This window comes from Procambarus clarkii, chromosome 26 (assembly GCF_040958095.1).
Source record: "Procambarus clarkii isolate CNS0578487 chromosome 26, FALCON_Pclarkii_2.0, whole genome shotgun sequence".
Taxonomy (NCBI): domain Eukaryota; kingdom Metazoa; phylum Arthropoda; class Malacostraca; order Decapoda; family Cambaridae; genus Procambarus; species Procambarus clarkii.
In genome coordinates, this window is record NC_091175.1 from 40,232,719 (window position 1) to 40,304,807 (window position 72,089).

General features: G+C 42.9%; 2 protein-coding genes across 2 annotated transcripts; both read left to right on the plus strand.

Annotated features, from left to right (window-relative positions):
- Positions 1–24,331: 24,331 nt before the first annotated feature.
- On the plus strand, positions 24,332–25,561 carry LOC138368931 (uncharacterized). The gene is made up of 2 exons (XM_069331655.1): positions 24,332–24,491; positions 24,660–25,561. Exons 1-2 carry the CDS (start codon positions 24,332–24,334, stop codon positions 25,559–25,561), a joined length of 1,062 nt encoding a protein of 353 aa, XP_069187756.1.
- Positions 25,562–30,276: 4,715 nt separating this feature from the next.
- Positions 30,277–31,395, plus strand: LOC123756962 (sperm acrosomal protein FSA-ACR.1-like). The gene is made up of 2 exons (XM_069331656.1): positions 30,277–31,030; positions 31,163–31,395. Exons 1-2 carry the CDS (start codon positions 30,277–30,279, stop codon positions 31,393–31,395), a joined length of 987 nt encoding a protein of 328 aa, XP_069187757.1.
- The last annotated feature ends 40,694 nt before the right edge of the window (positions 31,396–72,089 follow it).

Genomic DNA, 72,089 nt, shown 5'->3' on the forward strand with positions numbered 1-72,089 from the left:
ATGCCAGGAATCACCAGCCATCGTGGGAGTCAACATGTTAACTTTGATATAAATGTGATTTGTTAAGTGTGGCAGACCTTAGTGTGGCGGAGCTACATTAAATATGGAGGAATAAAACAAGTTTACATATGCATAGCTTCATGAGCCCATTCTGGAGACACTATACAAGATTATGTTTAATAATTTAAGCAGATTAGTAGATAGCAAATAACTTAGCCTATCGGGAATATTAAAGGTGAAGATAATCTTATTAAATATTTACCAGCCCACCCTCCTGTTTTGATAGTACTTATAGTACCGATGAGGACCATAGTATATACACCGACGTTCAACGAAATTAGAGAGTAGAAATCTGAACAATTGAGTTTTTTATCTTTATTTAATAAAATGCAATATAAATCATATATACATAAATTTTACCAGGCAATACAACATTACATATACAGTAGTATAATTCTCAGTAAACAAGTGTTTCATTATCACAGAGCATGAACTTTAAACCCCCTAAATATTATACTTATTTTTCTTTAAATGATTTACAATATTATCTAACTCAATAGTCTAACTATTGAGTTAGACAAACCGGAAAACTATGTTTTACTTGTATTGCTTTGACAAACTAAACTAACCTATCCTAACCTCCTTTGGCCAAATAAACGATATCTGAGGCCTACTACAGTACATATGTGTGCTATAATAGGCCCAGGAATATTTAAGTTAGATTTTTAGCTTCATTTATGTTAAAAGAACTCCTTACTAGTCAGTATACGACTATCTAAAAGCCAATAATGTACGAATTCGTGACTGTTGACGATCCTTACAATAGCTACTATCTAAACAGGAGGATGGATTGCATTTACAGTTTATGTGTTGATTTACTTATGACCAATTTTGCGGATTAGGATAAGGAGTGGGGAGCCCTGAATGACGCAGTGAAAGCATCTGTATATGGCTACCAGGCGGGGAGGCTACCAGGAGGCGAGGCTACCAGGAGGGAGGCTACCAGGCGGGGAGGCTACCAGGAGGGGAGGCTACCAGGCGGGGAGGCTACCAGGCGGGGAGGCTACCAGGAGGGGAGGCTACCAGGATGGGAGGCTACCAGGAGGGGAGGCTACCAGGAGACGAGGCTACCAGGAGACGAGGCTACCAGGAGGGGAGGCTACCAGGAGGGAGGCTACCAGGCGGGGAGGCTACCAGGATGGGAGGCTACCAGGAGACGAGGCTACCAGGCGGGGAGGCTACCAGGAGACGAGGCTACCACGAGGTGAGGCTACCAGGAGGTGAGGCTACCAGGAGGGGAGGCTACCAGGAGGGGAGGCTACCAGGAGACGAGGCTACCAGGCGGGGAGGCTACCACGAGGTGAGGCTACCAGGAGGTGAGGCTACCAGGAGGGGAGGCTACCAGGAGGGGAGGCTACCACGAGGTGAGGCTACCAGGAGGGGAGGCTACCAGGAGACGAGGCTACCAGGCGGGGAGACTACCAGGTAGGGAGACTACCAGGTAGGGAGGCTACCAGGAGGTGAGGCTACCAGGAGGTGAGGCTACCAGGAGGGGAGGCTACCAGGAGAGGAGACTACCAGGAGGTGAGGCTACCAGGAGGTGAGGCTACCAGGAGGGGAGGCTACCAGGAGGCGAGGCTACAACCACTTTGACTCTCGGGGACTGAACGCCGACGTGCATGAAGCGAGACAGTCGTTCTACCGTCCACCCCAAGTGGTTTGGAAAAGGCTCTCAAAAAGTGATATTAAAGTAGGCCTCATAGTGCAGTTATATATATATGGTAATATTTATTTTTGTGATTTTGATGACTATGGTGTATGATCTTTTCAATAAATCAATAAATCTTCTCAATAAATGTAACGAAGTTTGAATATATTGACAACCTCGGCGCCCTAGGGAAGAGGTTCCCATTCTCTTGCTTGCGGGACGTGAAGCCAATACTAATCGGATAGATAATTGCAGGAGCATGAAGATAGATTGGAGGGAGACACGGAGACCAATAAGAAGCAGTTGGTAAGAACATTGTTGGAGCCAACAATGACAGTCTGCCCAGCAGACACAGACCGCTGCCGCAGACACAGACCGCTGCCGCAGACACAGACCGCTGCCGCAGACACAGACCGCCCAGCAGACACAGACCATTCAGCAGACACAGACCGCTGCCGCAGACAACACTCCCACATCCTGACGGAAGCTGCTTCCTCAGTACACTGTCCGGCAGGTGGTCACTCGTCTCTACACAAGAGCTTCACACCCCCACTACCAGGTCGTTACCCTCACTCCCACGTCGTTACTCTCACTACCAGGTCGTTACCCTCACTCCCACGTCGTTACTCTCACTACCAGGTCGTTACCCTCACTGCCAGGTCGTTACCCCCACTACCAGGTCGTTACCCTCACTGCCAGGTCGTTACCCCCACTACCAGGTCGTTACCCTCACTCCCACGTCGTTACTCTCACTACCAGGTCGTTACCCTCACTCCCACGTCGTTACCCCCACTACCAGGTCGTTACCCTCACTGCCAGGTCGTTACCCCCACTACCAGGTCGTTACCCCCACTACCAGGTCGTTACTCTCACTACCAGGTCGTTACCCCCACTACCAGGTCGTTACCCCCACTACCAGGTCGTTACCCCCACTTCCAGGTCGTTACTCTCACTACCAGGTCGTTACCCCCACTACCAGGTCGTTACCCCCACTACCAGGTCGTTACCCTCACTACCAGGTCGTTACCCTCACTACCAAGTCGTTACCCCCACTACCAGGTCGTTACCCCCACTACCAGGTCGTTACCCTCACTACCAGGTCGTTACCCTCACTACCAGGTCGTTACCCTCACTACCAGGTCGTTACCCTCACTACCAGGTCGTTACTCCCACTACCAGGTCGTTACCCTCACTACCAGGTCGTTACCCTCACTACCAAGTCGTTACCCCCACTACCAGGTCGTTACCCCCACTACCAGGTCGTTACCCCCACTACCAGGTCGTTACCCTCACTACCAGGACGTTACCCTCACTACCAGGTCGTTACCCTCACTGCCAGGTCGTTACCCTCACTGCCAGGTCGTTACCCCCACTACCAGGTCGTTACCCCCACTATCAGGTCGTTACCCCCACTATCAGGTCGTTACTCTCACTACCAGGTCGTTACCCTCACTACCAGGTCGTTACCCCCACTACCAGGTCGTTACCCCCACTACCAGGTCGTTACCCCCACTACCAGGTGGTTACCCCCACTACCAGGTCGTTACCCTCACTACCAGGTCGTTACTCTCACTACCAGGTCGTTACCCCCACTACCAGGTCGTTACCCCCACTACCAGGTCGTTACCGTCACTACCAGGTCGTTACGCCCACTACCAGGTCGTTACTCTCACTACCAGGTCGTTACCCTCACTACCAGGTCGTTACTCTCACTACCAGGTCGTTACCCTCACTACCAGGTCGTTACTCTCACTACCAGGTCGTTACCCTCACTACCAGGTCGTTACTCTCACTACCAGGTCGTTACCCTCACTACCAGGTCGTTACCCCCACTACCAGGTCGTTACTGTCACTACCAGGTCGTTACCCTCACTACCAGGTCGTTACCCTCACTACCAGGTCGTTACCCCCACTACCAGGTCGTTACTCTCACTAGCAAGTCGTTACCCCCACTACCAGGTCGTTACCCTCACTACCAGGTCGTTACCCCCACTACCAGGTCGTTACTCTCACTACCAGGTCGTTACCCCCACTACCAGGTCGTTACCCCCACTACCAGGTCGTTACTCTCACTACCAGGTCGTTACCCCCACTACCAGGTCGTTACCCCCATTACCAGGTCGTTACTCTCACTACCAGGTCGTTACCCCCACTACCAGGTGGTTACCCCCACTACCAGGTCGTTACCCCCACTACCAGGTCGTTACCCCCACTACCAGGTCGTTACCCCCACTACCAGGTCGTTACCCCCACTACCAGGTCGTTACTCCCCCCTACCAGGTCGTTACCCCCACTACCAGGTCGTTACTCTCGCTAGCAAGTCGTTACAAGTGAGAGTCAGTGACTGGGAGAGGGGCGTGGTGGGATCTGTCCGGGAGTAGACAACTCCTACATAACAATAGATAGATGGATAGATGGTAGACAGGGCGACCCGTTTCGGAGATTAGCCATTTTGAACAAACCGACATTTACATTTATATATGTATATATATATATATATATATATATATATATATATATATATATATATATATATATATATATATATATATATATATATATATATATATATATATATATATATATATACACACTAGCTGTATCGGGCCGTGCGTTGCTGTGGCTCAGCAACGCATGCTCATTGCTGAACGACAGCAACTCTCCCCTGTCTTTCCATCCTCCATTCCGTTCCCCCCCCCCCCACCCTCCACCATCCCTTCGTCCTACCAACCATTCCCCACTCCCCTGTCCCCTCGTCCTCCCCACCATTCCCCCACTCTCCCGTCCCCTCGTCCTCCTCGCCATCCCCCACTCCCCCTTCCCCTCGTTCTCTCCACTCCCACGTCCCCTCGTCTTCCCCACCATCCCCCACTCCCCTGTCCACTCGTCTTCCTGACCATTCCCTCTTCCCCCATCCCCTTATCCTCCCCTCCATTCCCCCCTCCCCCGTCCTCTCGTTCTCCCCACCATCCCTCGTCCTCCCCTCCATTATCCCCTCCACCAACCCCTCATCCTCCCTAGTGGTCCCCACTCCCTCGTACGATGCGTTCCCAAATGATCTGATGTTCCCATCGGAAAAATTGGAACATCAAATGATCTGATGTTCTCATCACTGAAAAATAATAAGAACAACTAAAAAAACAAAATGAAAAACAATGAAAAAATAAAAAAATGAACTATGCTCACAAAAGGAATGGTATTGTAAACAACACAGCTCAATTCCAATGCAATGTCACACAAAATAATTAGAACTATATGAAAATATGTCGAAATCTAAGAAAATTCAATTTATCAATGCAATTGGAAACATTGATATGGAATCATAACTTATTTAGTATAGTGTGTGTTGCTCTTACATCCAACTGATAGCGCTGTTTTAAAAAAAAGCATGTTTTTACCTGTCACAGGTGTGGCATGTACATAGTAGGTATATAAAAACACGTGCGTATTCAAATGCAACTTGTGTCAAAATTTCAAGGCAATCGGTAAGGAAGTTTTGCAGATTTCCTTCACATGAAAACTCACATGAAAGCACAGTTTAATAAAAGCATGTTTTTATTTGTCACAGACGTGACATCTATATAGTAGTTACATAAAAACATGGTCGTATGCGAATGGAACGGTGTGTGAAAACTTAAAAGCAATCGGTGAGGAGCTTTCGGAGATTAGCATTTTGAACAAACGAACATTTTCATTTCTATTTATATACGTTTTGATCTCAGGCTGCAGGAGAAACGAGTCTCCCCTTGAGCGTTATTCTGTCAGGCCTGACCTAACTAAGAGGTTAAGGAGATATAGACCTAGATGTTTATATAGTAAACACTCGATTGAATTTGACAAATAATTTGCAAGTATGGGCAGTGAATAAGAATGCAAGTAAATGACTGGTCACGAGATGTGGCGAATTTGCTGGGGGTGTGAGGTTCGCTTCTAAGGACGTCGACCTCACTTGAGCACCAGAAATCGTGAGGGAAAAGTCGTGCTCCATTGAGCTTCTGTTAAGAACCCCCTAGTTTTTCAAAAGGAAGGAAGTGTGCAGACATTTCAGCTGTGGAATCAATCTGGAAAGGGTGGATTCAAGTCTTGGACGGCAAGAAGAGTTGTGAAGCTGTCCTGAAACATTTTCGTGGGCAGTCGTGTGAGCGCCCTGGTCAAGCGTCAGCGAGTGAGCACCCTAGCAGGAAACAGTTCAGGCAAATTTTACTAAGGCAGTGAGCTGAAATAAGGGAGTGAAGAGGAGACGACCAGCTAGAGTAGGCGGCGATGTCCACCCCCTTTGAACGCTTGTGGGTGACTAAAGGAGCCTAGGCAGCGGCAGGTGGAGGAACCGCCCAGCGGGTGAGGCAGAGCATGGATTCGTGGATTCGTCCGAACGGGGGAGTCCCCTCACAGCGTTCGGGAAGCAGGGAGATGTCGGGTGAAACATTTTTTGTGTGTAGTTCAGTTCAGTTATATGTTTGTAGCGGAACATTTTTATTGGCGTATCAATGGGTTGCAGGTTTGTCTGAGGAAGGAGTTGATGGGAGTACTTTGAGGCCAGAGAAGAAGTTAATGAGTGGAACTTCAAGGCTGTAGGAGTAGATGTGGTTCCCTGTGCAGAGCAAGCCCCATAGTGAGGAATTGGACCTCAAACTTTGTGAAGAGGAGCTGTGAAATGAAGTTTCACATGCTTCTGTGAAATCCGTGGTGGAGTACCACTGGAGTCCAAGGAAAACTTCATGGTGCAGCAGCCTGGAAGAGCTGTAGAGGATCCTGGTAGATAAACCTGGAAGAACCTGATGGTGTCAGGGTAGTGGACTTCCAGATGTGGGAAGAAAGTTCTTATTGGCAACTTGTAGAGAGTTGGTAGAGTGCTTGATTGTGTCATTAGCGTGTGAGATGCAGTAAAAGGTGGGGTTATTGGTTATCATTTTTGTACCAAGGAATATTTATACTGAAGTTTATACAATTACAACTATAGGCTGGATTACCTGCAGAGATATATATATATATCCTAGGGCTGATTGTGCTATATTTGTTTTACAAGGTTTAACCCACTTGGTGAGGTTGGTAGCATAAGTGGTGAGCCAGGAGTTGGGCTACCACTTGGTATAAGCAGTTGATAGAGTCCTGCTGGTATTGGTTTGCAACCAGGTTATAATATCATAAGGTGTTGAAGTTTATATACTTGTATATTGTATGTGAGTGATTTATATATGTTCTGTGTTGTTATTAAATGTTTGTAATGAACAGGTGTTTGCCCTAGTCCTAGTGAGGCTTCCCAGGAAGTAGAAGAAAGAGAGCGACAGCACCACAGCTGTGAACAGGGTGGTACAGAGTTATAATTCAAATGAAAGGGGGATTGAGGTGGTCATACCAAATAAGGAGAGAGTGGGGAGTCACAGCGGCTCTAGTTGGGTGTGTGTACTCGTGAAGAGGCCAGCGTTGGAGCCGCACCCCTAAAGGTGTAATGCTGAGCCCCTCTCCGAGAGTAGGAAGTGTACAGGATGATCTCCTGATCTAAGTATAAGCACTCTACGGATTTTGGGTTGGTTTGTTCATAAAGGACGGGCGACCGATAATGACAACAACGTAATAAAATATCGTAATATATACTAGCTGTACCCAGCCACGCGTTGCTGAGCCACAGAACCCTTCACCTGTCTCCCAGTCCTCCCCACCATTCCCCCCCCCCTCTCAAGTCTCCTCGTCCTCCCAACCATTCCCCACTTCCCTGTCCCTTCTTCTTCCCCACCATTCTCCCCGCCCCATCCAATTCCAATGCAATGTCACACAGAATAATTAAATCAAAATAAAAATTTCTGAAAATTCAATTTGTCAATGCAATCAGAAACATTGAAACGGAATGGAAACTTATTTAATATAGCGTGTGTGGCTCTTACATGCAACAGATGGCGCTGTTTTTTAAAAAATCATGTTTTCACTTGTCACAGGTATGGCTTCTATACTTATACTTACAAAATGAACGGTATGGTAAACAACACAGCTCAATTCAAACACAATGTCACACAAAATAATTTAATGAAAATTAAAAAAAAATCTATGAAAATTAAATTTATCAATGCAATCAGAAACATTGAAATGAAATTCGTAACATATTTAGTATAATGTGAGTATTGCTATTACGTGCAACAGATGGCGCTGTTATTGAAAAAAACATGTTTTTACCTGTCACAGGTTTGGCATCTATATAATAGGCATATAAAAAAACGTGCACATTCGAATGGAACGTTGTGTCACAATTTCAATGCAATCGGTGAAGAACTTTGGGAGATTACAACATATGTTGCTCTTACGTCCAACAGATGGCACTGTTTATCAAAAAAGCCATGTTTTTTCTGTCAGACGTAAGGCATGTATATAGTAGGTATATAAAAACATGCATCTTTTTTAATGCAACGTCGTGTCAAAATTTCAAAGCAATCGGTAAAGAGGTTTCAAAGATTTCTCTCACATAAAATACTCATGAAAAAACACAATTTAAAAAAAGCATTTTTTTTGTCACAGACGTGATATCAATATAGGAAGTATATAAAAACCCGCTCGGATTCGAATGGAAAATTGTGTGAAAATTTCAAAGTAATCGGAGAAGAACTTTCGGAGTTTGGCAATTTTGAACAAACAAACATTTCCATTTTTATTTACATAGACTAGCTGCACCCGGTCACGTATTGCTGTGGCTCAGCAACGCTCGTGCGTTGCTGAGCCACAGCAAACTTCTAATGTCTCCCATTCCTCCCCACCATTCCCCCCCCCCCATTCCCCTGTCACCTCAACCTCCCAACCATTCCCCCACTCCACCGTCCCCTCGTCCTCCTAACCATTCCCAACTCCACCGTCCCCTTGTCTTCCCCACCATTCTCCATTCCCCTGTCCCCCTCATCCCCAACTCCCGTCCCCTCATGCTCCTCCTCACCATTCCCCATTCCCTTGTGCGATGCATTCTCAAATGATCTTATGTTCCCATCAGAAAATTAAACCAACACTGATATATAAAAAAAACTGTTAAAAAACGAAATGAAAAACAATGAAAAAAATAAAAAATAAACTATACTCACAAAATGAAAGGTATGGTAAACAACACAGTTCAATTCCAACGGAATGTCTCAAAATAATTATCTCAACATGAAAATAAATCAAAATCTATGAAAAATCAATTTGCCAATGCAATCGGAAACATTGAAATGGAATCGTAATGTATTTAGTAAAGCGTTTGTTGCTATTACGTGCAACAGATGGCCCTGTTTAAAAAAAATCATGTTTTTACCTGTCACAGGTGTTGCATCTATATAGTAGGTATATAAAAACACATGCGTATTCAAATGGAACGTTGTGTCAAAATTTCAAAGCACTCGGTGAAGAACTTTCGGAGATTAGCGATTTTAAACAAATAAACGTTTACACTTTTATTTATATAGATATATAAAGGCCGAGAAGTGCGTTTCAGCTTCTTGGTACGACATATATATATATATATATATATATACATATTATATATATATATATATATATATATATATATATATATATATATATATATATATATATATATATATATATATATATATATATATATATATATATATTGTGACGATAATCTCTTTCAAGAGAGATTGAGCCTGCTCTTCCCTACATAATTACGTCAAAATACAAGATATTATATACAAGATACGTTCACCAAGTATCGCCAAACGTTTTGCCCAGAGAGGAAATCATACCCAGCACACCTGGCCACCGCCGTAACCAGCTAACTGCTCATCCTCTGCCTGCTTGTTGCTGATTGGCTGGTGTCTCGTCGCCCCAGCCCTCCGCCACCACCACAAGTCGACGTCTGGGCTGCAGTGCGCCAGTCTCGTCAGAATATCTCAGTGCTCCATGCAGTTGACATCTCTCGCTGGTAGACTAAGCCTTGGCTTTCATGTACTAAGGGAGGTGGCAGCTCGAAGCCAGTATTCCAGCACCCATTACATATTTTATTTTGCTAGCACTGTAACTTACTTGTCTTAGCGTAACTTTTCATTTGCCAGTGATTATTCATGTTATTTTGTTTGTTGACTTGTCCTGCATATTTTTATGAGATTACCTTTATTCATGTCTTGTTTTTCTAGAGTAATTAAAATTTCATTGTTTATATACTTGTGTTTTGTGTGTCTTCCCATTACCTTACCACAGACGAAAGGACCAACTTTTCTCTTTTTTTTTGATTATGTGATGAGGCCCTGCCCCTAGCTTTTGAAACAGCCGAACACCAACGCGTTACCGTCACATAACGTGGGGGCCTGTCCTAGGAGCTTCACTCAGGTACTGGTGCCAAGTAGTAAATTTATGGTAAGCGTATTTGGCTTTGGTAACGTAGCTTTTCATTATTTTTCATATTCAATTTTATTTTTATATGGTGCTGTGTGTATTGTGCATTCCGAGAGTAGCATATGGTGAAGGTGAGACAACTTTGGATTACGTGGTGACTGTAGGCCTCAGTCATTCTCTTAATTGGTCATCTCTCCCTCCGTGTTATTACTCGTGTTTACCATCTTTTGTCCCTAGGATATTTCTCATATTTTCGGCAGATCATCATATTGGTACCCTGGTACTGTGGTCTGTCCCCGGGTCAAGTGCACCTAATCTTCTGCAATCTGACAGTAGGAGGATAAAGAGGGCCATAGTTCCTCTCGCACGAACTTTAGTTGCTGAATTGGGACCTCAGCAGCAGTTCTCGTCACCAGTTGACACCTCGCTCCCCTACACGTCGGTCAGAGATGATGATATTTACATTGGTAGGGAATTAGCCTTCTTTTTCAGAGCACAAAAGTTCGCTAATTCTGTAAGTATCATATTAATTTCAGTGGGAAAAACTTGCTTATGTCCTATAGAGACTCGGCAAGGTATGCCTACATTCTTGGACTACCTATTTTACTTTTGAGGCAATTAACTGTTTCATTTGTTTTAGTAACTCAATTTCGCTTGTTTAGTAGGATTTTCTTGCCCTTATCCTCTTACATGAGTACCAGGTACAAGATTTCCTGCGACCTTGATTTAATAATCATTTATCATCTTGAAATTAACATTAATTGTTAACGATTCCACAGGATAGGTACCAGTTGCCACGTTGTCCTGTTTCTGACATTCACCATATCACAACAGTATATTCGTTGTGCATTTATTTGCTAATTTCACCATGTTTCGTCTCCAAGCTTTTCGTGCAGATCCAGCAGGTGCAATAGGGACCTTAAGTCATGCCAAGAGGACTGAATTACAATCTCTTGCACATGAGTATCAACTACAAGTTCCCTACCAAGCCAACAAAAATGAAATACATAACCTGTTACTGGATCATCTCTTAGAGGAAGGTAAGATAGACTCTGAAACTCACGAAACTTACTTTATTGCAGATAAACCTGATTTGACAACGATGAAACTCAAACTAGAGCTGGCCAAGATCGAACGCGAGCAGCACAGAGAAGCCCTCGAGCTACAAAGGGAAGCAGCTGCCATACGAAAGGAAGAAAAAGAACGTGAAATCGCCCTCAAGGAACGTGAAGCTGCCTTGAGGAAAGAAGAACAAGAACGTGAGGTTGCAATACTCCGTGAGCGGGAACGAGTACAGCTTGAAACAAAACAACACCAATTGGAGATGCAACACGAACATGACAAACAACAAGCAACCCTGACTATGGAATGTCGTCAACGAGAATTCGCGTTGGAAACTTCACACCTCGCTCAACGCCAGCAAGCTACCGCCAATCTTCCCGTCAGTTTCAATATATCACATGCAAGTAAGTTAATGCCACCATTCGTAGAAACAGAAGTTGATGTGTTTTTCACCACCTTTGAAACCCTTGCTAATCAACTTAGTTGGCCTGCCGACCAATGGGCCACCCTTCTCAGAGTACATCTTACAGGTAGAGCTGCAGTTACACTCAGTACTTTGGCGTCTGAGAATGACTACCAAACTCTGAAACAAGCCGTGTTGGACGCCTACCTTCTCTCCACCGAAAGTTATCGAAGGAAATTCCGTGACCACCTGAAGGCAAGTACCACTACCTTTCTCGAGTTTGCTAATACCAAAAGGAGATATTTTATGAAATGGCTGGAAGCAGCACATGTCTCTACCTTTGCAGAACTCGTCAACCTCATGCTAGTTGAAGAATTCTTGAGGCGTGTGCCGCCTCCTGTCCGTCTATATTTAGCAGATAAAGAAGAAACCGACTACCTAAAGTGTGCTAAGTCGGCTGACACTTACAGCCTCATCCACCGGCTGACACCAGAACCATCCTCCAGTAAGAAGTCGTGGTACAGTTACGAGAAAGTGAGTACTGATCAAGCTGGCTCGCAATTATACTGTAAGTATTGTAGACTCTATGGACATACCATAGATAAATGTGGTAAGTCTCAATACAAAGGAAACACCGAAACGCCAAAACCCAAACAGACTCCTCCTAAGTCCGGTAAGCCTGTGATGAATGTTGGTGTTCATGTTAATGATCTTTCTCTTTTCAGTAAGCACCTGTATACTGGAACTGTCTCTGCCAACGGTTCAAATCCGGAGGGACGTTTCAAATTGAAGATCTTGAGGGACACAGTGGCTCTTCAATCGATTATTTTGAAGTCGGCTGTGCCCAACATCACCTACACCAGAGAAACTGTCTTCATCACTGACCTCACTGCTACCACTCCTTATCCTCTCGCCAGAGTCCACCTGGATTGTCCCTTCGTGACAGGAGAAGTCCAAGTCGCCATCAGGGAAAAGCCTTTTCCCATGCCTGGAGTGCAACTTCTCCTGGGCAACGACTTGGCAGAAGACCTGCAACCGACCATCCTGATCGTCATGGACAAACCCCAGGTGTGTACCTCTGTGATGGATAATCCCATTTTTGAGTATGTTCCAGCAAAGGTTCAAGAGAGTGATGAAGTTTCTCCTCCGGTTTTAGTGACCACCCGTGCACAAGCTGCACGACCACAGCCAGCTGACTCTACTGCTACCGCTGTCCCTCAAGACCCTCAGAAACTACCCCCGAATCTGACCAAGTTGGAGTTCCGTAAGTTACAGAGGGAAGATCTTACCTTGACACCATTGTTTTTCCAGGCTGAGACTCAACCTGACAGTATTCCTGGGTTCTTCCTAGAGAATGAGTTGCTCTACCGCAGATATAGACCCAGTAAACTGAAGGAGGAGGACGATTGGGCCAACGTCGAACAACTAGTGATTCCTGCCAGCTTGCGGCCTCTATTCTACACCTGGCCCACGGAGCACTCTCCCACTACGGATTTAACAAGACTTACCATGGAATCCGTCAAGACTACTACTGGCCAGGTATGGTAAATAGCGTCAAAGAGAACGTCAAACAGTGTCATACATGTCAGATGGCAGGTAAACCGAACATCTCTATTCCCAGAGCACCACTGACTCCCATACAGGTGCCTGCAGAACCTTTCCACAGACTTATTATAGACTGTGTTGGTCCTTTACCTCGGACCAGTTCAGGTAACGCCTATATCTTAACCATCCTGTGTCCTACCACCAGATTCCCCATAGCAGTTCCAGTAAAGAACATTACGGCTGCTACGGTTGTGAAACACTTATTGAAGATCTTCACCCAGTATGGATTTCCAAGGGAGGTTCAGAGCGACTGTGGCACCAACTTCACCAATGATCTCTTCAAGAGGACACTGGAAGAGTTCAACATCAAACAGGTATTGTCCAGCCCCTATCATCCTGCTTCACAGGGTTCTCTTGAGCGTAGTCATCAGACTATTAAAGCACTCCTGAAGAAGTTTTGTAATGAAACCTCTAAGGATTGGGATAAGCAGATAGACCTGATAATGTGTATCTATAGAAGTCTTCCCAATGAGTCCCTAGGAGTATCTCCTTATGAGATGCTCTATGGACGTAAGTGCCATACTCCTCTCAAGGCTTTCAAAGACTCTCTACGTGATGCCACCTTCAGTGAGCATCAGAATGTGCCCCAGTTTCTTCAAAACCTACAACACATTCTAGAGAGGGTCCGCAGTTTTGCCCAAGATAATCTATTGAAAGCACAGGAGAGGATGAAGACTCATTACGACCAGACCAGCAAAGTAAGGAAATTTAAGCCGGGAGACTTCGTACTTGCTTATTTCCCTATCCCAGGTTCTCCTTTACAAAACAGGTTTCCAGGACCCTACCGCATCAAGGAGTGCAGAAACAACCACAACTACGTTCTAGAGACTCCAGATAGGCGGCGGAAGACCCAGTTGTGCCACGTCAACCTCCTGAAGCTATATAACGGTACTCCTCCCACTGTCATGATTAATTACTCGTCATTTAAAGAGTCATACATCCACAGTGAGACCTTCCCTGCTTCTCCTCCCGAAAGCACTGACAAGGAGTCAGCACTTTCTAATTCGGAAATCCTAACTAATCTTCCCAACTATTTTCAGGACAATCATAGTGCACCTCTCGTCAAGATCTTCAAAGAACATCAAGAGTTGTTCCGAGATGATCCCCAAGAGTGTAATGTTACCCAGCACGACATCCAACTGCTCCCTGACACCCGGCCGATTCGTCAACCCTTCTACCGAATCAGCCCTAGCAAGAAGGAAGTCATGCGTGCTGAGGTGCAGTACCTCTTGGATCATGGACTGACTACACCTTGTGAGTCCCCCTGGGCCTCACCCTGTATCTTGGTGCCAAAACCCCAAGGTAAGGTGAGACTGTGCACGGATTTCCGTAAGTTAAATAATGTGACTGTTAAGGATGCATACCCCTTGCCAAGGATAGATGACATTCTTGACGCCATTGATAATGCCCAGTACTTGTCCTAAGTGGACTTGCTTAAGGGGTATTACCAAGTGTGTCTAACAGAGCGAGCCAAAGAAATATCTGCCTTTATCACTCCCTTTTTACTTTTCAGATATGAACGCCTTCCTTTCGGACTATGTAATGCCCCGGCCACCTTTCAGAGAGCAGTCATCCGCGACATCCAGGGCTTGGATAACACCTACGCCTATTTGGATGATATCATCATAGCCTCCAACACCTGGAGCGAACATCTGCTTCAGCTGCAACGACTGTTCGCCAAGCTCCTGACAGCCGGCCTCACCATCAATCTGGACAAGTCCACCTTCGCCAAAGGTAAAGTGCGTTATCTGGGTCATGTAATTGGGAGTGGCAGCCTAGCTCCGTTAGACACACACACTCAAGCCATCCAGCATTATCCACAGCCTACCACCAGGAAGCAGCTCCTGCGCTTCCTTGGTCTTGCCTCCTACTACCGTAGGTTTGTGAGAAATTTTAGTACAGTAGCCACGCCATTAATAATTTTAACCAGTCCCAAGCAACGGTATAATTGGACCATGCAGCAAACCGTTGCTTTCGAACAACTCAAATTCCTCCTCTGTTCTAATCCCATTCTCGCCTCGCCAGATATCACCAAGCCTTTCGTCCTTCATGTCGACGCCAGTGGTACCGGCATCGGTGGTGTCCTGATGCAGCAACGAGGCGAGGAGGTTCTACCTGTCAGCTACTACAGCTACAAGTTGAAACCCCACCAGAGGAACTACAGCACTATTGAAAAGGAGCTACTCTCCATCGTCCTGAATCTCCAGCACTTTACTCCATACCTACAAGGTGCCAGGTCTACCACCATCTTCTCAGACCACAATCCTCTCCGCTTCTTACATCAAGCCCAATTCACTAACCAGCGTCTTCTACGATGGGCTTTATATCTGCAAGATTTCAACCTGGAGATCCGCTATATTGTAACAACTAGGCTGTTGTAAGAATTATTCCAGAAGGTTCCAGAAGTTTCGTGTAGGGACCTGACCTCAACAACGCACATTCCTCTGGGGATTAGCAGGTCTGAGTCACAAATGGCAGGCGTCTCAGTTCATAGTTGCGTATAATGAACCAGTCTATGGTATTCACTTATTTAGAGAAATTTGCCTTTATTCATTTTGTATTAAAATTGTATTGTATAATATTACTGGGTACAATATCAAGAGTATTCTAATTATTGAGTTAAGTCACCATCAGTGACGTCACGAATCAGATCTAAGTTGTAAGGCGGAGTGACCTGGCGGTCATAGGTCATCAGAGTTGACATGTCCACTAGTTCCCGATCACCATTTTGGTGATCGGGAACAGCTCTGCTGTTAGATGCTTGTGTAATTTAACTTCAGTAAAATAATTCAACCAGTCTGGATCAATTAAGTACAACAGAGGTTAATTGTTATAACTTAAACCTTGCTAAGTAACTTGGTAAGCGATGTGGAACAATACAATGCTCTAGTCTGGGGAAGACCAGAGAGAGGGAGATCAGTGTGGACTCGAGATCAACTGGGAGAGGTCAACCATCTTACCTCTCTCCCAAGACCACCCCCAACATCTGAGCTGGTCGCCCAAGGTAGAGTTGCTTTATGAGTTTTTATAGGGATAGTGAACTCATTGCCGTTCAGGTCAAGTAGGGAGTGAACATCTTTAGATTTTGTTTTAGTTTTTCTTTTAATAAATTAATTAGTTAATAAATTGCATTTTTATTATTTCCATGTGTATGTTCTATTTATATGAATTTGTCCTGGTCACGTGGTCCCTACGAGGCAGAGTTGAATTGGGCGCCGATTCTAACACCAAATCGGAAGTCATCTTTACCGTGTAATTAATTCCACACTCAAGGTCATCGGTTATAGTGGAGATCAAGCCCCAAGGTTGATTAATTAGCATGATCGATCCAGACCTCGATCATTGCTCAGTGTTACTGGTCTGGTGGTGGCGGCGGAGGCGACTCTAGGGTTTTGCTCAAAGTCTATGTCACGTCATACGGGTTGTAGAATCCTAAGTCGGTCAATCGTCTTAGGACCACGTGGCGTGGAGTCGGCTTTAGTAAAGATTTTGGAGTCCCTTGTAGAGAATAAAAAAGTAAGAATACGGGTAGAGGGGGAGAAGAAGGAAAGATAAGTCAAGAAACCCTCCTCGTGTTACAATATCAAGGGTTCTGACAACATCATAGCCGACGCCCTCTCCAGAGTCTATGAAGTAGAAGCAACTCCAACTATTACTCCACCACATGAAGACGTAACTACTTCCAGAACCGCAGGCTTCGGGGGAGAGTTGTGACGATAATCTCTTTCAAGAAAGATTGAGCCTGCTCTTCCCTACATAATTACGTCAAAATACAAGATACGTTCACCAAGTATCGCCAAACGTTTTGCCCAGAGAGGAAATTATACCCAGCACACCTGGCCACCGCCGTAACCAGCTAACTGCTCATCCTGATTCAACCTAGGAATCAGCATGCGTCTCACACCGCAGGCCCTCCGAACTGCTATGACTCTCCGCCTCGCTATCCCAATCCACACTAAATACTCGTGTATTTGCGGCGAGATAGTGGCCGACTGGTACGGACGGCATGGCCTTCTCTGCCTAAAGACAAAAGGATGACATGCCAGTCAGAGCGAGGTAAATGACATTATTAAGAGGAACTTAATAATGATGCCCCGCAACTCTGATGAGCCTGTCGGTCCCCTAGACAGGATCACGGTGAACCATTGGAAGAATGGTAGACAGTTGGTGAGGGACAACACTTACGTTTCACTTTTAGCCAACACCTATTTTGACCTCAGTGTTGCACAGCCTGGCGGCGATGTCAATCACTCTGAAGCAGCCAGGTCTAGTAAATACTAAAATTTTGATCACCACTACAATTTTGTCTCCATTGCCTCAGAGATATTTGGTGCCCGGGGTAAAATTGCTGCTAGTTTTTTGAAGGAGCTGGTTTCGAAGCCAATTGAAACAACTAGAGACCCTAGAGTCGCTAGTTTCTTCTTTCAGCGCCCTAGTGTAGCGATCCAGAGAGGAAATGCTCACAGCATCCATGGCTCCTACCTGCCATCTGAGGAGCTAGATGAACTGTACAACCTGTGACAAGTAGCCTTGTACATTACATGTAACCAATGTTGTTATCTTTTTTGTGTACTGAAAATTTTAATAAAATAAAATGACGAAAAGCAATATATATATATATATATCATATATATCATATATATAAATATATATATATATATATATATATATATATATATATATATATATATATATATATATATATATATATATATATATATATATATATATATATATATATATATATATATATATATATATATATATATATATATATGCGAACAAGCCTGAATGGTCCCCAGGACTATATGCGACTGAAAACACACACCCCAGAAGTGACTCGAACCCATACTCCCAGGAGCAACGCAACTGGTATCTACAGGGATGCCTTAATCTGCTTGACCATCACGACCAGACAAAAGGAAGTGATAGCCGAAGCTATTTGAACCACTTCCCCGCCGGCACTCGGATGGTAATCTTGGGCATAGTATTTTATCAAATCACCTCATTCTTTGGGGCACACTTGAGGAACACAAATGCGAACAAGCCTGAATGGTCCCCAGGTCTATATGCGACTGAAAACTCACACCCCAGAAGTGACTCGAACCCATACTCCCAGGAGCAACGCAACTGGTATCTACAGGGATGCCTTAATCCGCTTGACCATCATGACCGGACAAAAGGAAGTGATAGCCGAAGCTATTTGAACCACTTCCCCGCCGGCACTCGGATGGTAATCTTGGGCATAGCATTTTATCAAATCACCTCATTCTTTGGGGCACACGTGAGGAACACAAATGCGAACAAGCCTGAATGGTCCCCAGGACTATATGCGACTGAAAACTCACACCCCAGAAGTGACTCGAACCCATACTCCCAGGAGCAACGCAACTGGTATCTACAGGGATGCCTTAATCCGCTTGACCATCACGACCGGACAAAAGGAAGTGATAGCCGAAGCTATTTGAACCACTTCCCCGCCGGCACTCGGATGGTAATCTTGGGCATAGCATTTTATCAAATCACCTCATTCTTTGGGGCACACGTGAGGAACACAAATGCGAACAAGCCTGAATGGTCCCCAGGAGTATATGCGACTGAAAACTCACACCCCAGAAGTGACTCGAACCCATACTCCCAGGAGCAACGCAACTGGTATATAGTCCTGGGGACCATTCAGGCTTGTTCGCATTTGTGTTCCTCACGTGTGCCCCAAAGAATGAGGTGATTTGATAAAATGCTATGCCCAAGATTACCATCCGAGTGCCAGCGGGGAAGTGGTTCAAATAGCTTCGGCTATCACTTCCTTTTGTCCGGTCGTGATGGTCAAGTGGATTAAGGCATCCCTGTAGATACCAGTTGCGTTACTCCTGGGAGTATGGGTTCGAGTCACTTCTGGGGTGTGAGTTTTCAGTCATATATATATATATATATATATATATATATATATATATATATATATATATATATATATATATATATATATATATATATATATATATATATATACATATATATATATATATATATATACATATATATATATATATATATATATATATATATATATATATATATATATATATATATATATATATATATATATATATATATATATATATATATATATATATATATAATGTCGTAAATAGTAGCCAGAACGCACATCTCAGCCTACTATGCAAGGCCCAATTTGCCTAATAAGCCAAGTTTTCATGAATTAATTGTTTTTCGACTACCTAACCAACCTAACCTAACCTAACTTTTTCGGCTACCTAACCTAACCTATAAAGATAGGTTAAGTCAGGTTAGGTAGGGTTGGTTAGGTTCGGTCATATATCTACGTTAATTTTAACTCCAATAAAAAAAATTTGACCTCATACATAATGAAATGGGTAGATTTATCATTTCATAAGAAAAAAATTAGAGAAAATATATTAATTCAGGAAAACTTGGCATATTAGGCAAATCGGGCCTTGCATAGTAGGCCGAGAAGTGCATTATATATATATATATATATATATATATATATGTCGTACCTAGTAGCCAGAACGCACTTCTCAGCCTACTATGCAAGGCCCGATTTGCTTTTTAAGCCAAGTTTTCGTGAATTAATGATTTTTCGACTACCTAACCTACCTAACCTAACCTAACCTAACTTTTTCGGCTACCTAACCTAACCTAACCTATAAAGATAGGTTAGGTTAGGTTAGGTAGGGTTGGTTAGGTTCGGTCATATATCTACGTTAATTTTAACTCCAATAAAAAAAAAATGACCTCATACATAATGAAATGGGTAGCTTTATCATTTCACAAGAAAAGAATTAGAGAAAATATATTAATTCATGAAAACTTGGCTTATTAGGCAAATCGGGCCTTGTATAGTAGGCTGAGAAGTGCGTTCTGGCTACTAGGTACGACATATATATATATATATATATATATATATATATATATGTCGTACCTAATAGCCAGAACGCACTTCTCAGCCTACTATGCAAGGCCCGATTTGCCTAATAAGCCAAGTTTTCATGAATTAATGTTTTTTCGACTACCTAACCTACCTAACCTAACCTAATCTAACTTTTTCGGCTACCTAACCGAACCTAACCTATAAGGATAGGTTAGGTTAGGTTAGGTAGGGTTGGTTAAGTTCGGTCATATATCTACATTAATTTTAACTCCAATAAAAAAAAATTGACCTCATACATAATGAAATGGGTAGCTTTATCATTTCATAAGAAAAAAATTAGAGAAAATATATTATTTCAGGAAAACTTGGCTTATTAGGCAAATCGGGCCTTGCATATTATGCTGAGAAGTGCGTTCTGGCTACTAGGTACGACATATATATATATATATATATATATATATATATATATATATATATATATATATATATATATATATATATATATATAGCATTTCTATGAATAAGCAACAATACAAACTTAAAACAAATAAAACTTGAATTCAGAGGAGAATCAAATTTAAACTTTTGATATGAACAAAAGTAAAAGGAAAAGTACTGGTAATAGCTGCCTGTTATCCACCAAACTCAATTATCCCACCAATTTTGGTCCAGAAAACTATATTAGCAAAAATGAAATGTGAAAAATTGAAATGTACAATGGTTGTTGGTGGTTGTTGGCTTCAGGGAAAAAGGCGCTTCAGTAGACAATTCATACGTAGTAGAGCTAATGGCGGTGAGGTTCCTGAGTAAAGCCAACGACTGCGAGCTTCGTGGGCGGGGGGGGGGGGGGGGGGGGGATGAATTCATAAATGTGCAGAATTTTAAATAAAGATAATTTTTGTTGAAGAATGACCGCGCGTGGAGAGGCTGTGGAGGCGGTTAGTAATGTTCACGATGGAAGCGCTGAAATGAGAGAGAACGACACTGATGTAGAATGTTCTTCTGTTCTGTGAGACGTGTAGATTACCTCCGTGTTGGCCACATGTTCTACTGTTCTGTGGGACCTGTAGATTACCTCCATGTTGGCCACATGTTCTACTGTTCTGTGGGACCTGTAGATTACCTCCGTGTTGGCCACATGTTCTACTGTTCTGTGGGACCTGTAGATTACCTCCATGTTGGCCACATGTTCTACTGTTCTGTGGGACCTGTAGATTACCTCCATGTTGGCCACATGTTCTACTGTTCTGTGGGACGTGTAGATTACCTCCGTGTTGGCCACATGTTCTACTGTTCTGTGGGACCTGTAGATTACCTCCATGTTGGCCACATGTTCTACTGTTCTGTGGGACGTGTAGATTGCCTCCATGTTGGCCACATGTTCTACTGTTCTGTGGGACCTGTAGATTACCTCCATGTTGGCCACATGTTCTACTGTTCTGTGGGACCTGTAGATTGCCTCCATGTTGGCCACATGTTCTACTGTTCTGTGGGACCTGTAGATTACCTCCATGTTGGCCACATGTTCTACTGTTCTGTGGGACCTGTAGATTACCTCCATGTTGGCCACATGTTCTACTGTTCTGTGGGACGTGTAGATTACCTCCATGTTGGCCACATGTTCTACTGTTCTGTGGGACCTGTAGATTACCTCCATGTTGGCCACATGTTCTTCTGTTCTGTGGGACCTGTAGATTGCCTCCATGTTGGCCACATGTTCTACTGTTTTGTGGGACGTGTAGATTACCTCCGTGTTGGCCACATGTTCTTCTGTTCTGTGGGACCTGTAGATTGCCTCCATGTTGGCCACATGTTCTACTGTTCTGTGGGACCTGTAGATTACCTCCATGTTGGCCACATGTTCTACTGTTCTGTGGGACGTGTAGATTACCTCCATGTTGGCCACATGTTCTACTGTTCTGTGGGACCTGTAGATTACCTCCATGTTGGCCACATGTTCTACTGTTCTGTGGGACCTGTAGATTACCTCCATGTTGGCCACATGTTCTTCTGTTCTGTGGGACCTGTAGATTACCTCCATGTTGGCCACATGTTCTACTGTTCTGTGGGACCTGCAGATTACCTCCATGTTGGCCACATGTTCTTCTGTTCTGTGAGACCTGCAGATTACCTCCATGTTGGCCACATGTTCTTCTGTTCTGTGGGACCTGTAGATTGCCTCCATGTTGGCCACATGTTCTACTGTTCTGTGGGACCTGTAGATTGCTTCCATGTTGGCTACATGTTCTACTGTTCTGTGGGACCTGCAGATTACCTCCATGTTGGCCACATGTTCTACTGTTCTGTGGGACCTGTAGATTACCTCCATGTTGGCCACATGTTCTACTGTTCTGTGAGACCTGCAGATTACCTCCATGTTGGCCACATGTTCTACTGTTCTGTGGGATCTGTAGATTACCTCCATGTTGGCCACATGTTCTACTGTTCTGTGGGATCTGTAGATTGCCTCCATGTTGGCCACATGTTCTACTGTTCTGTGGGACCTGTAGATTGCCTCCATGTTGGCCACATGTTCTACTGTTCTGTGGGACCTGTAGATTACCTCAATGTTGGCCACATGTTCTACTGTTCTGTGGGACCTGTAGATTACCTCCATGTTGGCCACATGTTCTACTGTTCTGTGGGATCTGTAGATTACCTCCATGTTGGCCACATGTTCTACTGTTCTGTGAGACCTGCAGATTACCTCCATGTTGGCCACATGTTCTACTGTTCTGTGGGATCTGTAGATTACCTCCATGTTGGCCACATGTTCTACTGTTCTGTGGGATCTGTAGATTGCCTCCATGTTGGCCACATGTTCTACTGTTCTGTGGGACCTGTAGATTGCCTCCATGTTGGCCACATGTTCAACTGTTCTGTGGGACCTGTAGATTACCTCCATGTTGGCCACATGTTCTACTGTTCTGTGGGACCTGTAGATTACCTCCATGTTGGCCACATGTTCTACTGTTCTGTGGGATCTGTAGATTACCTCCATGTTGGCCACATGTTCTACTGTTCTGTGAGACCTGCAGATTACCTCCATGTTAGCCACATGTTCTACTGTTCTGTGGGATCTGTAGATTACCTCCATGTTGGCCACATGTTCTACTGTTCTGTGGGATCTGTAGATTGCCTCCATGTTGGCCACATGTTCTACTGTTCTGTGGGACCTGTAGATTGCCTCCATGTTGGCCACATGTTCTACTGTTCTGTGGGACGTGTAGATTACCTCCATGTTGGCCACATGTTCTACTGTTCTGTGGGACGTGTAGATTACCTCCATGTTGGCCACATGTTCTACTGTTCTGTGGGACCTGTAGATTACCTCCATGTTGGCCACATGTTCTTCTGTTCTGTGGGACGTGTAGATTACCTCCATGTTGGCCACATGTTCTACTGTTCTGTGGGACCTGTAGATTGCCTCCATGTTGGCCACATGTTCTACTGTTCTTCTATGTCACTATTCTCGCTTGGTGTTTCTCCTCACTCTTTCTCTTGCTACAATATTTTATTCATCTATCTCTTCATTTCCTCTTCTCCTCCACCTAAGTCTTTTCTTTCATTTTCTTAAAGTTGCCCTAATACTGCTAAGACTTACTGCGTGACGCAAGCCTGGGAACAGCATACACAGAGTCAAGACTTTCTGCGTGACGCAAGCCTGGGAACAGCATACACAGAGTCAAGACTTTCTGCGTGACGCAAGCCTGGGAACAGCATACACAGAGTCAAGACTTACTGCGTGACGCAAGCCTGTGAACAGCATAGAGCCAAGACTTACTGCGTGACGCAAGCCTGGGAACAGCATACACAGAGTCAAGACTTTCTGCGTGACGCAAGCCTGGGAAAAGCTTACACAGAGCCAAGACTTACTGCGTGACGCAAGCCTGGGAACAGAGCCAAGACTTACTGCGTGACGCAAGCCTGGGAACAGAGCCAAGACTTACTGCGTGACGCAAGCCTGTGAACAGCATAGAGCCAAGACTTACTGCGTGACGCAAGCCTGGGAACAGCATACACAGAGTCAAAACTTTCTGCGTGATGCAAGCCTGGGAAAATCTTACACAGAGCCAAGACTTACTGCGTGACGCAAGCCTGGGAACAGAGCCAAGACTTAATGCGTGACGGAAACCTGGGAACAACATACACAGAGCCAAGACTTACTGCGTGACGCAAGCCTGGGAACAACATAGAGCCAAGACTTACTGCGTGACGCAAGCCTGGGAACAGAGCCAAGACTTAATGCGTGACGCAAACCTGGGAACAACATACACAGACCAGATAACAATTAGAGGGACAGAAACACCACAAGGACCCTGAACACCTGAGCATGAAGCCACACTTAAGCTTGTTGCACGGCACAATACCTGGACGGCACAGTTCTGTGCAACACTGTGCTCAGTGTTATGTTGAAACTGTGCCCAGTTCTGGGCAAATACTGTGCCCTGTTCAGTGCATCGTTAAGAAGCTCTCCCCTGTTCTAGTTGAAGGTATTATAATACCCCCCCCCCCCCCAGTCACTAAACTATCCCTCGCCCTGAAGATAGAACACTATACTAAGGACAAGTCCGGAGGGAAGTGATGCACTCTCTTCTCTACAACAGCCTTTCATCTCTCGTCAAGTCCAGCTTGCAGCTCTCATCAAGTCCAACTTGCAGCTTTCGTCAAGTCCAGCTTGGTGCTCTCGTCAAGTCCAACTTACAGCTCTCGTCAAGTCCAACTTGCAGTTCTCGTCAAGTCCAACTTGCAGCTCTCGTCAAGTCCAGCTTGCAGCTCTCGTCAAGTCCAACTTGCAGCTCTCGTCAAGTCCAACTTACAGCTCTCGTCAAGTCCAACTCACAGCTTTCGTCAAGTCCAGCTTGCAGCTCTCGTCAAGTCCAACTTACAGCTCTCGTCAAGTCCAACTCACAGCTTTCGTCAAGTCCAGCTTGCAGCTCTCGTCAAGTCCAACTTACAGCTCTCGTCAAGTCCAACTTGCAGCTCTCGTCAAGTCCAACTTACAGCTCTCGTCAAGTCCAACTCACAGCTTTCGTCAAGTCCAGCTTGCAGCTCTCGTCAAGTCCAACTTACAGCTCTCGTCAAGTCCAACTCACAGCTTTCGTCAAGTCCAGCTTGCAGCTCTCGTCAAGTCCAACTTACAGCTCTCGTCAAGTCCAACTTGCAGCTCACGTCAAGTCCAACTTGCAGCTCTCGTGAAGTCCAACTTGCAGCTCTCGTCAAGTCCAACTTGCAGCTCTCGTCAAGTCCAACTTGCAGCTCTCGTCAAGTCCAACTCACAGCTTTCGTCAAGTCCAGCTTGCAGCTCTCGTCAAGTCCAACTTGCAGCTCTCGTGAAGTCCAACTTGCAGCTCTCGTGAAGTCCAACTTACAGCTCTCGTCAAGTCCAACTCACAGCTTTCGTCAAGTCCAGCTTGCAGCTCTCGTCAAGTCCAACTTACAGCTCTCGTCAAGTCCAACTTGCAACTCTCGTCAAGTCCAACTTACAGCTCTCGTTAAGTCCAACTTGCAGCTCTCGTCAAGTCCAACTTGCAGCTCTCGTCAAGTCCAACTTGCAGCTTGAGGCTGTGTGTGGAAGTGACCAACTAACCCGACATCTTCCCCCGTCACGTCCTCACGTCCGGCTTAAGACGTGGGAAAATCCGAGCGGCTTTAATTGTTTTATTCTATGAATGTTCAAAAGTTTACTTTATTTTAATTTTTGTTACTTGAATATTAAACTATTTGATTAGTTTTTAGTTAAACAATATTGAATTATTGTTCTTAGTTAGAGGACTGAATATTATAATTCAGCCTTCTTGAGGTTATCTTGAGATGATTTCGGGGCTTTAGTGTCCCCGCGGCCCGGTCCTCGACCAGGCCTCCACCCCCAGGAAGCAGCCCGTGAGAGCTGACTAACTCCCAGGTACCTATTTACTGCTAGGTAACAGGGGCATTCAGGGTGAAAGAAACTTTGCCCATTTGCTTCTGCCTCTTGCGGGAATCGAACCCGCGCCACAGAATTACGAATCCTGCGCGGTATCCACCAGGCTACGAGGCCTGCCGGAACTTACCACACACAATGGGATGGACAACTTGCACCACTTTGTAGCGAAAATGGTACAAACAGTATTTGTTTACCTTATTGTTGCAAATTCTAAATTATAAACCCATACAACATATGGTGGTCTAATCTACTATTATACTTATAGCTAATCTATCTACAGTTTTGTAAACATGTGTAGGCTTTAGCCGAGTGGTGGTAGTAGCCGAATTAGGCTGGATAATATTCTTCCAACTTCAGATTAGGGTGTGGCCCAGTGCCTCAGAGTGCCACGTAGTTACGGCGACCTGGACGCACTTTGAACAACGAGGTAGCAATAAGTCACAGTTATATTGGGCTGCTCAGCTTCTTGTAACTCCAACTCACAATTACCTGCCGAGTGTTTAACATTAGTATAAGCACATTAACATATAAAGTACACGTGTAACATGTATATTTGTGTATGTAGTAAAGAGCTGAGTAAAATGCTACTCACTGTGTTTGTGTTTTTCTCAGGGTAATAACCGGCTACTTATTCTATATTATACAATGCACAAATAATAGTAACAGAATATAAAGCAGTCGGATACTTAACTTAAGCACTCCTGAGTTGTAGAATTGCTGTGGCTTTTCACTAGGACAGAATAAGGTGTCTGTCGTCCGTGACTCTTATCGTAATTCTTCAGTAGAACTCATTTCGTGTGATTGTTATGATTCTGTGGCGTATGTGCCCGGTGGCACATACATGTTTTGTGGTTCTATTTGTATCTATCTTTATATAGAGAGTTAGGCTATACCCCTGGTGTTGTTAATTATATTCAGTCCTAGTGAATACTTTTTTATTAAGTTTAAACACTAGACTGTTGTTTAAGAGAAATGAGATAATATATATATATATATATATATATATATATATATATATATATATATATATATATATATATATATATATATATATCTATATGTGTGTGTGTGTGTGTGTGTGTGTCGGATTTCCGACACGAGAGGAAGTGCCTATCATCTCGCCAAGTGCAGATCCACTCTGGACTTGAGGTGATGATTGGACACTATCTATTCTCAGCCACTATAAACAGCTCCTCCTGTCTGTCACTGTCAGAAAGATGAAGCCCATTAGGCTTAACTAGGTCCCTCTAAGCCTATTACTAGCATTTTACATATTGCCACCCACAACAGCTGACTAACTCCCGGGTGCTACTGGGTGAATTGGTGCATCAGATGTAAGGAAACGTGTAAAAACGTCTCACTCTGATACTGAAAATGAACCCAGAAACTTTCGACTGTGACAAGATAGCTCCTGATATGTAGTGAACCACCTGTCAGCGTTCACAACGCTCCTGCAACACTTACATTACCAGCGTTCACAACGCTCCAGCAACACTTACATTACCAGCGTTCACAATGCTCCAGCAACACTTACATTACCAGCGTTCACAACGCTCCAGCAACACTTACATTACCAGCGTTCACAATGCTCCTGCAACACATACATTACCAGCGTTCACAATGCTCCAGCAACACTTACATTACCAGCGTTCACAACGCTCCAGCAACACTTACATTACCAGCGTTCACAATGCTCCAGCAACACTTACATTACCAGCGTTCACAACGCTCCTGCAACACTTACATTACCAGCGTTCACAACGCTCCTGCAACACTTACATTACCAGCGTTCACAACGCTCCAGCAACACTTACATTACCAGCGTTCACAATGCTCCTGCAACACTTACATTACCAGCGTTCACAATGCTCCAGCAACACTTACATTACCAGCGTTCACAATGCTCCAGCAACACTTACATTACCAGCGTTCACAACGCTCCAGCAACACTTACATTACCAGCGTTCACAACGCTCCTGCAACACTTACATTACCAGCGTTCACAATGCTCCTGCAACACTTACATTACCAGCGTTCACAATGCTCCAGCAACACTTACATTACCAGCGTTCACAATGCTCCAGCAACACTTACATTACCAGCGTTCACAACGCTCCTGCAACACTTACATTACCAGCGTTCACAACGCTCCTGCAACACTTACATTACCAGCGTTCACAACGCTCCAGCAACACTTACATTACCAGCGTTCACAACGCTCCTGCAACACATTACCAGCGTTCACAACACTCCTGCAACACTTACATTACCAGCGTTCACAATGCTCCAGCAACACTTACATTACCAGCGTTCACAACGCTCCTGCAACACTTACATTACCAGCGTTCACAACGCTCCAGCAACACTTACATTACCAGCGTTCACAACGCTCCTGCAACACATTACCAGCGTTCACAACGCTCCTGCAACACTTACATTACCAGCGTTCACAACGCTCCTGCAACACATTACCAGCGTTCACAACACTCCTGCAACACTTACATTACCAGCGTTCACAACGCTCCTGCAACACTAACATTACCAGCGTTCACAACGCTCCTGCAACACTAACATTACCAGCGTTCACAACGCTCCAGCAACACTTACATTACCAGCGTTCACAACGCTCCTGCAACACTTACATTACCAGCGTTCACAACGCTCCTGCAACACTTACATTACCAGCGTTCACAATGCTCCAGCAACACTAACATTACCAGCGTTCACAATGCTCCAGCAACACTTACATTACCAGCGTTCACAATGCTCCTGCAACACTTACATTACCAGCGTTCACAATGCTCCTGCAACACTTACATTACCAGCGTTCACAACACTCCTGCAACACTTACATTACCAGCGTTCACAACGCTCCAGCAACACTTACATTACCAGCGTTCACAACACTCCTGCAACACAGTCTTCACATCTGGCCTTCATTAGTCATTCAAAGTTTAAATAAAGAATATCTTGTTGTGTCTAGAGTCCGCCTCCAGTCTGATGAGGTTCCCTTCGTTAAGTGTAACATTATTGTAGCTATGGTGTTGTTAACTGTTGATACCACTCCTTCTCCACCTCCTTCTCCACCTCCTCCTCCTTGACCTACTCCTCCAGCTCCTCCTACTACTCTAGCTGTTCCTCCTCTTCCTCCTCCTTCTCTTACTCCATCAGGCACCACTGACATGCGACTTTTCCCCTTCCAGACAACGAAATGTTGCTACATGTACTAATGCCACTCATGGGAGGGTGAGGGGTAATGGGGGGGGGGGCACAATCCAAGTCCATTTGTGATGAGGAACATGAATGTAATGTTCATAAATGAAGAAGGAACTACTAATAAAGTCGTTGAGTTACAGGAAAGAATGGCAGACGAACACGCATGATTATGAAGGCGAAAGCGAGTCTGACGCATGTTATAGGAAATGATATCTTCCTACGAGGATATCAAGTAATGTCGAGAGGTTGGGTGAAGGGAGGTGGTGCAGGCATGTTGCTTCACCTTCACTGCAACTTTCAACAAGTAATACTATGAGAGTAATCAGAGCAGCAAGATTATGTACTAGTGATAGTAGTAGTGAAGAAAGTAGTAGCGGTGATTTACATTTCCCATCATATAATAGAAGGCCTAAGGAACACTACTGCAAATTATGAAACGATAATTGCCTGAGGGTTGAATCAAAGGCAGCTACAGTAGCAAGTGGAGCAAGGAAAAAATATAATACTAGGGGATTTTAATAATAAAAGAAATAGACTCGAAAAATAGGGACAAAGTTCTCTGTGGTTAGACAATGAGAACTGTTGAAGAATACAAGAAATTACAGATGTTGCAGCTACAGTAAGATGAGGGACTTTCCTTGCGGAATCTAATGGGAAACAGAACTGGACGGTGAAACAGCAGACGATATGATGGAATTTATTTGCTTGGAAGTGTGTCTATGTAACGGAGCAGTTCACACCACTCTAGTAGAAGGAGGACAAGGAAAGACAACCTCTGGTTCAACAGGACACGCAGGGAAGCCGAAGGACAACAATTCTGATAAAACAATAGAGCACTAGGGATAGAGGACATTAGAGTCTCTAAAAACCCCAGATATGAATACATCAGAGATAGGAGAGGCTGATATGCAATATGAAAATTATATTGCTACAAGAACTAAAAATCATCCAAAGCTGGCACCTGTAATATAAATTATATAATAAAATCCTGGAAACATGAACTCTTCCAGAATTCTGGAAATGGGGAAAGAAGCTCCAATATTTATAAAAGGGGCATAGACAGTAGGCACTAAATTACAGGCTAGTATCATTGACGAGTTTTCCATGTACAGTGTTTTAGTGTACAGTAATCTGGCATGTACAGTGCTGAAGAGTCCAGCACTGCACTCTCAAGCAGTGTAGAGTACAGCGCTGGAGAGTACAGTGCTGTAGAGTACAGTGCTGGAGAATACAGTGTTGGAGAACACAGTGCTGAAGGGTACAGTGCTGGAGAATACAGTGCTGGAGAGTACAGTGCTGGAGAGTACAGTGCTGGAGAGCACACTGCTGAAGAGTACAGTGCTGGAGAGCACAGTGCTGGAGAGCACAGTGCTGGAGAGTACAGTGCTGGAGAGCACAGTGCTGAAGAGTACAGTGCTGGAGAGCACAGTGCTGGAGAGGACAGTGCTGGAGAACACAGTGCTGAAGAGTACAGTGCTGGAGAATACAGTGCTGGAGAGCACAGTGCTGGAGAGCACAGTGCTGGAGAATACAGTGCTGGAGAACACAGTGCTGGAGAACACAGTGCTGAAGAGTACAGTGCTGGAGAGCACAGTGCTGAAGAGTACAGTGCTGGAGAACACAGTGCTGAAGAGTACAGTGCTGGAGAATACAGTGCTGGAGAACACAGTGCTGGAGAACACAGTGCTGAAGAGTACAGTGCTGGAGAACACAGTGCTGAAGAGTACAATGCTGGAGAACACAGTGCTGAAGAGTACAGTGCTGGAGAACACAGTGCTGAAGAGTACAGTGCTGGAGAATACAGTGCTGGAGAATACAGTGCTGGAGAAGGGATGGGAAATATCAGGGGGAAAGCACCAAGTCATTACGACTACATAGCACTGGGAAGGGGTCAGGATAAGGATTTGGGATGGGACGAGGGGAAGGAATGGTGCCCTACCACTTGGACGGTCGGGGATTGAACGCCGACCTGCATGACGCGAGACCGTCGCTCTACCGTCCAGCCCAAGTGATTGGACACAGTGCTGGAGAGTACAGTGCTGGAGAGCACAGTGCTGGAGAGCACAGTGCTGGAGAGCACAGTGCTGGAGAGCACAGTGCTGGAGAGCACAGTGCTGGAGAGCACAGTGCTGGAGAGCACAGTGCTGGAGAGCACAGTAATCTGCCTAAAGGAGATCGATGGAGCACCTGGAGAGGACCAACAAAAGGTCTGTATGGAATTAAAGGGGAAAATTATGACTAACAAACATGAATGATGTAATGAAAGGTTACTAAAAACAAATCAGGAAAATGGAAGCCGCGTAGACTGTAGTTTCCTAGATTGTCAAAAACCATTTAACAGTCTTAATCTGTAAGAGTAAGGGTGTACACAAGATGGGGGCCTAGGCTGGGAGAACTGGGAGAACACTGAACTAGGTAAGGGAGTATCTGAAGGACAGGAAGCAGAGAGTCACAGTGCGAGAGTGTTTCAAGGTGGAGGTAAGTAACAAGTGGGGTCGTACAAGGCTTCTTCCTGGGATCACTGCTGTTCCTAGTTCACGTGAACGACCCAGCCAAGTGAGTGAACTGTGACATGTCAGAGTTTGCAGATCATACAAAGTTGATGAACAATGTAAAGACAGAGGAGAACTGCAGGAAGTTACATGATGACCTTGAAAACGTTCAGGACTTGGTAAACAAATGGTTGCTGGATTTCAATCCTAACAGGTTTAAAGTAATAATTAACACAGCAAATATTACAGGAACTAGTTTCAAATCTGCACACGAAAATATCATCACATTAGACCAGGAGGCATGCCAGGATGCCACATTGACATCATTTGATGCAATCAAATTAGCCTCATTGAAAAGCAGAGACGCAATAGTTACGTTGAGAGAGAACTCTATCAACATCAAATTAAGGCCTAATAATACTTTTCAACACTCTTCCACTACACATAAGTGGTATACATGACTGACTTCTCACTGTTAAAAAAAATAACTCAATAAACACCTCCTAGGGATACCTGATCAACCGAGCTTTGGTTTGTACGTCAGGCTGCGAGCAGCCGCGTCCAACAGTCTGGTTAACCAGACCACCAACCACGAAGCCTAGTCAGAGACTGGGCCAAAGGAACATTGGTCTTGTGAACCACTGCAGGGTAAACTTAGAGGATAGAAGAAACGAAGGGGGACATGATTGCAATATACAAGATACTGAGGTGAATAGAAAAGGTGGAAAAAGATAGCCTTTTCATATTGAGAAAAAACAGGATAAGATGACATAGGTGTAAGCTGGAAACACAAACGAGTCGAAGGAATGAAAAAAAACTTCTCGTACCCTGTACGAGCAGTCAACAAGTGAGAGGTACTGAAGGAAGCTGTGGAAGCCACCTCCTTCCACAACTTTAAGACCAAATTCCAAAAGAAATTCGAATGGCAGGAAAGTAAATATTACGACAGGTACAACAAGGATAGTAGGCAGGGTGTAAAGGGCTAGACCTCACATCCCCTTAGGCATTGATAGGTAAGCACTGCTAGGTAAGTATTTCATCCTCCTCCATCACCTCCTCCTCCAACATGACCTCTACACAAACCACCCGCCGCCTCTCCATCCTCTCCACCAACATCGGCGTCCAAGAGAAGCATGTACCAGGAAGTATCCACCGATGTCAGTGCCGGATGGAGGAGGAAGTCATTATGCAATTAACACAAGCCATGCACGCTAGTCTACTTGTTATGTGTTGCAAGAGTTTCAATGGGACACTGAAGAGGGAAGGATAAGATAAATATGGAGAGTCCTAAAAAGATGTAAACTCAACCATATGGAAAGGTTTATGTCATCAGAGGCGTCAGGGGGAAGACCATCAGCATAGTAGAACTACCGGGAAAAGATGAACTAGTGGGAGGTGAGGAACTAGAAAAAATGCAGGAAGGAGTGTCGAAGACGTACAGGCCCTTAAAGCCGATGCAGCTTCCCTGGAAAGGCAGCTTTAAGAATTACAAGAGATGGTAGACAAAGGAATTAAAGACCTAAAGGTAAAACTTGACAATAGTGACGAACTCGGCACTGAAACCTTAAATCAATTAGAAGAACTGATTGACATAAAGTTGCAAACGGGAGGTAAGAGTGAATTAGAGAGAGAGAACAGAACAGAAATGGTGAAAGAGGAAGGGAGAGCAACAAAGAAAGTAAGATAACAGAATTAAATGCAGAATGTAGGTGAGATTTGGGGAGAAAGGCCAAACTAAACCTATAGTGAGTCAGCCAAGGGCTCAGGGGGAAAGAAGATAACTCAAGAAACAGTGTTAGAGGCTGTAAACACGAACTAAAGACATGAAAAGTACACGACAGGAGTTGAAGAGGAAGAGATCAGTAGTAATAGTCAACCTACCAGAGGCTAGATGGGACACACAATGAACGGAATGAAGAAAAAAAAAAATCTTCACAAAATTCAAGCCAGGGATGTTACAAGGAAAATGGATCATTTCTGCAGGCTAGGTAAGTTTCCAAGAGAAAGAAATCAACCAGTGAAAGTTATTTATATGAACAGCAAACCAGTTAAATATATAGTGATAGAGGAGAAATATTTAGGATCGACGAAAAGTATCATGCAGTACTTATTACATACAACATGTCTAAGAAGAAAAGAGAAGCAGCAAAAGGAGACAGAAGAAAAACAAATGACAAATGTGAGGAATGTAGAAGAGGGCACAGAATGAAGCAAATGAGGCACCAGAGAGAAGAACACGGGGAAATAGTGATGCGGACCAGCTTAACAATGTAAGGGAGAATACTTCAGAAGGAGATAGTAGGGCTGCCCAGTCTAATGAAGCTACAGTGCAAATGATTAGGAAAGAATGACCAGTTTACCATACCCATCTTTCCCTATCAGACAAGGAAATACAGCCTAGTGAATGAGTTTCCCTCGGTGAAAATGAAAGCAACCCAGTTGCCATGAGTTGCATAAAAGAAATGTACACAAATGCAGATAGACACACAGAGACACAACATATAGACATAGACATACATATAGATACATATAACACAGATAACACATAGACATACAAAAACACAGAGGCGGAGGTAGTGTAGGCTTGCTGAAACACCTTCACTGGAGTTTTCACAAAGCAAAATTAGCAGAGGAAGGTGACCAACAATAACAACAGTGGAAGGTGTGAAGATTGTGCTAGCAGTGATTCATAACTCCCACCAAACAACATAAGACCTAGCGAAGAATATGACAGACAATATATGTCAAAAGGTAATGGAAAAAATCAATCAGTGTAGCAAGGCAGAACAAGAGCTAAAACCCTAATGAACACATCCACAAGGGCCGTGACGAGGATTCGAACCTACGTCCGAGAGCATCCCAGACGCTGCCTTAATCGACTGAGCTACGACATGGTCAAAAAGAATTGAAACCAGAAGTTCAACTGAACTTACTTGGATCCTGCAGCCTCTCCATGACACAAACCAGGGTTTTACACAATTCTCCATGCACTCGAGCTATGTCAATAGGCCGTTCAACCTCTTCGCCCTTACTTCATTACACACAGAAATCACAATAGTGTGACGCATCAAATGAACAAATGAACGGTTTGTGTCTCGGAGAGACTGCTGAATCCAAGTAAGTTCAGTAGAACTTCTGATTTCAATTCTCTTGACCATGTCGTAGCTCAGTCGATTAAGGTAGCGTCTGGGATGCTCTCGGACGTAGGTTCGAATCCTCGTCACGGCCCTTGTGGATTTGTTCATTTGATGCATCACGCTATTGTGATTTCTGTGTGTAAAACCCTAATATTGGGGAAACTTCAACCATAGGAAAATAGACTGGATAAATAAGGATCCCCTCGGAGGTGATGAGCCATACAGAGTTAAACTGGCAGACATGACAGACAAACACTTCTTAAAGCCACCTGGAACAAATATCTGGAGAGCCACCTGGAGAGCCAGTGGAACAAATATCTGGAGAGCCAGTGGAACAAATATCTGGAGAGCCAGTGGAACAAATATCAATCTGTTCTATTGATATGACAATATTAGAACAACATTTGTCTCCATTAAGAAGACAAATGACAGTGCAAGACCACGTTCTCAGATTCAGAAATAAAAAGGGCAGCTCTTACATAAAATTATATGGACGTGTGTGTGGAATTCAACAAAAAATTTCAGGAGGTCTTTACATTAGAACCAGCGTGGAGACCAAGGCTGCAAGATGAAAGGCTGGAGGAAATACGGGATGGCATTTTGGTCAGTATAGAAGAGGTGAGAAAAATCCTGGAGGAACTAGATGTGACAAAATCAATGGAGCCAGACCTAATATCACAATGGCTGCTGAAGGAGGCTGCTGAAGTACTCGGCCACCTATTGTTTAATATTTTTTACTAAACACATGAGACAGGAAGTCACCCAGATGTCTGAAAAAGGCAAATATAGTCCCAGGATTCAAAAAGTGGGATAGAAAGAAGGCACTAAAGACCAGTGTCTTTAACAAGTGTGCCTTGTAAAGTGCTGGAGAAAGTAATCAGGTTAAGAATGAAGAATCTGGACAGGCCCAACTATGTGACAAAGCACCAGCATGTACTTAGAAATGAAAAGTCGTGCCTGACTAACTTGACTGAACTTGATGACAAGCTTATTAAAATAAGTCAGTAAAATGGTGGTTGGTTAGATGTTATTTTTCATGACTTTCAAAAAACATTTGACAGTGTTCCCTATGAAAGACTGTTGTACAAGATGGAGAACCAGTCTGGGATAACTGGGAGAACACTGAACTCAGGGTAAGGGTGTAACTGAAGGAAAGAAACCGAAGAGTCACAGCCAGAGAGGAGGCGTCAAACTGGAGGAATGTGACAAGTGGGGTCCCACGAGGCTCTGTCCTGGGACCACTGCTGTTCCTAGCTCATGTGAACAACCTGCCTGAGGTTGCGGGTAATACTTGTGGGAGGAATTTATTTAATTTAAGTTTAATTGTGGACTGTAAATCAGCTGGTAAAGTAGTGGAGTGTATTGTGGTAATTCTCCTCACAAATGTATTTCACAAACTTAGGGGTTTAAATGATTAGTAAATTTGGCTAGAGACAATAATTCATTTAATCAAAATTATTTCACTGTTAACGTATATTTATTAATTTCAATTGATTTAATTATCTTCCTCTAACCTAGGGTTAGTAAAATTAGGCCAGCCTAGCTGTTCTGGTGATATATTAAATACTAGCTGTACCCGGCCACACGTTGCTGTGGCTCAACAACGCATGTGCGTTGTTGAGCCACAGCAACCTTCCCCTTGTCTCCCAGTCCTCCCCACCATTCCCCCTTCCCCGTCCCCTCGTCCTCCCCACCACTCCTCACTCTCCTGTCCCTTCGTCCTCCTAACCATTCCTCATTCCCTCGTCCCCTCGTCCTCCCCACCATTTCCTCCCACCCCCATCCCTGCGTCCTCCTAACCATTCCTCATTCCCTCGTCCCCTCGTCCTCCCCACCATTTCCTCCCACCCCCATCCCTGCGTCCTCCCCAACATTCCCCCTTCCCCGTCCCCTCGTCCTTCTAACCATTCCCTACTCCACTATCCCCTCATACTCTCCTCCATCTCCCACTCCCCCATCCCTCCGGCTTCCCTTTCATTCCCCTCTTCCCTGTTCCCTCGTCCTCAGCACCATCCCCCACTCTCCTATCTCCTTGTCCTTCCCATCATTCTCCATTCCCTTGTCCCCTCGTCCTCACCATCCCCAACTCCCCCGTCCCCTCGTCCTCCCCACCATTACCCCCTTCCTTGTCCCGTCGTTCTCAGTACCATCCCCCATTCCCGTCCCTCGTCCTCCCCATCATTCCCCACTCCCTCGTCCGATGAATTCCCAAATGATCTGATGTTCCCATCAGAAAATTGGGAACATCAAATGTTCCCAATGTGATGTTCCATCACTAAAATATAAGAAAATCAAATAAAAAACCAAATGAGAAAAAATGAAGAAATAAAAAAATAAACTATACTCAAGAAATGAACGGTATGGTAAACAACAAAGCTCAATTCCAACGCAGCGTGACAAAATAATTAATTCAAAATTAAAATAATTCGAAATCTATGAAAATTCAAATTAGCAATGAAATTGGAAACATTGAAATGGAATCGTAACATATATAGTATAGCATGAGTTGTTCTTACGTGCAACAGATGGCGCTGTTTTTCACAAATACATGTTTTTACTCTCACAGGTGTAATTACCTAAGTGTAATTACCTAAGTGTAGTTACAGGATGAGAGCTACGCTCGTGGTGTCCCGTCTTCCCAGCACTCTTTGTCATATAACGCTTTGAAACTACTGACGGTCTTGGCCTCCACCACCTTCTCACCTAACTTGTTCCAACCGTCTACCACTTTGTTTGCGAAAGTGAAATTTCTTATATTTCTTGGGCATCTGTGTTTAGCTAGTTTAAATCTATGATCTCTTGTTCTTAAAGTTCAAGGTCTCAGGAAATCTTCCCTATCGATTTTATCAATTCCTGTTACTATTTTGTATGTAGTGATCATATCACCTCTTTTTCTTCTGTCTTCTAGTTTTGGTATATTTAATGCCTCTAACCTCTCCTCATAGCTCTTGCCCTTCAGTTCTGGGAGTCACTTAGTAGCATGTCTTTGCACTTTTTCCAGTTTGTTGATGTGCTTCTTAAGATATGGGCACCACACAACCGCTGCATATTCTAGCTTTGGCCTAACAAAAGTCGTGAACAGTTTCTTTAGTATATCGCCATCCATGTATTTAAAAGCAGTTCTGAAGTTAGAAAGCGAGGCATAGGCTCCTCGCACAATATTCTTTATGTGGTCCTCAGGTGATAGATTTCTATCTAGAACCATCCCTAGATCTCTTTCTTTATCAGAATTCTTTAAAGATTTCTTACATAATATTGTTACGGACCCGGATCCAGCGTCCGAGCACGGAGCAGTGACGACCGCGCCATCTGTGGGTCAGCTCCCGAACCCCCTCCAAATGGACGACGACACCTGGTGAGGACGAAGTGTACCGGCCACAAGGGCCAGTTTCCAGTCCTGTGCAGTTCACAACACCGCCGCTGCTGACCTCTGGTGAGGTGGTGCTCAGACAACAACGCCATCTATGGAGTAGATATGTCGGGCGTTTGTGTCTGAGCCTGTAAGTGAGGTGCTTTAGTGTGTCCCTGTTATTGATGACGTGTCTGCTTACAGAGTCGACCTGGGACTGCTGTGAGGGAAGTTGAGTCAGTCTACCCAAGGCAGCCGTCCCCATACCAAGTGCTTTGCTGCAGCAGCTGTGAGTCGCCTCCCGGATGAACACTGTGGTGTTACCCTGCCAGTGAAGTGGCAGTTGAAGGATTGTCGTACCCGGGACCGACTGGTGGAGACGATTGACCACTGGGGTATTGTGGACAGGAGAGTGATCTGTGGTATCACACGAGGCTCCTGACCAGGGCGCTACCCTAGTATCGCTTGTGGAGTGGCCTGACCAGCGTTGCTGATCCGGAACCTGCCAGCTGTTCTGCTGGACTTGTGGTTGACGGCCTCCACGGCGGTGCCCCCAGTGGAACTGTGTTTTGGCTGGCCTGTGGCCGGGGTAGACTCAGCTTTTCAAAGGATTCGTCGTGAGGCCACGAGAGCACCGAGAACTTGGCATCGAAAGGATCCAGAGTCTTCAGAAGAAGACGACAGTGTAAATAAGTGTTAATACCCCTCCCCCTGTGTAACCTTTTTATATATTATTTATTGGTGGCGGTAATTATATTATATTAAGTTTTGACTTTATTTCCCTTCCCCTTTTAATTTACTTGCGTTACTCATCACATCCCTTGAAAGCCACTACTGGCTTGGGGCCGGATACCCTTCCTCTAACAACATCAGAGTACGAACCCAGTTGCGACCCGAGAGGGCCGTAACAAATATATAGGTTGTGTGGGGTCTATGTTCTCCTATTCCACATTCCATAATATGGTTGTTATTAACATTAAATTACATTTGCCAAGTGGTGCTCCATATACTTATTTTGTCCAGGTCATCTTGAAGGGCATGACAATCATCTAAGTTTCTTATCCTTCCTATTATCTTAGCATCATCAGCAAACATGTTCATATAATTCTGTATTTATACTGTAGATAATTTATGTAGACAATAAACATCACTGGTGCAAGAACTGAACCCTGTGGTACTCCACTTGTGACATTTCTCCAGTCCGGTACATTGCCTCTGATCACTGCTCTCATTTTTCTATCAGTCAGAAAATTTTTCATCCATGTTAAGAGCTTACCTGTCACCCTTCCAATATTTTCCAATTTCCAGAACAACCTCTTATGTGGAACTCTGTCGAAAGCCTTTTTTAGGTCCAGATAGATGCAGTCAACCCAACCATCTCTTTCCTGTAATATCTCTGTTGCTCGATCATAGAAACTGAGTAAATTCGATACACAGGATCTTCCAGATTGAAAACCATACTGTCTGTCTGATATTATATCATTTCTCTCCAGGTGTTCTACCCATTTAGTTTTAATTATTTTTTCCAATATTTTGTCTATTGCACTTTTCAATGATACAGGTCTATAATTAAGGGGGTGTTCCCTGCTTCCACTTTTATAGATTGGAACAATGTTAGCCATTTTCAACACATCAGCTACAATTCCTGTAAACAGGGATGCCTGAAAAATCAGTTGAAGTGGAATGCTGAGCTCAGGTGCACATTCTCTCAGAACCCATGGTGAAACTCCATCTGGACCAACTGCTTTGTTCTTATTTAGCTCCTTGATTATTTTTTCCACTTCGCCTCTAGACACCTCTATGTGCTCTATGTTGTTCTCTGGAATTCTTATTGTGTCTGGTTCCCTGAAGATTTCATTTTGTACAAACACACTTTGGAACTTTTCGTTTAATGTTTCACACATTTCCTTTTCATTTTTCGTTAATCTATTTCCCATTTTCAACTTCTGAATATTATCCATTACCTGCTATTTGTTGTTTATGAATTTATAGAATATACCTGGTTCTGTTTTACATTTGTCTGCAAACCCTTTTTCCAAATTTCTTTCTGCCTATCTCCTCACTGCCGTGTAGTTGTTTCTCGCATCTTTGTATCGCTGGTATGTTTGGGGCATGTGTGCTTGGCATCTCTACTTATACTCTCGAAATTAACGGTATGGTAAACAACACAGCTAAATTCCAATGCAATATCACACAAAATAATTAAATCAAAATGAAAATAATTTTAAATATAAGAAAATTTAATTTGTCAGTGCAGACAAAAAGATTGAAATGTACTCGTAATATATTTATTATAGTGTGTATGGCTCTTACGTGCAACAGATGTTTCTTAAAAAAAAAAAAGTTTTTACCTTTTACAAGTGTGGCATCTCTACTTATAGTTACGAAATGAAGGGTGTGGTAAACAACACAGCTCAATTCCAACACAATGTCACACAAAATAATTAAATCAAAATTAAAATAAATCAAAATCTATGAAAATTAAATTTATTAATGCAATCGGAAACATTGAAGTGGAAATCATAACATATATAGTATAACGTGTGTGTGTTGCTATTATGTTCAACAGAGGGCGCTGTTTTTTCTTTAAATTATGTTTTTACCTGTCACAGGTGTGGAATCAATATAATAAGCATATAAAAACACGCGCATATTCGAATGCAACGTTGTGTCAGAATTTCAAAGCAATCAGTGAAGAACTTTGGGAGATAACAGTGAGTGTTGCTCTTACGTCCATCAGATGGCGCTGTTTATAAAAAAAAAATGTTTTCTCGTCACAGGTGAGGCATGTATATAGCAAGTATATAAAAAAATGCGCCTATTCAAATGCAACGTTGTGTCAAAATTTCAAAGCAATCGGTAAAGAGGTTTCAAAGATTTCCATCACGTGAAGAACACAGTTTTCCAAAAAGGGCATGTTGTTTTTCCGTCACAGACATGACATCAATATAATATGTATATAAAAACCCGCTCGGATGCGAATGAAACATTGTGTAAAAATTTCAAAGTAATCGGTGAAGAACTTTCGGAGATTAGCGATTTTGAACAAACGAACATTCCTATATACATATATATATTCATATATATGTATATATATATATATATATATATATATATATATATATATATATATATATATATATATATATATATATATATATATATATATATATATATGTCGTACCTAGTAGCCAGAACTCACTTCTCAGCCTACTATTCAAGGCCCGATTTGCCTAATAAGCCAAGTTTTCCTGAATTAATATATTTACTATAATTTTTTTCTTATGAAATGATAAAGCTACCCATTTCTCTATGTATGAGGTCAATTTTTTTTTATTGGAGTTAAAATTAACGTAGATATATGACCGAACCTAACCAACCCTACCTAACCTAACCTAACCTATATTTATAGGTAAGGTTAGGTTAGGTAGCCAAAAAAAGCTAGGTTAGGTTAGGTAGGTTAGGTAGACGAAAAAACATTAATTCATGAAAACTTGGCTTATTAGGCAAATCGGGCCTTGCATAGTAGGCAGAGAAGTGCGTTCTGGCTACTAGGTACGACATATATATATATATATATATATATATATATATATATATATATATATATATATATATATATATATATATATATATATATATATATATATATATATATATATATATATATATATATGTGTGTGTGTGTGTGTGTGTGTGTGTGTGTGTGTGTCTTCTATGCTGCATTTTGTCTTTACATTAAATATACACATCCACAACAACATTTATTTGATATTATTGTCACGAAAAACTCCTTTATAAAGCTTAAAAATTAATAAAACCATCAACAACAAAACTATTTGATATTAATATTATTATTATTATCACACACACAAGACCTTTATAGTTCAACCCAGTCTAGCTGGATGGTTGGCCGGGTTACTGACAGTCTGTCTGTCTGACTGACTGACTGACTGACTGACTGACTGACTGACTGACTGACTGACTGACTGACTGACTGACTGACTGACTGACTGACTGACTGTCTGACTGACTGACTGACTGACTGACTGACTGACTGACTGTCTGACTGACTGACTGACTGACTGACTGACTGACTGACTGACTGTCTGACTGACTGACTGACTGACTGACTGACTGACTGACTGACTGACTGACTGACTGACTGACTGACTGACTGACTGTCTGACTGACTGACTGACTGACTGTCTGACTGACTGACTGACTGACTGACTGACTGACTGACTGACTGACTGACTGACTGACTGACTGACTGTCTGACTGACTGACTGACTGACTGTCTGACTGACTGACTGACTGACTGACTGACTGACTGACTGACTGACTGTCTGACTGACTGACTGACTGACTGTCTGACTCCTGACTGACTGACTGACTGACTGTCTGACTGACTGACTGACTGACTGACTGACTGACTGACTGACTGACTGACTGTCTGACTGACTGACTGACTGACTGACTGACTGACTGACTGACTGTCTGACTGACTGACTGACTGTCTGACTGACTGACTGACTGACTGTCTGACTGACTGACTGACTGACTGTCTGACTGACTGACTGACTGACTGACTGACTGACTGACTGACTGACTGACTGACTGACTGTCTTACTGTCTGACTGACTGACTGACTGACTGACTGACTGACTGACTGACTGACTGACTGTCTGTCTGACTGACTGACTGACTGACTGTCTGTCTGACTGACTGTCTGACTGACTGACTGACTGTCTGACTGACTGACTGACTGTCTGTCTGACTGACTGACTGACTGACTGACTGACTGACTGACTGACTGACTGACTGACTGACTGACTGACTGACTGACTGACTGACTGTCTGACTGACTGACTGACTGTCTGACTGACTGACTGACTGTCTTACTGTCTGACTGACTGACTGACTGACTGACTGACTGACTGACTGACTGACTGTCTGTCTGACTGACTGACTGACTGACTGTCTGTCTGTCTGACTGACTGTCTGACTGACTGACTGACTGTCTGACTGACTGACTGACTGTCTGTCTGACTGACTGACTGACTGACTGACTGACTGACTGACTGACTGACTGACTGACTGACTGACTGACTGACTGACTGACTGACTGACTGTCTGACTGACTGACTGACTGACTGACTGACTGACTGACTGACTGACTGACTGACTGACTGACTGACTGACTGACTGACTGACTGACTGACTGACTGTCTGACTGACTGACTGACTGACTGAGAAGTGTATGTGGAGAACATATCCAGTTTCCTCGCAGTGATATTTATTTTTTCATTGAAGAAATACTTCTGGCTTAATAATTCCTTATAGTCACCCGCTGATATTATTATTCTGTTGGTATAAAAGGAGAATGATATATGATCAGTTTTGTCTTACATTGAATAAATATAACATTATTATTAACAACATTATTATTTATGTATTGATATTATTATCCTCATTCCTTTTATATACACTAATTATTGAAGACAAGTTTTACTAATTGATACTTCAGCAAAAGTTTTACTTAAAAAAAATTATTGTACATAGAAGAGATGTTTCTTTTTTATTATTTGCGAGGAATAAAGACACTTGTGTGTGTGTGGACATCTCTCCGAGCTCATATAGTCTCCCTCACAACATTATTGAGATGTCGTCATTATTGAAGGCTAGCTTACTTAAAATGATAAAAGTGTATAATGTTAAAACTATACATTGATACTGAAGGAAAAAAAACTTGAACATCTATCTCTAACAAGACAAGAAATACGGATCTCTTTTTGTATGGGAGCGATATGCTATTAACCGGAATAAGCATCCAAACGCTGAGGGAGGTCTCTCTAACAAGTGTTTGCTCAACACCCTCATGCTGTTTGATTGACTTACTGACTGTCTGAGTCTCCATATTATTATTTTATTTATTTATTTGAAGACGTAAGAACTTTAAACCCGTCCTCTTAAAAATAACGTCACTTTTGGCCCGTATGCGCACTATGGCCAAATTTGGACGTAATTTGAAATGAAATCGACTCACAAAAGTGACGTACTGTTCCGTTTTCCGTTTGAGTCGTCCCGCCCTCCTCGGACAGCTTAGAAGAGGAACTTTCAATTAACGTTTTTCATAACGTTTTGAAACTTTATGAGAATTTCCTGCCACCTAACCTATCAGAGGACCCTTACCTTAACTTACTGTTGTTGAAAAAAAATCCCAAATTTATTTTCAATTTATTTTCATTTTCAAATTACGTCCATATTCGGCCATACGGGCAAACGACTAAAAGCGACGTTCTTTTTAAGAGGACAGGTTGCGCCGTGTGTAGCCCACTAGACACCAAATAATTGTTATGAGGATCTACACCATTACCTTAACCTTTTAGGAAAATCAGACTCCATATCCTCTCCTGGGTGGGACTAGTTAATTGACCAGAAAGAAGATATTAAGAAAATGGTGCCCGGTGTCCTGTGACGTAATGATGAAGTACTATGACCGGTGACAGCCGAGGATGTGTTAATGAGAGAAGGGACCAGGTCCAAACTGTCAGTGCACTCACTCTCTCTGATCGCAGAAATCGTAACGTCTGAACGCACCTCTGGAGGGTGTTGGGAGGCCTCAACTTGCTGTCGCTGCTGATCAACTAGAGCATGCACGCGCGCGCGCGCGCACACACACACACACACACACACACACACACACACACACACACACACACACACACACACACACACACACACACACACACACACACACACACATACACACACACACACACACACACACACACACACACACATAGATGAACTGCAGAAGGCAGCAACACTAGCCCACAGAATGAGAGCGAAGCTGCTGATCATGGGGGACCTAAATCATGGAGAGATAAATTGGGAATCAAGGAATCCCCATGGAGGGGACGAAACGTGGGGAGCAAAATTAGTAGATGTTATAGACAGGAATTTCCTGACACAACATGTGAAGGAAGACACAAGGGAAAGAGGAGGAGATGCACCGAGCCTACTAGACCTGATTTTCACCCAGATCGTAGAAGATATCGAGAATTTAGAGCATGAAATACCTCTAGGGGCCAGTGACCATTGTGTCCTAGTCTTTGACTACATGATGGAAGTCAAACTTATGACCAGGGGACAAGACATCTGGGAAAGGAGAGCTGACTACAGGAAAGGGGACTATATGAGGATAAGGGACTATCTGGGTGCAGTGGGAGGAAAAAATTAGAGGAAAAACAGTCCAAGATATGATGAACCTAGTCATACAGAAATGCCAGGAGGCCGAAGAGAGATTTATACCAACGGTAAAGGGAAAAAATAAGAAGGAATATAATAACCCATGGTTTAATAGACAGTGTCAGGAAGAAAAAAATGGCCAGCAGGCGGGAGTGGAGGAAGTACAGAAGACAAAGAACAGAGGACAACAGGATCAGATACAACAGAGCTAGGAACGATTACATTAACATAAGACGAACATCGGAAAGGGACTATGAGAACGATATTGCAATCAAAGGGAAAAAAACAACCACAGTTACTACACAGTCATATAAGAAGAAAAATGTCGGTGAACGACCAAGTGACAAGACTAAGGAAGACAGAGGGGGCATATACTGAAAGTGACAAGGAAATCTGCGAGTCACTGAATGCCAGTTTCCATGGAGTGTTAACTACCGAGCCTGAGCAGCTCCCATTGTTGGAAGAGGTTACCCTAGATGAAAGACTATCAGATATGGAGGTGACAGCAGAGGAGGTAATGAAACAGTTGACAACTCTAGATGCAACTAAAGCAGTTGGACCAGACAAAGTATCACCGTGGGTACTAAAAGAAGCAGCACAGGCCCTCAGCGTGCCTCTGGCAATGATCTTTAATGAGTCACTTATGTCAGGAGAATTGCCCAGTTGCTGGAAGAAGGCAAATGTCGTGCCGATCTTCAAGAAAGGTGATAGGGAGGAGGCACTTAACTGTAGACCTGTATCACTGACAAGCATCCCCTGTAAAATACTGGAAAGAATAATTAGGCTACGACTGGTTGCACACCTGGAGAACATTAGGTTTGTGAACAAACATCAACATGGGTTCTGGACAGGGAAATCGTGCCTAACAAACCTTCTGGAATTCTATGATAAAATAACGAGGATAAGACAGGACAGAGATGGTTGGGCAGACTGCATATTTCTGGACTGCCAAAAAGCCTTTGATACAGTACCATGCCTTTGATGCTGTTCAAGCTCGAGAGGCAGACGGGGGTGGGGGGAAAGGTCCTAGCATGGATAAGGAACTACCTAACAGGAAGGAGCCAAAGAGTTACGGCAAGGGGCGAGATGTCGGACTGGCGAACAGTAACAAGTGGAGTACCACAAGGATCGGTGCTGGGAGCAATTCTATTTCTTTTATATGTTAACGACATGTTTACGGGCGAAGAGTCCTACATGTCGATGTTTGCGGATGACGCAAAGTTGATGAGAAGAGTTGTGACAGATGAGGATTGCAGGATCCTCTAAGAGGACCTGAACAGGTTGCAGAGATGGTCAGAGAAATGGCTACTGGAATTCAACACGAGCAAATGTAAAGTTATGGAAATGGGACTAGGAGATAGGAGACCAAAGGGACAGTACACAATGAAGGGGAACAGCCTACCTGTAACGACGCGTGAAAGAGACCTGGGGGTGGACGTAACACCTAATCTATCTCCTGAGGCACATATAAATAGGATAACGACAGCAGCGTACTCTACACTGGCAAAAGTTAGAACATCATTCAGAAACCTAAGTAAGGAGGCATTTAGAGCGCTTTACACTGCCTACATAAGGCCAGTCTTAGAGTATGCCGCCTCATCATGGAGTCCCCATCTGAAGAAGCATATAATGAAACTGGAAAAGGTTCAGAGGTTTGCAACGAGACTCGTCCCAGAGCTACGAGGGATGGGTATGAGGAGCGCCTGAGGGAACTGTGCTTTACGACACTAGAAAGAAGAAGGGAGAGGGGGGACATGATAGGAACGTATAAGATACTCAGAGGGATTGACAGAGTGGACATAGACGAAATGTTCACATGGAATAGTAACAGAACGAGGGGACATGGATGGAAGCTTGAAACTCAGATGAGTCACAGAGATGTTAGGAAGTTTTCTTTTAGCGTTAGAGTAGTGGGAAAATGGAATGCACTTCAGGAACAGGTTGTGGAAGCAAATACTATTCATAATTTTATAACCAGGTATGATAGGGAAATGGGACAGGAGTCATTGCTGTAAACAACCGATGCTCGAAAGGCGGGATCCAAGAGTCAATGCTCGATCCTGCAGACACAACTAGGTGAGTACAACTAGGTGAGTACACACACACAACTTGGTAGCACATCTGGAGAGAAGGGACTTCGTGACAAATCGCCAACATGGATTCAGGGAGGGTAAATCTTGCCTTACAGGCTTGATAGAATTCTACGATCAGGTGACACAGATTAAGCAAGAAAGAGAGGGCTGGGCGGACTGCATTTTCTTGGATTGTCGGAAAGCCTTTGACACAGTACCGCATAAGAGGCTGGTACATAAGCTGGAGAGACAGGCAGGTGTAGCTGGTAAGGTGCTCCAGTGGATAAGGGAGTATCTAAGCAATAGGAAGCAGAGAGTTACGGTGAGGGGTGAGACCTCCGATTGGCGTGAAGTCACCAGTGGAGTCCCACAGGGCTCTGTACTCGGTCCTATCTTGTTTCTGATATATGTAAATGATCTCCCGGAGGGGATCGATTCATTTCTCTCAATGTTTGCAGACGATGCTAAAATTATGAGAAGGATTAAAACAGAAGAGGACTGTTTGAGGCTTCAAGAAGACCTAGACAAGCTGAAGGAATGGTCGAACAAATGGTTGTTAGAGTTTAACCCAACCAAATGTAATGTAATGAAGATAGGTGTAGGGAGCAGGAGGCCAGATACAAGGTATCATCTGGGAGAGGAAATTCTTCAGGAGTCAGAGAAGGAAAAAGACTTGGGGGTTGATATCACGCCAGACCTGTCTCCTGCAGCACATATCAAGCGGATAACATCAGCGGCATATGCCAGGCTGGCCAACATACGAACGGCATTCAGAAACTTGTGTAAAGAATCATTCAGAACTTTGTATACCACATATGTCAGGCCAATCCTGGAGTATGCAGCCCCAGCATGGAGTCCATATCTAGTCAAGGATAAGACTAAACTGGAAAAGGTTCAAAGGTTTGCCACCAGACTAGTACCCGAGCTGAGAGATATGAGCTACGAGGAGAGACTACGGGAATTAAACCTCACTTCGCTGGAAGACAGAAGAGTTAGGGGGGGACATGATCACCACATTCAAGATTCTGAAGGGGATTGATAGGGTAGATAAAGACAGTCTATTTAACACAAGGGGAACACGCACAAGGGGACACAGGTGGAAACTGAGTGCCCAAATGAGCCACAGAGATATTAGAAAGAACTTTTTTAGTGTCAGAGTGGTTGACAAATGGAATGCATTAGGAAGTGATGTGGTGGAGGCTGACTCCATACACAGTTTCAAGTGTAGATATGACAGAGCCCGATAGGCTCATGAATCTGTACACCTGTTGATTGACGGTTGAGAGGCGGGACCAAAGAGCCAGAGCTCAACCCCCGCAAACACAACTAGGTGAGTACACACACACACACACACACACACACACACACACACACACAAACACACACACACACACACACACACACACACACACACACACACACACACACACACACACACACACACACACACACACACACACACACACACACTGGTTATTTAGGTTATTCCTGGTTATGAAATGGTTATTCAGGGCTGTGAAGGTTTCAGTGACTATATAACAGTTACAATAGCAACTGGATGACAAAAAATTGTAGTCGCAGTCACATACAACCCGCCACCAAATGAGAGAAGACCCAGACAGGAATATGATAGAAACAACATGTCCACCATTAACATAATAGAGAGAACAGCGTCTCTCGCTAGTAGGAATGGATCTGGACTACTAATCATGGGGGATTTCAACCACGGGAAGATTGATTGGGAGAACAGAGACCCGCATGGTGGACCAGATACATGGAGAGCTAAGCTGCTGGACGTGGCAACAAGAAACTTTCTTAGCCAGCATATCAAGGGACCGACAAGAATGAGAGGGGATGATGATCCAGTTATGCTTGATCTGATATTTACCCTTAATGAGTGGGATATAAGGGAGGTTAAGAAGGAAGCACCTTTAAGAATGAGTGATCACAGTGTATTGATCTTTGAGTACTTGGTAGAGCTAGGACTTATCTCCCCGAAAAAAGAACTAGAAAACAAAAGACTGACATATGGAAAGGGGAATTATGAGGGGATGAGAAGTTTCCTAAGGGATATACCATGTGACACAGACCTCAGAGCTAAGTCGGTACAAGACATGATGGACAATGTCACCCAAAAGTGTCAGGAGGCAGTAAACAGGTTTATCCCGGCCCAAAGGGAAAAATCCGAGAAGCAAAAGAAGAATCCATGGTTTAACAGGGCATGTATGGAAGCAAAGGTACTGAACAAAAGGGCATGGTGGAACTTCCGAAATAACAGAACAACAGAGAGCATAGAGATATACCAGAGAACCAGGATTGAGCATGTTAGTGTTAGAAGGGAAGCAGAGAAAAATTATGAAAATGATATAGCAAGCAAAGCCAAGACCGATCCAAAGCTACTCCACAGTCACGTCAGGAGGAAAACAACAGTGAAAGAACAGGCAATGAAACTTAGAACAGGCGAGGACAGGTATACAGAGAATGACAAAGACGTGTGTGATGAACTCAACAAGAGGTTCCAGGTCTTCACAATAGAACATGGTGAGGTCACTGCGCTAGAAGAGGGGGGCAGTAAACCAAGCAGCCTTGGAAGGGTTCGAAATTACGAGAGGTGAGGTCAAGACACACCTGTTGAATCTGGATGTGAGAAAGGCTGTTGGTCCAGACTGGATCTTACCATGGGTGTTGAAAGAGTGTGCAGAGGTACTGTGCTTGCCACTCTCCACAGTGTATACTAGGTCACTGGAGACGGGAGACCTGCCAGAAATATGGAAGGCGGCTAATGTGGTCCCAATATACAAAAAGGGTGACAGACAAGAGGCACTGAACTACAGGCCAGTGTCCTTAACTTGTATACCATGCAAAGTGATGGAAAAGATCGTGAGAAAAAATCTCGTAACACATCTGGAGAGAAGAGACTTCGTGACAAATCGCCAACATGGGTTCAGGGAGGGTAAATCTTGCCTTACTGGCTTAATAGAATTCTACGATCAGGTGACAAAGATTAAGCAAGAAAGAGAAGGCTGGGCAGACTGCATTTGTTTGGACTGTCGGAAAACCTTTGATACAGTCCCTCATAGGAGGCTGGTACATAAGCTGGAGAGACAGGCAGGAGTAACTGGTAAAATGCTCCAGTGGATAAAGGAATACCTAAGCAATAGGAAGCAAAGAATTACAGTGAGGGGTGAGACCTCAGATTGGCGTGAAGTCACCAGTGGAGTCCCACAGGGCTCTATACCCGGTCCTATCCTGTTTCTGATATACGTGAACGATCTCCCAGAGGGTATAGACTCAGTCCTCTCAATGTTTGCTGGCGATGCCAAAATTATGAGAAGGATTAAGACAGAGGAGGACTGCTTGAGGCTTCAAGAAGATCTAGACAAACTAAAGGAACGGTCGAACAAATGGTTGTTTAACCCAAGCAAATGTAATGTAATGAAGATAGGTGTAGGGAGCAGGAGGCCAGTTACAAGGTATCATTTGGGAGATGAAATTCTACACGAGTCAGAGAGACAGAAAGACCTGGGGGGTTGATATCACGCCAGACCTTTCCCCTGAAGCCCATATCAAGAGGATAACATCAGCAGCATATGCCAGGTTGGCTAACATAAAAACGACATTTAGACACTTGTGCAAGAATCATTCAGAACTTTGTATACCACATATGTCAGACCAATCCTGGAGTATGCAGCCCCAGCATGGAGTCCATATCTAGTCAAGCATAAGACCAAACTGGAAAAAGTTCAAAGATTTGCCACCAGACTAGTACCCGGGCTGAGAGGTATGGGCTACGAGGAGAGACTACGGGAATTAAACCTCACGTCGCTAGAAGACAGAAGAGATAGATGGATACGATCATATTAAACTACGAGTACAAGATTCTCAGAGGAATTGACAGGGTAGATAAAGACGGGCTATTTAACACAAGGGGCACACACACTAGGGGACACAGGTGGAAATTGAGTGCTCAAATGAACCACAGAGATATTAGAAAGAATTTTTTTAGTGTCAGAGTGGTTGACAAATGGAATGCATTAGGAAGTGATGTGGTGGAGGCTGACTCCATACACAGTTTCAAGTGTAGATATGATAGAGCCCAATAGGCTCAGGAACCTGTACACCAGTTGATTGACAGTTGAGAGACGGGGCCAAAGAGCCAGAGCTCAACCCCCGCAAGCACAAATAGGTGGACACACACACACACACACACACACACACACACACACACACACACACACACACACACACACACACACACACACACACACACACACACACACACACACACACACACACACACACACACACACACACACACACACACAGCGTGTGGAGGAAGTACAAAAAACAAAGGACAGGACAACAGGATTAGATGTAACAGAGCTAGAAACGATTACATTAACATAAGACGAGTGTCGGAAAGAAATTATGAGAATGATATTGCAATCAAAGCGAAAAAGCAACCAAAATTACTACATAGCCATATAAGAAGGAAGATGTCGGTAAATGACCAAGTGACAAGACTGAGGAAAACAGAAGGGGCATATACAGAAAATGACAAGGAAATCTGCGAGGTACTGAATGCAAGTTTCCATGGAGCTTTCACAACCGAGCCTGAGCAGCTCCGGAAGTAGAAGAGATTACCCTAGATGAAAGACTATCAGATATAAAGGTGACAGCAGAGGTCATGAAACAGTTGACAACACTAGATGCAACTAAAGCGGTTGGACCAGACAAAGTAACACTGTGGATACTAAAAGAGGCAGCGCAGGCTCTCAGTGTGCCTCTGGCAATGATCTTTAATGAGTCACTTATGTCGGGAGAATTGCCCCGTTGCTGGAAGGAGGTAAATGTTGTACTGATTTTCAAGAAAAGAGATAGGGAGGAGGTACTTAACTACAGTCCCGTATCACTGACAAGCATCCCCTGTAAAATACTGGAAAGAATAATTAGGCTAGGAATTGTTGAGCACCTGGAGAGCATTGGGTTTGTAAACAAACACCAACATGGGTTCTGGACAGGGAAATCATGCCTAACAAACCTTTTTGGAATTCAATAATAAAGTAACAAGGATAAGGCAGAAATATGCAGGCAGACTGCATATTTCTAGACTGAAAAAAGGACTTTAACACAGTACCGCACATGAGACTGCTATACAAACTTAAGAGGCAGGTAGGAATAAGCGGAAAGGCCCTGGCATGGATAAGGAACTACCTAACAGGAAGGAGCGAAAGAGTAATGGTAAGGGGGCGAGAAGTCGGACTGGCGAAGAGTAACGAGTGGAGTACCTCAAGGATCGGTGCTGGGCCCAATCCTCTTTCTAATTTACGTAAATTATATGTTTACAGGGGTGGAATCCTACATGTCAATGTTCGCGGATGATGCAAAATTAATGAGAAGAGTTGTGACAGATGAGGATTGTAGGATCCTCCAAGAGGACCTGGACAGGTTGCAGAGATGGTCAGAGAAATGGCTACTGGAGTTCAACACGAGTAAATGTAAAATTTTGGAAATGGGATCAGGTGACACGCGACCAAAGAGACAGGACACAATGAAGGGGAACTGCCTACCTGTAACGATTCGAGAAAGAGACCTGGGAGTGGATGTGACACCTAATCTAACTCCTGAGGCACATATAAATAAGATAACGACAGCAGCGTACTCTACGCTGGCGAAAATTAGAACTTCATTCAGAAACCTAAATGAGGAGGCTTTTTAGGGCGCTTTACACTGCCTACGTGAGACCAATATTAGAGTATGCCGCGCCATCATGGAGCCCCCACCTGTAGAAACACATAAGGAAACTGGAAAAGGTTCAGAAGTTTGAAACGAGGCTTGTCCCAGAGTTACGAGGGATGGGGTGTGAAGACAGCCAGAAGGAACTGAACCTTACGACACTAGAAAAAAAGAAGGGAGAGAGGGGATATGATAGGAACATATTAAATACTCAGGGGAATTGAGAAAGTAGAAATAGATGAAATATTCACACGTAATAGTAACAGAACGAGGGGACATGGGTGGAAGCTGGAAACTCAGATGAGTCACAGAGATGTTAGGAAGTTTTCTTTTAGCGTTAGAGTAGTGGGAAAATGGAATGCACTTGGGGAACAGGTTGTGGAAGCAAACTCTATTCATAATTTTAAAACTACGTATGATAGGGAAATGGGACAGGAGACACTGCTGTAAACAACCGATGGCTAGAAAGACGGGATCCAAGAGCCAATGCTCGATTCTGCAAGCACAAATAGGCGAGTACAGCGACAGACCCTTCCTCCCAGATAATGTGCGTTATTTTTTTAACTCTCTCAGAGACTTTGGTGATGGTTTTCAATGCATCAGGAAAAAATATTATTATGCCCTATTCATGAGAGGAAGGTATGATATGATCACCATGTTCAACACACTCTGACTGACTGAATGAGACTTTGTATATGGGGAACATAACACCCCTGACATTGACTAAGTATAATGGCAGATGTGTTTACTTTTCCTATCTACTGATGTAGTTACCTAATTGTGCTTGCGGAGATTGAGCTCTGGCTCTTTGGTCCCGCCTCTCAACCGTCAATCAACTAATGTACTGGTTCCTGAGCCTACTGGGCTCTATCATATCTAAACTTGTTGCTGTGTATGGAGTCAGCCTCCACCACATCACTTCCTAATGCATTCCATTTGTCTACAACTCTGACACTGAAAAAATTCTTTCTAACGTCTTTATGGCTCATTTGGGCACTAAATTTCCACCTGTGTCCACTAGTGCGTGTGCCCCCTTGTGGTAAATAGCCTGTCTTTATCTACCCTATCAATTACTCTGAGAATCTTGTATGTTGTGATCATGTTCCCTCTAACTCTTCTGTCTCCCAGTGTCGTGAGGTTTTATTCCCGTAGTCTCTCCTCGTAGCTCATACCCCTTGGGTACGGTATATGAGTAGAAATGCAGGCAGTCCGATGAAGCGATGGCGAGAAGATTACTTAGGGAATTTGAAACATTTGATGGATGACAGACCAGGTGCCGCCGGATGTGACGGGTAGGGGGCGAGGGATGGTCCCATACATCGCATTACCCGTCCTCTCTCCACCGAGAGCAGACGCTCACTGACCACAGCTCAGCGTTTGACCTGTGGCGGGGCTGACACTTCCCTTAGATAATGGGTGTGTGACTCTTAAATGGTTGACGCCCAGGTTTGTTGTGTGTGTACCGCCACCACCCTAAGCGTTTCCCTCTCTCTGTAGTCTACATAATGTACATGAAATATTGCTACACCCTTTGCACAGAACAGGCCTTAAGCAGTTTAGGAAACCAGGCCCCAACTGGTATCTAACTCTCTCCTGGAGGTGTTGGTGGTGGTGGGTCATTGTCCAGAAGGCCTTCGTGAGGGGGCCCAGCTGCTCTGCAGATCTAGACTACTACAATATTATATGTGAGTATACCTTCAACACCTCAATATCTTATTCTATCTATCTATCTATCTATCTATCTATCTATCTATCTATCTATCTATCTATCTATCTATCTATCTATCTATCTATATATCTATCTATCTATCTATCTATCTATCTATCTATCTATCTGTCTGTCTGTCTGTCTGTCTGTCTGTCTGTCTGTCTGTCTGTCTGTCTGTCTATCTATCTATCTATCTATCTATCTATCTATCTATCTATCTATCTATCTATCTGTCTGTCTGTCTGTCTATCTATCTATCTATCTATCTATCTATCTATCTATCTATCTATCTATCTATCTATCTGTCTGTCTGTCTGTCTGTCTGTCTGTCTGTCTATCTATCTATCTATCTATCTATCTATCTATCTATCTATCTATCTATCTATCTATCTATCTATCTATATCTATCTATCTATCTATCTATCTATCTATCTATCTATCTATCTATCTATCTGTCTATCTATCTATCTATCTGTCTATATCTATCTATCTTACACTCCTACACACACTCATTAACATCGTCTCTCACTGATAATGAGTGAGACGCCACAAAGTTGCACACAACACCATGCACGTGACACACCCCATCCCGTATGACCCCCATCTCGATAACCCTAACCTAACCTAACACATACAGCGCCGGTCTCCTAAGACAGGTGTTGCCGCCATGCGAGAGACTAGCTGCATGTGCCTTCAGCCAATCCTTCCATGTAAGAGAGTCACCCGCACGTGCCCCCCGCAACACCTGTAATACCTGTACACTCGCTTATGGACGCTCTCTGTCCCTGCACCCTAACCTAACCTAACACCTCTTACCCACACTATGACGTGGGACGTCCGCGTGGGGTGCGTCTCCCCGTGATGAGACGACTCGCTCCGCCCCACCTGGACACGTGGTTGTGGACACGTGGTTGTGGACACGTGGTTGTGGACACTCTACATCGTATATTTCCCTACTCTCCTCCTCCACCTCCTCCTCCTCCTCCACCACCACCACCACCTCCTCCTCCATCTCATGGGAGTTCATCACACTTCAGGTAGTTCCTCTGTAGCCCTAAAATATTTTTGCTTCATTAGAGGCTCTTGTCTAAGTTGAGGAGTAGGAGGGGGTGGGTGAGAGGTGCATGGGGGGGGGGGGTGAGAGGGGCATGGGGGGGGAGGTGAGAGGTTGGGGGTGGTGACATGTGCAGTGGGGTGAGAGGTGCATGGGGGGGGGGAGGTGAGAGGTTGGGGGTGGTGACATGTGCAGTGGGGTGAGAGGTGTGGGGGAGGGGGAGTGTGAGGTGCAGGATGAGTGAGAAGTGCAGTGGAGGGGGGGGGGAAGGGAGAGGGACGGTTGGGAGGTGAGAGGTGCAGGAAGGGGGGATGAGAGGTGCGGGAGGAGGTGAGAGGGACAGGGAAGGTGAGAAGGATGGGGAGTAAGTGGAGAGGAAAAGGGAAAAGGGAGGTAAAAGGGAAAAGAACAAAAGGTGAGAGGTGATGATTAGGGGAGGGGTGGAGGGGCCTACGGGGGAGGGAGAGTTGTCCATGTTGGGAGAGAGGGGGGAGAGGTGGAGAGGCAGGAGGAGGGGTGGGGAGGGCTGTGGAGGGAGAGGGGAAAGAAGAGGGCGGAGGAGGAGGCGATGGTGGAAGAGGGGGAAGAGGGGGGGGGGGAAGAAACTAATTTCCCCTTGAACTGAGATGTTTAGCCCCTTGTGCAGACAGACAGGCACACATACAGACAGACACACATACAGACACACACATACAGACAGACACACATACAGACACACACATACAGACAGGCACACATACAGACAGACACACATACAGACACACACATACAGACAGACACACATACAGACACACACATACAGACAGGCACACATACAGACAGACACACATACAGACAGACACACATACAGACAGACACACATACAGACACACACATACAGACAGGCACACATACAGACAGACACACATACAGACAGACACACATACAGACAAGCACACATACAGACAGACACACATACAGACAGACACACATACAGACAGACACACATACAGACAGGCACACATACAGACAGGCACACATACAGACAGGCACACATACAGACAGACACACATACAGACACACACACATACAGACAGGCACACATACAGACAGGCACACATACAGAAAGACACACATACAGACAGACACACATACAGACAGACACGCATAGCGACAGACACACATACAGACAGACACACATACAGACAGACACACATACAGACAGACACACATACAGACAGACACACATACAGACACACACATACAGACAGGCACACATACAGACAGACACGCATACAGACAGACACACATACAGACAGACACGCATACAGACAGACACACATACAGACACACATACAGACAGACACACATACAGACAGGCACACATAGCGACAGACACACATACAGACAGACACACATACAGACAGACACACATACAGACAAACACACATACAAACACACACATACAGACAGGCACACATACAGACAGACACACATACAGACACACACATACAGACAGACACACATACAGACAGGCACACATACAGAGACACACATACAGACACACACATACAGACAGACACACATACAGACAGGCACACATACAGACAGGCACACATACAGACAGGCACACATACAGACAGACACACATACAGACACACACATACAGACAGGCACACATACAGACAGGCACACATACAGACAGGCACACATACAGACAGGCACACATACAGACAGACAGACATACAGACAGGCACACATACAGTCACACATACAGACAGACACACATACAGACACACACATACAGACAGGCACACATACAGACAGGCACACTGACAGACAGGCACACATACAGACAGACACACATACAGACACACACATACAGACAGGCACACATACAGACAGGCACACTGACAGACAGGCACACATACAGACAGACACACATACAGACACACACATACAGACAGGCACACTTACAGACAGGCACACATACAGACAGGCACACATACAGACAGGCACACTGACAGACAGGCACACATACAGACAGACCAACATACAGACACACACCTACAGACAGGCACACATACAGACAGGCACACATACAGACAGGCACACTGACAGACAGGCACACATACAGACAGGCACACATACAGACACACACATACAGACAGGCACACATACAGACAGGCACACTGACAGACAGGCACACTGACAGACAGGCACACATACAGACAGTCACACTTACAGACACATACATACAGACAGGCACACATACAGACAGGCACACTGACAGACAGGCACACATACAGACTGGCACACATACAGACAGGCACACATACAGACACACACATACAGACAGGCACACATACAGACACACACATACAGACAGGCACACATACAGACAGGCACACTGACAGACAGACACACATACAGACAGGCACACATACAGACAGGCACACATACAGACAGACACACATACAGACACACACATACAGACAGGCACACATACAGACAGGCACACATACAGACAGGCACACATACAGACAGGCACACTGACAGACAGGCACACATACAGACAGGCACACATACAGACACACACATACAGACAGGCACACATACAGACAGGCACACTGACAGACAGGCACACATACAGACAGTCACACATACAGACACACACATACAGACAGGCACACACATACAGACAGGCACACTGACAGACAGACACACATACAGACACACACATAGAGACAGGCACACATACAGACAGGCACACATACAGACAGGCACACATACAGACAGGCACACTGACAGACAGGCACACATACAGACACACACATACAGACAGGCACACATACAGACAGGCACACTGACAGACAGGCACACACACAGACAGTCACACATACAGACACACACATACAGACAGGCACACATACAGACAGGCACACATACAGACAGGCACACATACAGACACACATACAGACAGGCACACATACAGACAGGCACACTGACAGACAGGCACACATACAGACAGGCACACATACAGACACACACATACAGACAGGCACACTGACAGACAGGCACACATACAGACAGACACACATACAGACACACACATACAGACAGGCACACATACAGAAAGGCACACATACAGACAGGCACACATACAGACAGGCACACTGACAGACAAGCACACATACAGACAGGCACACATACAGACACACACATACAGACAGGCACACATACAGACAGGCACACTGACAGACAGGCACACATACAGACAGTCACGCATACAGACACACACATACAGACAGGCACACATACAGACAGGCACACTGACAGACACACACATACAGACAGGCACACATACAGACAGGCACACATACAGACACACACATACAGACAGGCACACATACAGACACACACATACAGACAGGCACACATACAGAAAGGCACACTGACAGACAGGCACACATACAGACAGGCACACTGACAGACAGACACACACACAGGCACACATACAGACAGGCACACATACAGACAGGCACACTGACAGACAGACACACATACAGACAGGCACACTGACAGACAGGCACACATACAGACAGGCACACATACAGACAGACACACTGACAGACAGACACACATACAGACAGGCACACTGACAGACAGGCACACATACAGACAGGCACACTGACAGACAGACACACATACAGACAGGCACACTGACAGACAGACACACATACAGACAGGCACACAAACAGACAGGCACACATACAGACAGGCACACTGACAGACAGACACACATACAGACAGGCACACTGACAGACAGACACACATACCGACAGGCACACATACAGACAGGCACACATACAGACAGGCATACTGACAGACAGACACACATACAGACAGGCACACTGACAGACAGGCACACATACAGACAGGCACACATACAGACAGACACACTGACAGACAGACACACATACAGACAGGCACACTGACAGACAGGCACACATACAGACAGGCACACATACAGACAGGCACACATACAGACACACACACATACAAACAGACACACATACAGACAGACACACATACAGACACACACATACAGACACACACATACAGACTGGCACACTGACAGACAGGCACACATACAGACAGACACACATACAGACACACACACACATACAGACAGGCACACATACAGACAGGCACACATACAGACATACACATACAGACAGGCACACATACAGACAGGCACACTGACAGACAGGCACACATACAGACAGTCACACATACAGACAGGCACACATACAGACAGGCACACATACAGACAGGCACGCATACAGACAGGCACACATACAGACAGGCACACTGACAGACAGGCACACATACAGACAGGCACACTGACAGACACACACATACAGACAGGCACACATACAGACAGGCACACTGACAGACAGGCACACATGCAGACAGTCACACATACAGACAGGCACACATACAGACAGGCACACATACAGACACACACATACAGACAGGCACACATACAGACACACACATAGAGACAGGCACACATACAGACAGGCACACATACAGACAGGCACACATACAGACAGACACACATACAGACAGTCACACATACAGACAGGCACACATACAGACAGGCACACATACAGACACACACATACAGACAGGCACACATACAGACAGGCACACATACAGACAGGCACACATACAGACAGGCACACATACAGACAGGCACACATACAGACAGACACACATACAGACAGGCACACATAGCGACAGACACACATACAGACAGGCACACTGACAGACAGGCACACATACAGACAGTCACACATACAGACAGGCACACATACATACAGGCACACATACAGACAGGCACACATACAGACAGGCACACATACAGACAGGCACACTGACAGACAGACACACATACAGACAGGCACACATACAGACAGGCACACATACAGACAGGCACACATACAGACAGGCACACTGACAGACAGGCACACATACAGACAGGCACACATACAGACAGGCACACATACAGACAGGCATACTGACAGATACAGATACACACATACAGACAGGAGTAGTAGGATTGATGACTACGACCGTGCGTTTTGGTTTTTTCCAAAGCCGGTCGTAGCTTCAGGGGTTTTTGATGGCTAGGACCGGCCTTTTTCATTTTTTCCAAAGCCGATCGTAGCTTCAGGGGTTTTTCCTATTTTTTTCCCCTATGTCGGTCATAGCATCTGGGTTTTTGTGAATTTTTTGTTCCTATGCCGGTCGTAGCATCATGGGTTTTGCGATACAACAGTAACCTTGAAACCTAATATAAAATACCATCATCCCTAGTCTATTTTTAATTTCATATTTACTTCCAACCATCGCCCATTACATTTATCAAAGGGGATCATGTATGTGAGGGAAGAACATAACTTCAGCACTGCAAGAAGTTATGTGTGTATTTTCAAGTTCGTCCCCTGCTGCCTGTATTTACCCAGGTCTTTTTCCTAAATATAAAACTTATCCAATTCATTCCTATTCTGTTTCATGTTGATACGTATAATAGGTTATAAATATTCCCCTTTAGTATGACCATTCAGTCACACCTCTATCATGTCACCCCTATTTCTTCTTCTTCGTCGTCGTTCTAGAGAATGTAATTTGAGCTATGACAATCTTTCTTGAAGGATCGTTTATTATGCATAGGGCAAAAAACAGTAACCCTGAAACCTAATGTAAAATACCATCAACCCTAGACTATTTTAAATTTCCTATTTACTTCCAACCATCGGTCATTGCATGAAACAAAAGGGGAGCAACACTGCAAGAAGTTATTTGTGTATTTTTCGAGTTCTTCCCCTGTTACCTATATTTACCCAGGTCTTTTCCTAAATCTAAAAAAAAAACCAATCCAATTCATTCCTGTTCTGTTTCATGTTGATACGAATAATGGGTCATTAATATTCCCCTTTGCTATGACCATTCAGTCACACGTCTATCATGTCACCCCTATTTCTTCTTCGTCATCGTTCTAGAGAATGTAATTTGAGCTTTGACCATCTTTCTTGAAGGATCGTTTATTATACATAGGGCAAAAAAATTAAACTGCTATCAGTCGTATATATGAAAAAACAGAGCCCTGGGCATTGGTGATTTCAATGCGAGTTCGGTAGTGACCCTATCCTTATGCACATCTCACATTCGCCCAAAAACATACCTCCCACACCATACTGTAGCATTTAACAAATAAAATAAAAAAACTCATTCAGTAAAAGCAAGCCTCTCATATTTTGAAATAAAGCCTTCTGCAGTTACCGCCTTTTGTGACGTCATCATCCCTGATGTGGCGCGAGGCGTCAACGGGCTAAATGCGGATCCCAGGAGGTTCACACATAAGTGTGAACTCTTAATCTAGCTTAATACCTCACCTATACTCTGTGCTTCATCAGAGTTGATATTCAGCTACAATAGCTCGTATTTTCGCTCATTGCTCATATTTTCTGTTATTCATAAACCCGATCAAACCTTCCTAACCTAACCTAACCTAACATATTATTTATAACAAACAAATACATTCTACAGAACAGTTATTGTTGTTGTTTAGTGACATCATGAAAAGCGACCTCAGGTATAGGGATAATGTATTGATGGTCATTAGCATATAGGTGTCAAGGTATTACAGCACCTTACTGGTCAACTATGTATGACGTCACCAGACAACCAATGCGACCTTTGGCGTCCTACTGGCATGTGTATTTGATGTTATTATTCAAAAATGACTAGACTAACCATCCCCACCTAACCTAATCAGAGGACTAAGAATATACATTTTAGTCATCCACAACTGTAATCATTATTCAGTGATAAGTTCAAAAGTATAACAGCAGCCCAAATGTCGTACTGCCATTTAAGCAGAATCGTACATCTGGCAGAATAGCATGTGAGCTGAACATAAGAATAAAGGTAACTGCAGAGGTCCTATTGGCCCATACGAGGCAGCTCCTATATATTTCCACCCAATCTCATTCATGTCCACCCTATGCTTAAAGCAACCAAGGGATCCACTTAAAGTATTAGTTTACAATAATAGTTTTAATAAATAGCTCTTATTCTAGTTTTATACACAACAGCAATTATGAAACCCTATAGCTAGATATTCTACTATAATCCACAAGTAGTTACCACACATCTGGCAGTACAGCGGATTAGTGGCTGTGTTCATAGGCTAGTCAACTGTCCTCACATCCATCAAATAGATATCCAAATGTCGCACCTCAATTCATCCATCTAGCAACTCAGCCGGATGTTAGCCACTATATTCATAGGCTAATCATTTCTACACCTCAAAAAATCCTAGTCTTGCTACGCAAATCAGCTAACTTGTTTCTAAACCAACACTCGCAAATACAATCATGCGTACCTACACATACTTCAAAACCTATGCATTCATAGAGAATAGCCTAGTTTTTTGCCACCATTTCCCCATTAATCAGATGTAATTTATGCCATACACAGAAAATACAGCATTTACACACCAAATATGCCATTTATGCATAAAATATATTATTTACACTCAAAATATACCATCACATAAAAAAATATGAGATTTTCATACAAAATATGTCAGTTTCAAACAAAAATATACCATTTACACAATATTGCATGTACACTCAGAGTATGACATTTACACAAAGTACAGTATTTTGCACAAATATATCAAAATGCTTATGCATTTAGACAATCAAAAATGCGCTTTAACTAAAATTACACAATTTCACAAACGTAATTTTCACAAATTACCCACACATTGTCTCATAAACCAAAATACACTTACACCATGAAGATCTATTTTATCAAATTACAGAACTTACACAAAATTCACAATTTTCACACACAAATACAGTTGCGCGAGTTCCACTTCAACAAATTAAAAACACAACTTGCATAAATGCACTATTATCACAAAAATTATTATAAAACATGGACATTTATTACACAGTTTGTGTAATTATTTTACATCTTTGCACAATTAATACAGGAAAACTTGCTATATAATTACTCAGCTTGCACAATGACAATCAATACGCAAAGGTATAAATAAACAATTCGTCCATATGCAATTACACAACATGCGCAATTAATACGCAACTTATACAATATTACACATCTTTCATAATTATTACACACAACTTGCACAAATGCATATCTAGCACAAATACGTACAATACATAACTATCCCAAATATGAAAATACACAACTAGCATAAATACACGATTTACACAAATACAATTGCGACATTTACACAACTAGCTCAAAAATATAATCAATACACAACTTACCAAAATATGAACAATACATAACTAGCACATATTCATTAAATACACAACTAAGCAATTTCCGCAAATACACACATACAAAAACATATACAATTAATACATACAACTTTCACAAAACAATACACAATTTATATAAATATAATCAATACATAATTTCAATAATCATACAACTTATGCAAAATACATAATCTGCACAATTAATACACAAGTATATTAATTGTGCTATATATGTACAAACACAACCAACTGGGTCAAACAATACACAATTTGCATGATATTTTTCTAGGTATATTTAGGACATTAATTATAATATGCTGAGTTTAACCAACTCCCCAAAAGTCAGAATTTCACATATAAAAATGGTTCATATAACTTCCGATACGCTCAATATATAACACATTCTTTTTCCATGAAGATATCAACATTATTAGTGCTAAACTATTCATCTAACATATGTCCACTATTTTTATGTCTTATTAATACCTTCCTTGTTACATTCTCTCCAATCAGACCGCCATATTTATGTATTTATTCAAACCATCTAACAGACTTATTTGTTCTAGCCTTAGTTATGTTAGGGCAGGTGGGGTTAGGTGGAGTCAGTATTTTCTATGATAATTTTAGACAAATTTGCTATATCTTATCAAAATGCATCTTGTTAAAACTTAAATTCATCTAAATCTATCAAAAATATACTTATACTACGCAAATTTGACTAAATTCAACCTAGCTAAACTAACTAAATATGAGCATCCCATATCCTCACATACAAGCCTATGTCGCCTCTGTCCATACATTATATGAGTCTGCCATATAGCATGAACCCCAAATAGGAAAATTTACACTATTTCTTAAACATACTAGTTCATTACCCTAAGATATTATATATGTCCTTCCCTACACGACCTCACCTAACCTGACCTAGCATATCCAACCCTGGATTTGGTTAAAGTTTGCGAAATTTATGCTATGCCACCTAAATTACGCCTAATTGAAGGCAATTTCCACCAAATATACCCAAATGTTGTGTATCATAGCATCGCCAAAGCCCATTTTCTCCTATTCCATACTACCCTACACAACCTCACCTAACTTGACCTAGCATATCCAAACCTGGATTTGGTTAAAGTCGGCGAAATTTATGCTATGCCACCTAAATTTGACCAAATATACCCAAATGTTGTGTATCATAGCATCGCCAAAGCCCATTTTTACCTACATTTTCTCCAATTCCATCCTACCCTATGCAACCTCACCTAACCTATCCTAGCATATCCAAACCTGGATTTGGTTAAAGTCTGCGAAATTTAAGCTATCCCACCTAAATTCTATCTAATTTAAGGCAATTCCCACCAAATATGTCCAAATGTTCTGTATCACAGCACTGCCAAAGCCCATTTTTACCTACATTTTCTCCTATTCCATCCTACCCTACGCAACCTTACCTAACCTATCCTAGCATATCCAAACCTAGATTTTGTTAAAGTCGGCTAAATTTAAGTTATCCCATATAAATTTGACCTAATTTAAGACAATTTCCACCAAATATACCCAAAAATGTTTTGGAACATAGCACGGCCAAAGCTCATTTTAGCTGAGTTTTCACCTATTCCAACCTGCCCTAGACAACCCTATCCAGCCTCACCTGGCATATCCAAAGTCAGATTTGATTATAGTTGGCAAAATTCATGCCTTTCCAACCTAAATTTTACCTAATTTAATCCAATTTCCACCGAATATACCCAAATGTTTTTGTATCTTAGCATGGTCAAAGTTTATTTTAGCTGAGTTTTCGCCTATTCCAACCTGCCCAAGACAACCCTACCCATCCTCTCCTGGCATATCCAAAGTCAGATTTGATTATAGTTGGCAAAATTTATGCCTTTCCCACCTAAATTTTACCTAATTTATGCCAATTTCCACCGAATATACCCAAATGTTTTGTATCTTAGCATGGTCAAAGTTCATTTCACCCAAGTTTTCATCTATTCCATCTTACCTTACACAGCCTCACCTAACCTGACCTAGCATATCCTAAGCTAGATTTGATTAGAGTTCGTGAAATTTATGCTTACTCACCTAAATTCAACCTAATTTAAGACAATTTCTACCCAAAATGATTTGTTACATAGCTCAGCCAAAAGACAATTTTACCCGAGTTTTCACATATTCCAACCTACCCTACATAGCCTTACCTATCCCTGACCTAGCAGATTTGATTAAAGTTGGGGAAATTTAAGCTATCGCCATCAAATTGGAGACAATTCCCACCAAATACGCCTAAATGTTGTGTATCATAGCACAGCCAAAACCCATTTTACCCACATTTTCATCCATTCCATCTAAACCTGGACCTAGCCTCTGATACTACATATACTCAGAGAAGTGATGTTTTTTGGATATGAACCTAAATGCCGGTGCCTAACCTGCAAGAGTCTTGGAGCTTTGTTGAATATTTTATCTATTTTTCTTCAAAAACTGAAGTTTTGGATATGAACCTATCCGCACTGTGCCTAACCTGCTAGGTTCTTTGTTGAACATTGTAACCATATTCATAGAAAAGTGATGTTTTGGATATTGACCTATCAGCCCCCTCTACTTTAAAACTTGGAACTGTGTTCAATATTGTAGATATAGTGTTGGGTAGGTGTTTTGTTTTTACACATCAACCCAACCGTCCTGGACCTAACCTCCCTTCATCTAACTTCAAATTTATCATAAATATGGAAGGACCGTGTTATTTGTGCATCAACCCTGCCGTCCTGGGCCTAACCTCCCTTTATCTAACTTCAAATTTATTGTATTTATGGGAAGAAGGTGTTGTTTATGCATCAACCCAACCTCCCTGGACCTAACCTCTGATACACGAATCTTGGTTCAATATTGCATCATACTTGTAGCATTTTTTTTTTTCACATAATTCAACCATCCTCAACCTAACCTCTATTACCTGGGGGGGGGAGGGAGGTTAATGGAAAATATGATAATAATGGGAATTTTCTCTACATCAGTTCAACTCAACCATCCTTAACCTAACCTTAGTTAGAAAGGGATATAACTCACCAAAACTATTTAATTACCATTTACCCAATTTTCCTTATCCTAACCTATAACTAAAGGGTTTAGACCCCCCTTTACCTCGAAATTATAGTATAGGGTTAAATTAGGGAATGTTAGGTTTATAGGTGAAAATATATTCCTACCTTAAATATATAGTATAATTTCGAGGTAAAGGGGGGTCTAAACCCTTTAGTTATAGGTTAGGATAAAGAAAATTGGGTAAATGGTAATTAAATAGTTTTGGTGAGTTATATCCCTTTCTAACTAAGGTTAGGTTAAGGATGGTTGAGTTGAACTGATGTAGAGAAAATTCCCATTATTATCATATTTTCCATTAACCTCCCTCCCCCCCAGGTAATAGAGGTTAGGTTGAGGATGGTTGAATTATGTGAAAAAAAAATGCTACAAGTATGATGCAATATTGAACCAAGATTCGTGTATCAGAGGTTAGGTCCAGGGAGGTTGGGTTGATGCATAAACAACACCTTCTTCTCATAAATACAATAAATTTGAAGTTAGATAAAGGGAGGTTAGGCCCAGGACGGCAGGGTTGATGCACAAATAACACGGTCCTTCCATATTTATGATAAATTTGAAGTTTGATAAATGGAGGTTAGGTCAAGGACGGTTGGGTTGATGCACAAACAACACGTTCCTTCCATATTTACGATAAATTTGAAGTTAGATGAAGGGAGGTTAGGTCCAGGACGGTTGGGTTGATGTGTAAAAACAAAACACCTACCCAACACTATATCTACAATATTGAACACAGTTCCAAGTTTTAAAGTAGAGGGGGCTGATAGGTCAATATCCAAAACATCACTTTTCTATGAATATGGTTACAATGTTCAACAAAGAACCTAGCAGGTTAGGCACAGTGCGGATAGGTTCATATCCAAAACTTCAGTTTTTGAAGAAAAATAGATAAAATATTCAACAAAGCTCCAAGACTCTTGCAGGTTAGGCACCGGCATTTAGGTTCATATCCAAAAAACATCACTTCTCTGAGTATATGTAGTATCAGAGGCTAGGTCCAGGTTTAGATGGAATGGATGAAAATGTGGGTAAAATGGGTTTTGGCTGTGCTATGATACACAACATTTAGGCGTATTTGGTGGGAATTGTCTCCAATTTGATGGCGATAGCTTAAATTTCCCCAACTTTAATCAAATCTGCTAGGTCAGGGATAGGTAAGGCTATGTAGGGTAGGTTGGAATATGTGAAAACTCGGGTAAAATTGTCTTTTGGCTGAGCTATGTAACAAATCATTTTGGGTAGAAATTGTCTTAAATTAGGTTGAATTTAGGTGAGTAAGCATAAATTTCACGAACTCTAATCAAATCTAGCTTAGGATATGCTAGGTCAGGTTAGGTGAGGCTGTGTAAGGTAAGATGGAATAGGTGAAAACTTGGGTGAAATGAACTTTGACCATGCTAAGATACAAAACATTTGGGTATATTCGGTGGAAATTGGCATAAATTAGGTAAAATTTAGGTGGGAAAGGCATAAATTTTGCCAACTATAATCAAATCTGACTTTGGATATGCCAGGTGAGGCTGGGTAGGGTTGTCTAGGGCAGGTTGGAATAGGTGAAAACTCAGCTAAAATAAACTTTGACCATGCTAAGATACAAAAACATTTGGGTATATTCGGTGGAAATTGGCTTATATTAGGTAAAATTTAGGTTGGAAAGGCATGAATTTTGCCAACTATAACCAAATCTGACTTTGGATATGCCAGGTGAGGCTGGGTAGGGTTGTCTAGGGCAGGTTGGAATAGGTGAAAACTCAGCTAAAATGAGCTTTGGCCGTGCTATGTTCCAAAACATTTTTGGGTATATTTGGTGGAAATTGTCTTAAATTAGGTCAAATTTATATGGGATAACTTAAATTTAGCCAACTTTAACAAAATCTAGGTTTGGATATGCTAGGATAGGTTAGGTAAGGTTGCGTAGGGTAGGATGGAATAGGAGAAAATGTAGGTAAAAATGGGCTTTGGCAGTGCTGTGATACAGAACATTTGGACATATTTGGTGGGAATTGCCTTAAATTAGATAGAATTTAGGTGGGATAGCTTAAATTTCGCAGACTTTAACCAAATCCAGGTTTGGATATGCTAGGATAGGTTAGGTGAGGTTGCATAGGGTAGGATGGAATAGGAGAAAATGTAGGTAAAAATGGGCTTTGGCGATGCTATGATACACAACATTTGGGTATATTTGGTCAAATTTAGGTGGCATAGCATAAATTTCGCCGACTATAACCAAATCCAGGTTTGGATATGCTAGGTCAGGTTAGGTGAGGTTGTGTAGGGTAGTATGGAATAGGAGAAAATGGGCTTTGGCGATGCTATGATACACAACATTTGGGTATATTTGGTGGAAATTGCCTTCAATTAGGCGTAATTTAGGTGGCATAGCATAAATTTCGCAAACTTTAACCAAATCCAGGGTTGGATATGCTAGGTCAGGTTAGGTGAGGTCGTGTAGGGAAGGACATATATAATATCTTAGGGTAATGAACTAGTATGTTTAAGAAATAGTGTAAATTTTCCTATTTGGGGTTCGTGCTATATGGCAGACTCATATAATGTATGGACAGAGGCGACATAGGCTTGTATGTGAGGATATGGGATGCTCATATTTAGTTAGTTTAGCTAGGTTGAATTTAGTCAAATTTGCGTAGTATAAGTATATTTTTGATAGATTTAGATGAATTTAAGTTTTAACAAGATGCATTTTGATAAGATATAGCAAATTTGTCTAAAATTATCATAGAAAATACTGACTCCACCTAACCCCACCTGCCCTAACATAACTAAGGCTAGAACAAATAAGTCTGTTAGATGGTTTAAATAAATACATAAATATGGCGGTCTGATTGGAGAGAATGTAACAAGGAAGGTATTAATAAGACATAAAAAGAGTGGACATATGTTAGATGAATAGTTTAGCACTAATAATGTTGATATCTTCATGGAAAAAGAATGTGTTATATATTGAGCTTATCGGAAGTTATATGAACCATTTTTATATGTGAAATTCTGACTTTTGGGGAGTTGGGGAAACTCAGCATATTATAATTAATGTCCTAAATATACCTAGAAAAATATCATGCAAATTGTGTATTGTTTGACCCAGTTGGTTGTGTTTGTACATATATAGCACAATTAATATACTTGTGTATTAATTGTGCAGATTATGTATTTTGCATAAGTTGTATGATTATTGAAATTATGTATTGATTATATTTATATAAATTGTGTATTGTTTTGTGAAAGTTGTATGTATTAATTGTATATGTTTTTGTATGTGTGTATTTGCGGAAATTGCATAGTTGTGTATTTAATGAATATGTGCTAGTTATGTATTGTTCATATTTTGGTAAGTTGTGTATTGATTATATTTTTGAGCTAGTTGTGTAAATGTCGCAATTGTATTTGTGTAAATCGTGTATTTATGCTAGTTGTGTATTTTCATATTTGGGGTAGTTATGTATTGTACGTATTTGTGCTAGATATGCATTTGTACAAGTTGTGTAATAATTATGAAAGATGTGTAATATTGTATAAGTTGTGTATTAATTGCGCATGTTGTGTAATTGCATATGGAGGAATTGTTTATTTATACCTTTGCGTATTGATTGTCATTGTGCAAGCTGAGTAATTATATAGCAAGTTTTCCTGTATTAATTGTGCAAAGATGTAAAATAATTACACAAACTGTGTAATAATTGTCCATGTTTTATAATAATTTTTGTGATAATAGTGCATTTATGCAAGTTGTGTTTTTAATTTCAGATTCAGATTCAGATGTTTATTCAGGTAAGGTATATACATACAAGTGATGTTACATTAATGGATTGATATATAGATAGAGCTAGTACATACAATGCCTAAAGCCACTATTACGCAATGCGTTTCGGGCAAATTTGTTGAAGTGGAACTGGTGCAACTGTATTTGTGTGTGAAAATTGTGAATTTTGTGTAAGTTCTGTAATTTGATAAAAGAGATCTTCATGGTGTAAGTGTATTTTGGTTTATGAGACAATGTGTGGGTAATTTGTGAAAATTACGTTTGTGAAATTGTGTAATTTTAGTTAAAGCACATTTTTGATTGTCTAAATGCATAAGCATTTTGATATATTTGTGCAAAATACTGTACTTTGTGTAAATGTCATACTCTGAGTGTACATGCAATATTGTGTAAATGGTATATTTTTGTTTGAAACTGACATATTTTGTATGAAAATCTCATATTTTTTTATGTGATGGTATATTTTGAGTGTAAATAATATATTTTATGCATAAATGGCATATTTGGTGTGTAAATGCTGTATTTTCTGTGTGTATGGCATAAATTACATCTGATTAATGGGGAAATGGTGGCAAAAAACTAGGCTATTCTCTATGAATGCATAGGTTTTGAAGTATGTGTAGGTACGCATGATTGTATTTGCGAGTGTTGGTTTAGAAACAAGTTAGCTGATTTGCGTAGCAAGACTAGGATTTTTTGAGGTGTGGAAATGATTAGCCTATGAATATAGTGGCTAACATCCGGCTGAGTTGCTAGATGGATGAATTGAGGTGCGACATTTGGATATCTATTTGATGGATGTGAGAACAGTTGACTAGCCTATGAACACAGCCACTAATCCGCTGTACTGCCAGATGTGTGGTAACTACTTGTGGATTATAGTAGAATATCTAGCTATAGGGTTTCATAATTGCTGTTGTGT

Excerpts from the sequence above, each read along its gene's own strand:
- LOC138368931 (XM_069331655.1), top strand. The coding sequence starts at position 24,332 with ATGAAGCCACACTTAAGCTTGTTGCACGGCACAATACCTGGACGGCAC. Across the intron at positions 24,492-24,659 it reads CTCCCCTGTTCTAGTTGAAG|CTTTCGTCAAGTCCAGCTTG; the intron begins GTATTATAATAC and ends TCCAACTTGCAG.
- LOC123756962 (XM_069331656.1), top strand. The coding sequence starts at position 30,277 with ATGTACAGTGCTGAAGAGTCCAGCACTGCACTCTCAAGCAGTGTAGAG. Across the intron at positions 31,031-31,162 it reads CTACATAGCACTGGGAAGGG|TGCTGGAGAGTACAGTGCTG; the intron begins GTCAGGATAAGG and ends GATTGGACACAG.